At 35.5% G+C, this 72,089-nt stretch overlaps 1 protein-coding gene and 1 long non-coding RNA gene across 2 annotated transcripts; both read left to right on the top strand.

Moving 5' to 3' along the window:
• Window positions 1-38,157: 38,157 nt before the first annotated feature.
• On the top strand, window positions 38,158-39,132 carry LOC135155263 (probable G-protein coupled receptor 21). The gene has a single exon (XM_064104190.1). It carries the CDS (start codon window positions 38,158-38,160, stop codon window positions 39,130-39,132), a length of 975 nt encoding a protein of 324 aa, XP_063960260.1.
• A 15,017-nt stretch (window positions 39,133-54,149) lies between these two features.
• On the top strand, window positions 54,150-59,728 carry LOC135154908 (uncharacterized). Its single transcript, XR_010294310.1, has 4 exons — window positions 54,150-54,302; window positions 56,096-56,387; window positions 56,870-57,162; window positions 57,882-59,728. It is a non-coding gene; the product is annotated as an uncharacterized LOC135154908 (long non-coding RNA).
• Window positions 59,729-72,089: the final 12,361 nt, after the last annotated feature.

Raw genomic sequence — 72,089 nt, 5'->3', positions numbered from 1 at the left:
TGATAAAATAAATGAGAAATAATGAAAATATCATTCAATAACTCACTGTTTGCTATCTTACATCATGATTGAAGAGTTCATGGTGGTTATTCATACTGTTTTTTATACAGGGAAAGTAAAGATTTGTACATATCAGTCATATTTGTTTGATTTGAGTTGCTTTGAAAACAAATTGTAAAATATCTTTCTCTCTCTGCATAGCATTTCTGTATGACATTCAGGCACCTCTTATACTAAATTCTCCCCGGTGACGTCACACTCCGAGTGACTTTTCTGTACACTCGTCTCTCGGGCTCTGACAGGTGGCTAATTTCATAGACCTTCAAAGCAAAATATCGAGAAGGCAGAGGATTTTTGTGACATGCTATCTGTTTGAACAACTTATATATACTATATATTGTATGTAGAACCTATATTTATGGAAACTCACCCCCTTCTTAATTCAACTTTAAATGAAAGAATTTCACAGTCACAGGAACTCATTATTTTATGAACTAAGTTAAAGGAGAATGAAACTCTTGGAGCATGTTAGCTTTTGTGAAAGCAGAAAAATCAAAGAATGAGATCAACAAAAGGTTGAGTAAAATAGGACTAGCAATAGAAGAGTTATGAGCATTTGAATGTCGAGATCACTAATGCTATGGAGATCCTCCTATTGGCAATGCGACCAAGATCTATGATGTCACAGATGAACAACTCTCCCCTTTTGGACACTGAAAATATACCCCAAAACATCTCTTTTTGCTCATTCTAATCATATGACAAACGATTTATCAATGATATAATGTTGTGAAACCTCTGTACTTGTCCTCTCATAAAGAGAACACATCACCTTGTGATAGACTCTATAAAAGTGAGAATATAAGTGAAATAGACAAATATAAGTACTAAAGTAATGAAGGAGTTGTACGTGTGTGACATCACAGATCTTGGTCGCATTGCCAATAGGAGGATCTACATGGCATTAGTGATCTCAATATTTAAATGTGCATAACTATCTTATTATTCATTCAATCTTCCTCAAACTTTCAACAATATGTTTCTTTGATTTTTCTCTTTGATATGGATTCAGCTGGTTTCAAGGGTTTCATTCTCCTTTAAATAATAATAATAATTATTATGATACGATTTATACAGAGGATACAAAGCGCTGTTGATTGCTTAAGACAAGTTAAGTTTATGGTTATATATTGTGTTTTGAGATGTTATTTGAAGAGGTCAAGAGAAGAGAGGTTTCGAAGAGATGGAGGGAGTTTGTTCCAAAGACGGGGGGGGGGGGGGGGGGCAAGGGATTGAAAGGAGTTGAAACCGGCCTGTTTTCTGGATTTTGGAATGACATAGGAAGGAGCAGCTGCAGAACGAAGAGAGTATGTAGATCTTTGTTGCTGAAATAATGAAGAAATGTAAGAAGGTAGTGTGGTTGACAGAGATTTATAGGTTTGAACAAGTATTCGATAATGTATTTTATCAGAAACAGGTAGCCAATCACTAGCGTACCTACGGGGGGGGCAGGGGGGGCACTCTGCCCCCCCTGACGAGGCACAACCCATACAAAAGACATATACCTGCCCCCCCTGACGAGCTTAAAAGACCTTTTTTGCCCCCCTCCTGACGAGGTTGAAGCAAGCCCTTTTTTTTTTTTTTTTTTTTTTTTTTTTTTTTTTTTTTTTTTTTGCTTGTCAAATTTTTTTCTGGTACGAAAACCTTTATTTTTGTATTGAAGACCTTTTTTTTTTTTTTTTTTTTTTTTTTTTTTGCTTGTCAAATTTTTTTCTGGCTCGAAAACCTTATTTTTGTATTGAAGACCTTTTTTTTTTTGATTGTCAAATTTTTTTGGCGGTCGATTTGCCCCCCCTGTGGAAAATCCTAGGTACGCCACTGTAGCCAATGTAGTTCATTTAGAAGATGGGTAGCATGACACCATTTTGGTTTTTGACAGATTAATCGCGCACATTTGTTCTGAAGGCGTTGAAGTCTTCCAAGATCCTGTTTACTGTTTACTAAATGAGATTATTATATCACATAATCACGTTTTTACTCTCAACTGCACTCATGAGCCAATAACTTGAATTTGAACTACCAAACGGTTTAATTATTACGTGAAAGAACCCTGTTCATCTTTTTTAGGAGAGGAAGTAGGAGGAGGGGGAGAAGAAAAAGAAGAAGAAGAAGAGGAAGGAGAAGAAGAAGAAGATGTAGAAGAAGGAGAAGTAATCCAATACATACATTACCTCAGTCAAGAGCGAATTATCTAGGATGATTAAAATATGATGATGTAAATTCTTATTTGAAAACCTTGTTATTTTTTGCCTCAAATAACTCCTTAAAAGTATATTCCAACTAAACAAAATGTTTAACGTAAAAAATGATCAATTATTTATGAGTCCGAATTATCTAAATCACTATTACCAACGCCTCTGAAGTAGGCTTTCCTAAGAAAATCTAAATGGTAACTTAAAAATTGGTATGCGCGTGCGTATAAATTTCCGATCAATTGTAATTTGCCCTCCCTTTCCGCATATCAGCTGGTGTCTGTTGTTATTCTATTTCAAAATCATTGCACATTTACATGTATTTTCGATTATCAATTAAAGTGACTTCTCACCTTTCCATAATCCCCCTTCACATCCTTCATTCTCTTTCTTTCTCTCCCTATCTCTGTCTAGCACACTAAAATTGGGGTAAATGAAATAAAAATATGATTTTACATATTTTTTTCATTTCAAAATGTACTTTTATATGGGGAAATAAGCCGTTACTATGACAACATGCCTATTTATAGCTTTTTTTGATGATACGAATATCTGTAAATTTAATTTGCATTTAATTTGAAGTTTAAAAATCGTCAGCATTGAAAAACAAAGGGTAAGTTTTTTTAATGTCATAAAGCTATTTAAAAAAAAACCTCTGAGATTATTTAAGTATTACTGGTCATCTCAGAGTTTCAGGTCACATGATCAAGATCAAAGATTATTTTGGGGATTACTTTTGACAAGGAACACTCTGTAGTCCTGCATGTATTAGCGCGACATCTACACACTGTAAAAACTGCGGTGTTAAAACTGACACCAGTTCGTGTTAATAGAGGACCACACCCCGAGGTGTTAAAATTACACCCTAGAGATTAAAAATAACACCAAAGCGTGTAAATGTAACAACCAACGGTGTTGTAATGACACCTATAGGTGTAAAACTAACACCACCAATTCAACACTGGTGAAAAATAACTGGTGTGGTCCTCTATGTACACCGGTTAACACCACAGTTTTTGCTGTGCAGATATCAAACATACTATAGCAAGTTATGCTGTATATATATATATTCTTAAATATAAAATCAATTTGACATTTTCAGTAGGCATTATGAATCTGAAGTACATATTGTACAAAATTTCAACTAATATCTTTATTCCGTTAAAAAATGCCAGCAATTTTTTTCTACATAACTTCAAGACCGAGGATATGAAAAAAATTGCCAACATATCAAACTAAAATACTTGTCTTGTATAGCACAAGATAATTATATATTTGTTAAAAACGATTTATTATAACTTCATATGAAATAATTCACGAGCTTCTGTGGAAAATTGAGGGGTAAAATGATTTATTGGTTGCTTCAAGCAAAATTTAACAAATACAAAAATGAATAAGATAACAAAAGTGGCTAGTGATAGATAAAATTACCCCGAGAATACCAGCATGACTGTCATCAAAAGTACTCGAACCACTCTCGTACATTGGGAAAGTATATAAAACTGCATAATTTATTAATTTTGTCAAGATAATATTTTATTCTGCTGGTTATTTTTGTTTCTGCCAAACGCTGTTTGCAGGACGAATCCAGCTAACAAATATTTGAATAAAGGGAGTGAAAGGGCGGGCGTAATGCGTAATTTCATCTGATTTCATCTAATTTCATCAACAGCACGCGTTCAATCTCAACTGCACTCATGAGTCAATTTCGAGTTTGAACCATCAAACGGTTTAATTATGTGTAATAATCCTTTTGGCAAACATGTACATGTGCAGTGTTTGTAGTTAATATTCAATATGTAATGAAATCTTTAATCAGATCATCATCACTCCCATAATTATGCATACGCTTTATAATCAATGCTCCAAGCTGATTCATCAAATGTCCCTAAAATTATACATTCTAAGAATAATCAATGGACCCAAATGTTTTATTACCCAAGGAAAAGGGCAACGTCTAACTTAGGAAATGTCATTGGGTCAAGTGCCCTACATACAAGTTGATAAATATAATCCTTCCATGTCTCTTCCCATCGTGGCAGACATTTAATTGATATGTCTTGGGATGCCTTATTTTACTCATGCAAAATTAGAACGTCTGGTCATGGAGGTGATTTCATTGGCTTTCATACTGCCCTCTTCATTTTTCACCGGCGATCTTCTCGATCTGCCTCGCATTCCTCACTTCCCCGGTGAAGAAAAAAATGTACCTTTCGCACTGACATTTCTTCTCCGGCGAAAGTCAACGGGCGATTGGTCTCATTCGGCATTTCCGCGGCACCACGATTATTTATTTCCTTTAATTGTGGAGATCTAACTTGTTAGTAAAGTTGTCAAGATGACGGCTAGATCTAGTAAACAGTGTCAGTATTCCCTTGATTTAGTCAGTGCTCGGCACGTGCAGAACAAACGAAAGAAAATTGTAAACATTACTTCTTACCTATTACAAAAAGGTATTAAAAAAATTATTACAACATATTTTAGAAGTATTACGAGAAAAACAAACAATATCACTTTGCTTTTATATTTTAGCGCATTTTATACATGTAATAAGTATTTTTTAATGAATATTGTTAGTAAAAAATATAATCGAGGATATCTACTTGACCATAGCATTCAGCTGAGCTTGCAACTATCGCGCGCGGAATATCGGTACAGGGGACTTCGGGAGAGAAAAAAATACCTCTGACGTCATTAAAGAGGAGAAGTTCTCCGGTTTGCTTTCAAACTGGCCTTTTCACCGGCGAAACTCTCCTGTGTACCTTTCATACCGGACACTTTCCCCTTCGCTGGCGAACTTCGCCGGTGAAAAGCGCAATGTGAAAGGGATATTTTTATACCCCTTTCATACTGCCTTCTTCATTTTTTCACTGGCGAACTTAAACGGCGAACTTCTCCGCTTCGTATTCCTCACTTACCCGACGAAGAAAAAAAGGTTACCTTTTGCACTAACATATCTTCCCCGGCGAAAGTCAACGGGCGATTGCAAAACAAACGAAAGAAAATTGTAAATATATAGGTATCAACAAATTAATTACAACATATTTCGGAAGTATTACGATAAAAACAAACAATATCACCTTGTTTTATATTTTAGCGCATTTTATACAGTTTCGCCGGCGAAGTTCTCCACCTCTACCTTTTATACTGGACACTTTCCCCTTCGCTGGCATGGGCGGAAATCCCAGGGGGGACAGGGGGGACGTGTCCCCCCTACTCAAAATAGTAGGGGGGGACATAATATCAAATGTCCCCCCTACTATTTTTGGTCTTTTATGATGGTAAGAAATACATCATTCTAAATCGAAATAAAACATGTATTTTGGGACGAGATATGACCTTACTTTGGCGATGATAAATTTTTTTTTGCTTGTCAAATTTTCCCGCCCCTTGTCCCCATAGGCGGATCCAGGGGCCGAGGGGCCCGCCCCCCCCCCCCCCCTCTTGGCGGAGCAAAAAAAGAAAAAAAGGTAAGAAAGAAGGAAAAAAGGAGGGAAAAGAGAGGAGAAAAAGAAGAGAAGGACGACGAGTGCATAAAATAAGATGAGGGGAAGACTTGGAAAATAAAAATAATCTTTCGTGCCACTATATAAAATTTTCGCTCGCGCTTCGCGCTCGCATTGCCTGTTAGGTGATTACATATCTTGTTCAATATGGAGTTCGAATATCAAGTTTGGAAGTCAATATACAAAACATATTTCACTTTGGAAATCGAACTTTCATTATTTTGTGTAATTTACAAATTGGTTTTTAAAAAGTGCTCTGTAAAAATGTCAGTGTTATGGTCTGAATGTTAACATTTGCTGCTTGCGCTGCGCGCTCTCGCAAATTTTGATTTATCAGGTACCTATTATTTTCGTGTATTCCATAAAGTTTTTTAAATATCCCTTTTCAGGTCTGATTGTCAAGACGTATCAGCTAGCGCGCTGCACGCTCGCATTTTTTGGCGAGTTATATAAATGTTTTAATATTGATTATACAACAAACTACTTAAAATCCCCTTTTCATGACAGTTTATCAAAAATTTTAGCTCGCGATTTGCGCTCGCATTAATGGTTAAAAATATATTAACTGATGCATCCTATTCATAATCACAAAAGTGAAATGTCCAATTTTCATGCCATGATATCATCAGATTTCGCGCCCTCATAAGGCATTAATAAATATGATATTAATTTAATAACTAAATTGTCCCTTTTGTTTCATCTCGCGCTTAGCAAGAGGAATAGGAAGATAGTCATAATTTTCATATGATGACATGTCGTAAGAATGTCCCGGTCCTATGTCAAAACTCAAAGTAATAATAATATCAGCTCTTTTTTATAAAGTGCGATCCATATCCACCTTACAATTTTTCTACAAAGGGCTTGAAATATAAAGCTGAAATTGACTCTTTTTTCAGATCGGAATATCAAAGTTTCATGATTTTCAGGATTAAAGTTGTATTTAGAATGCCTAGATTCTAGGTCTAAATATGAAACACGCTCGCGCATGTTTTTTCAGATACTCAACTTGTTCTCTAATTTAAAACATCCAGTTTCAGATCACAATATCAAAAATTTTCTGCTCGCGCTTTGTGCTCGCATTATTATTGTAGGAAGACCCCATACTACTCATCCTTTTGATGATTTACAAAACATGAACAGATTGGCCCATGTTTAGGTCTAAATCTCGAAAAAAAAAAAATTCTGCTCGCGCTTCGCGCACGCATCAATCGTTAAATTATATAGCTATCCTGTTCACGATTACAAAAACTGATTAAAATTTTCCAGTCTTTCTTTAGAAAGTTCAAAATTTTTCAGCTCGCGCTTCGCAATCGCATTTTTTGATTGTTGAAATAAATGATGTAACGCCTTCATGGCTAAATGCAAGCAGTCCTTAACAGGTACCAGTTCAAAACGTATATAAAAATTTTCTTCTCGCGGTTTGCGCTCGCATTGTTAATACTCATCTTTTTCAGGATTTACAAAACATGTATAGAGTGTCTCGTTCAGTAAATATTATAGGACTAAATCTCGAAATTTTCCGCTCGCGCTTTGCGCTCGCATTAATTGTTTACTTATATACCTATTCTGTTTGAGTTACAAAAAGTGCTTAGAATTTCCATTCTTTAGGTGGAATGTCAAAAAAAATTCAGCTCACGCTTCGCGCTCGCATAATTTGATTGTACAGGTATCTTTTCCATCAGTTCATTTCTGCTCGCGCTTTGCGTTCGTAGTAATTATTAAGTTGCATACACATCTTTTTCAGGATAACAAACATTGCACAGAATCAGTTCAAATTTTAGGAAAAAATACATAAACTTCCAAAAAAATTAGCTCGCGCTTCGCGCTCGCATCATATAAATGAGGATTATGATATTATATATTAATTTATAAGAATAAAGCTAAGAAGTGACTAATGAGGACTACCCCTTCAAAGAAACAAACAAAAATCATCTTCGAGCTGCCGATCGGGGAAAATAATTATGGCTGAAACAAATTTCCACCCCCTCCCCTATTGGCGAAGGCTGGATCCGCCCCTGTGTCCCCCCTACCTTTTGGGAGAGATTTCCGCCCCTGTTCGCTGGCGAACTTCTCCGGTGAAAAGCGCAATATAAGCAATCGCTTGTTCAAGGTTTTGTCCAAGTGCACACGTAGTTTTTAAGAATGTGTATAGCATTTCCAATTATTTCAATGCAGGATAAAAGAGCATTGCCGAGTAAATGCCTTGATCACGGGCATAAGTGCCGCGGCCAGGGATCGACCCCCGGATTTTCAATGAATAGCCAGGTGCATTAGACCACTCGGCCAAGTCATGAGAGTACATCGATCTATAAAAAAGGGCCTTTAAAATTATATCACCGAAAGTCCTGTTAAAGTTTATCAAATATTCGATCAAACTTCAAGAGGATTAATGTGGAGTTCGAAGACGGAAGAGAACGACGACTTCGAAGATGGCCGGTTACGACGAAGAACAGGTATGCCGATGATCGACGAAGACGAGGAACGAGTATGGGGCTATAAAGACACGGCTGACGTCATAAGTGAGAACACATGTGTCCTTGAAGAGTGATGAACCAAAGTTAAGTTGAAGCTATATGGAGTTTTAGCATCGACTATAGGAAAAATGACGATCGAGTCTGATGAACAGTACTTAATTCACTGACTGAAATGCGAGTCATTCCCATTGAACGAACTTGTGACTCATGACCATGACCAGTGGCGTAACTACGGGGGGGGGGGGGCATGGGGGGCACGTGCCCCCCCAATCGGCTGGCCAAAAAAAAAAAAAAAAAACGGGGAAAAAGAGAAAAAGAGGGAGAAAGGGAGAGAAACGTACTGGGATCGAAAAGAAGAAATTTATGAAACATAGGCCTAATTTGCGCAGGGCCTAGGCTATGTCTTCATTGTTCCTGGTGCTCGCATTGTCTGTTTAACAAGATATATAATCCTGTTGTACTAAAACCTCCCGTTTTCAAGTCAATATACACAAAATATATTTCCTCGCACTTCAAATTATTATTGTTTTATGTAGTGACATATGCTTCTTTTTCATGACTACTTAAAGTGATTGCCCCATTTTAAGGTCTTAATATAAACTATTTCCTGTCCGTGCTTACGTTTGCATTCGTGGATTGGTGAGATATGTCTGTTCTTCATGAATTTCCTAAAATCAGACCTTAAAATGTCACTTTTTCTGATCTGAATATCAAAAAATTTCTGCCTGCGCCTCGCGCTCGCATCATTTGGTTAGTAAAATAAGCATGGTCTTCGTGAACTCCTACAAGCAGGCCTTAGAATGCCCCTCTTCAGGTCTAAATTTCCTAAATTTTCAGCTCGCGCTTCGCGCTCGCAATATTTGACTAGTGAGATGCGTATGATAATCATGATTAAAATGACTACAAAAAGTGCTTCATGTGTTTAGATGTATATTATTCAAACAAAATCAGCAAGCGCTTGGCACTCGCATTAGATGACTATGGTGAGATATGACAATACTCTTATTGGGTTCCCAAAATATAGTCCTTAAAATGTCCTTGTTTGGGTACAATATATACAAAAATTTCAGCTCGCGCTTTGCGCTCGCATTGTATGTTTAGAGAGACAGGTACGTATTATGATTACTAAAAATTGTTTACAATGTCCCTTTTTAGGTCTGAATTTCAAAAAATTTCAGCTCGCGCTTCGCGCTCGCATTATGTGATCAGTGAGATACATATCCGTTTGATAGCACTGTCCTTAAAATGTCTCTATTATATGTCTGTATACCTGGCAACTGAGCGCGCTTCGCACGCTCTCTAAGTGACTCAAAATTTTTGCTGGTGCCCCCCCAATGCCGTGACCCACGGTACGCCACTGACCATGACATAGAGGTTAGGCCCGAGGCTGACCTACGTTGCCTCTACGCTGACCATAGGTGCCTTTAACTTGACCCTAGCTTGACAGTCGTCTAAAATAGGAATAGACAAAAAACTTTACGGCAAAGCCCTAACACTATAATTCACTAGAACTATATCAGCTTATCTAAAATTAGCTTTCATATTCATTAAACAAGTAAATAAACAACAAGTTTCTTACAACATAAGCTCTATGATAATCAAGAAAATACACAAGAGTTGAGAAATTTGCGCATTTATCTCTCTCTCCTTAAATATAGATTCCAATCTATACCTTCAAATGTAACAGACTTGAAAACCACAGTTCTTTCACCTGAGTTGTCATGAAATATTCATAATTTGTAAAATAAGGGTTTCTAAAAATGACACAGAATTGTGTGACTTTAAACAGCAAAATACGGCTTGTATTCATTTTGTATAAGGTAACTATATTATTTCGAAGAATGGAGTTAGATATGAAATACATGTAATTTTCCTTTTCGAAATTGACATGTTATATTAAGCATAAGAATGACATAAACACCATAAATATACAATAAACATTACTTACCATTCGGCATTGAGAAGAGAGGAACCTGCCTGGGTCGAGTGGCACACGACCTTTCCTCGGTTAAGAAAACACCCCAAATCATAAGGCCCTCTTCTCCAAAATTAAAAGTCTGAGTGAGCTGGCTTAATAGCTATTCTTACCAGCATACCAAACAGAAATATGTCACACAACTATTCTGAATCCCACACCTGCTAACCTATAGTCTTCTCAATATGACAACTCAGCCTGCTGAAGAAAAAAAAACAGGTGACCTGCCATGGGTACAAAGTTCTCTAATTTTGAACAAGATTCTACTCATTCCATTAAATGCGATTCAATTTGCATTATCACATTTAGCTATGTTGCAGTAATCCTGGTAATACAGGCCTACCTCATGATTTCATATTTTCACCACACCCAAATTGTCACGCAGCGTTGCCGATCCCAAACATGCTAAATGAACAAAATCCCAAAATCAAACCCTTCATACCGATTTATTTCTTCATGTCTAGAAAATATAGGCGAGGTGGGGGGGGGGGCAGTGAGACGCGTTTCAAACGAGCATTGGTGTATATGCTATGCTTTCGTTATCATTTCACTACATTCTTTGCAAAATAAACGCAACATTTACACACTTTCGATGAACGAATACGATTTGATAACACAAAATTGAACGCCCTCTCAGTTCGTATGATGTAACTTATACAATCGATGGCTCTCGCACACTTCATTGACCAGGCCCGTTTAAATAAATCGAATCTCCTATTGTAAGTTTCCGTCATACGCAGGAAAAACCAAAACGGTTTCAGAAAGGGTAGATCCACTTCTTCCCATTTTCTCTCATTAAGACGAATCGGTGAAGAACTAAGAATGTCTCGGGAACAAGGTACTATCATCTTCCTTGATTTCTCAAAGACATTTGATAGCGTTAATATTATTAAAATTCTTTCAAATTATGGGTTCCCAAATGAAGTAATACAAGCAAGCTCTTAACAGACCTGCCAACCTCTAGGAATGAAAAACTGTATTCTGTGATTTAAAAAACTGTATTTTTCCCCAAAAAGTGTATTTCATAATGAAATGCTTGGCGCATTCGCTCATCGCAGCGCTCAAGCTGCATGCAAGCTAAAATGCGCACTGCTCTTGCAGATGAAAAAAAAAACATAAAAACGTGTGTATATCTTCACACTGGTTTTAACAAAATGATTGAAAAAAAAAGTTACCTGAAATTACATTGATCTATTAACCATATTTGTTTAATTTTTATGAAATAGAGACATAATTATATAGATTCTTTTTCTCAATAAATTACGATTTAGTAAAAAAAAAAATAAATAAATAAAAAATATCGTGCAGCAAGGTTGCTCGTATTTGACATAGAAGAAGAGAGTAACAAATGCAGTGGAAAGTAAGGCCCTTGCATCCCTCTCCGAAGAAACCTCCCTTAAGTCGTCCCTTCTTCCGTTCCATGATATTGACTTGGTGCTTCCCTATCATGTATTTCCGTCCGTCATTCACCCTGCACATCTCCAGATAGCCATCAATATGAAAGCTCAGCTTCTTACCAGCACCTATCTCACCCAAAGTCGACCGTGCAAGATCTCCAGACTAGTTTCCGACCCAAGTTGTCCTGCTTGCCATGCACCTGCGGAAAATGTATTTAAATTGTTAGTGAATGCATAGCGTATACCCGTCTTAGAAATAATCTTCTGACGCATTTTTCAGAGGATGCCATTAAATGTATTCAAGCTTTTCAAATACAGACTCCTATCTTCATGTTGAAGGGAACCAGACTTGTCTTCCTTGGTGTCACTGGCAATGTCTCGTATCAGTTTCCTGACTTTCATCCTGTTACTCTTTAATTTTTTGTTTGATATACAGTGCGTCCCAGAAAAAACGAAACCGAGATTTAGCGATGATTTATCATAACTTAATCACAAATAAAATAGACAAATGACCTACCAATGTAAAGCTTAGAATCTCCTTATTCATCTGATATTAATTCGATTATTTCTCCTTCACGCATGAGCGAGCAAAAACAATTTGAAGGAAGGATACCAAAAACTCATTTGGCGGGGGGTATATGAATTTCAAAAAGAAAACCACGTGTCTTAAAATTTCAATATCTGCTCTTTGATTTGATATCTCAATTACAGAAAATGGTCAAGAAATAACAAAGTTCTGGTTATTTGAAATAAGGCTTGAATTTCAATAATTTCATAAAATGAAGAGGTTTTACAGTCTAGCGTTCAAACTCACTCGACACTCCGTTTTGTTTACGATCAGCCATGCATTAAGTCTTTTGTTAACCATGCGATAGCTTCTGTGGGAAACCGGTGAAAACAGTTTATTTGATGAAATTATGGAAATTCAAGCCTTATTTCAAATAACCAGAACTTTGTTATTTCTTGACCATTTTCTGTAATTGAGGTATCAAATTAAAGAGCAGATATTGAAATTTTAAGACACGTGGTTTTCTTTTTGAAATTCATATACCCCCCGCCAAATAAGTTGTTGGTATCCTTCCTTCAAATTGTTTTTGCTCACTCATGCGTGAATGAGGAATAATCTAAGTAATATCAGATGAATAAGGAGATTCTAAGCTTTACATTGGTAGGTCATTTGTCTATTTTATTTGTGATTAAGTTATGATAAATCATCGCTAAATCTCGGTTTCGTTTTTTCTGGGACGCACTGTACATTTCTGAAGACAGCGCCTTGTTGATCAAGCTGCTGCAAACAGTGACTAATAGCTCATTATTTTACCATGCTAATATTGCAACTAAAGGCTTGCAGTTCTCCGGTGAACGGAGGAATTCAACACAGAAGAAGAAGAAGAAGATGTAATGCATGCAGATCCGCTTTCCTTTGTTCAAAGTGTAGATGGATCTACTAAACAGTTTGTGACAACTTCTGGAATTCTTCAGGGTGATATGTTGGCACCATATCTATTTGTAATTGTAGTAGATTACATTCAAATATAGTCACTAGATTCTATACGAACAAAGTGAATGGACATCAAACATATGTCTACAAGTAGGGACCAACACATATATTTGACTGAATTAGATTATAGACCGGGGATGGGAGAATTTATTGAGCTGATCGGGTACAAAAGCTTTGATGGTCCCATTATGCTGGCATGAAGGCAGTGGTCAAGTAATTGTGTTGTTGCCGGGTAATATCCTGTACGGAAGGCCCAGAGGACCCCAATTTTGTCGGCCATCTTGGATTTTTAATGAAAATCAATTATTTTCATATTTTTGCACAGACAATAGGAAAATTTTAAATGAATACGCATTTCGCAATGATTTAGATAGTAGAAATCGATTGCAATCGTTTTCTGGACAGTCCGGTTGATATATTTTGAAAAATATGAGAATTTATGCCAAAATTTCCATGGTTTTGGTCAAAAATGTGCATGTTCATTGATATTTTTCGGTTTTGTCATTAAGATAAAAAACTAATGCAAAATATCAATATTCGACATGAAAAAGGATATATTAACGAAGATTAAAATCTTAATATTTGCGTGTTTTTTTAGGCCTTGAGGGGGTAGTCCTAACTAAAATTTAATGTTAGATACATAATAACTTTATTCTAATCAACAAGATAAGTTATCCCATAGGTTCTCAATGACTAGGAAGATTAGTCAGATTTTCAAAGAAATATACATAATAGCGGGGCCGCGGAACGGTTTTCAAAGTTTGGGGGGGGGGGGCTGACCATGCAAAAAATTACAATCATATGGTCATTTGTGCGTTTTTGTACACGGCTTTGGAAAAAAATAAGGAGGGGCCCAGCCCCCCCCCCCCCCGGTTACGCGGCCCCTGAATAGTACCCACTTTTTTCAATTATCTCCATCTCTTTTAGTTCATTTGTTAGTAAAGTAGATTCGTTTCGGGGTGGCTAATACATGTACGTCACCCTCTACCCATAATATTTAAGGTATTAATCTTGTTTATATCATCATGATATCATAAATCCCGTTGGCTAATACATTACACATTGGGGTAAAATTTTAAATTATTGGCTTTGTCCCGATTGCAAGCACACACAAAAAAATGTGACAAAATTATCTCAAATCTCTTTAAATTGTTCGGCGGAGGAACCCACGTTTGTTAGAATATATTACATCTAAGCGTGTGCAGATATTTTCCCCGTCCTTCCGAAGGATAGGGAACTGCTGAAAGTTCAAACTTACCATCATGTTAAAACAAAACCTTCACAAATAAGAGCGCACGACTCTCTCTCTCTCTCTCATGTCTCTGGGAAATATTCCGCGTCCAGTTAAGCGTGTTCGTCTACATAATCTGTTCATCAAGCAGAAGCGAAGCTCTGTTCACTTTTTGACCGTTTGATATATATCTCTCAAGAGCTCAACATATTCTGTTTCATTTTCTTTCTGACTGATCTTTACCATGGCTTATAAGCAGTCCGTGGCCATCGATTATGAATCAAACTTGAATTGGTAGTTCCCGAGTACTTAGAAACAAGAGATGCGAATTGATTCAATTACAGTTGGTCGGTTGTAATGTATTGCCAGCTTTTTTAGTCAAAGTGTTGGATTGACTGCGTAAAAATTGTGTTGGCTTCAAGTTCAGTGTTCAAGCAGATAAGATAATGTTCTGTTGATTCAACATTTCTATATTTATATCATTAATGCATTTCATACATCACTACGAACTGATTGCAGGTAAGTTTACAATTCTTCGTTCGTTCCTTTGAGATTTTGTTTTGCCTTTGCTCGGCTTGGTTTGATTTTATCCTTAAATGAAGAGCTCACTTGCAAAAAGGGTTAGGTCTATTTTCATCAAACTTGATTTTTTTCCAATGTAAAGATGTTTAGTAGCTCTATAAGATGATACCAAAGAAAAGTTGGAATCCCATTAAAAAGTGAACTAAAATGGCAAAAAAAATAACCGTTTCAGTTTGGTTGCAAAAGGGATTAGGTCCACACAGATTTTTTTTGGAAAATAATATTAAAACCAAATATGAAGACAGGTAGATTTATTTTATCCAAAATTTTATGTTCTCATGGTAGGGTATCATGAAGATTTAGTTTCTCATAGGAATATTGCAATATGGGATAATAAAAAAAATGATTTTCTTGGAGTGGACCTAACCCCTTCTGCAACCAAAATCATCCGAAGAGCTCATTCGTTAAAAGGGGTTAGGTCAACTTTTCATAAATCTAATTGTTTTCTGTCTCAAAACCTCTAAATTTTAGTTGCTGTGATGATACCAAAGAAAATCTGAAATTCAAATGAAAACGTAAATAAAAGTGGCAAAGAAAAACTTTTTTTTAATCATAAGAGATTGGATTCATTTCAATTTGCTTGCAAAATGGGTTAGGTCCACAATGATAATTTTGTTAAAGATATATTAAAAAAAAAACATTGCAAACAGGTAGATTTCTTTTATACCCAATTTTATGTATACATGATAGGGTAGTACATCATTGCAATTTAATTTCTCATAAAAATATTGCAATAAGTGAGAATAAAAAAACATGGTTTTTCTCGGAATGGTCCAAAGTGGAAGTAACCCCTTTAGCAACCAAACTCTTCAAATTGTTTTCATTCTGAAAGAAAAAGAAATAAGGAGTAGGCCTACGAGGTAACAATTATTTCATTTATTCATCCTTTTAAGAAACTACACAAAAGCCCGTCACATTGTAAAATAATACAAACATACCGTAAATGCTAAAAGAAAGAATACAACAAAAAACGGTGCGTTAGAAAATGTCATTCAAAATATGACATTTTGTCTCTTTTTTTCTCAATCAAATTTGTATTGCCGTTCAAGATTGATACAGTTCCGTATATGTCATATATTTTTCTTTTTATTTCAAGTTCATTATAATATTCAATAAAAGCATTATACCTTATATTTCTTGAATTGCCCCTTCCCCCTGTCTTTTGACTTTTCGTCGTCCCCCTTCGATTCGAATTGGATACGGCTGATACATTGTTATGAATACCTTCTTATAGCCCCCAAACCCCATAAATTTCATTTCTTTATTTTTCCACATAACAAAAACAAAATCGCAACAAAAAAAAAAAATCAGAAAGCGGTGATATGAATACAAAAAAAAGAGAGACATATCTGAGTAAGAGAAGCACAAAAATACTACATATTGAGTGGGTGGAAAAAGTTATCAGGGCTACCAATGGCTATCCCAAACAAAATAACGATTATCTTATTGATAAATGTTTTCCCAATATATGAACACAAATAAATAATGTGCACGATCATATTTAAAAAAAAAATGTGAGAGCAAAACGTCGTTAAAAGTTGAAGGAAAAATATGTTCGTATAGGACTTGTCAAATTTAATATCTATATACGTCTTTTTATAGCTCAAGCAGATAGGGCAACTCTTATGTCAGGATTTAATTGGTTTAATCCATAGATTTTTGAAAAAAGTTATAGGGGTAAAGTTTATTTTTAAGACTGGGGCTCACATTAACTGCAATGCGCGTAGCTTTGTAAATTTTAGGTCAACCAAGACTATGCGTATCGCAAAGAACTTGCCGAAGTAAATTGTTATAGCCGAATTTCAACATCATTACAGTCGTGCATTCAAAAATATATATTGGCTCATCTCATTTCGAACGATTAATTGTTTGTGTATTCTTAAATACCTTAAATAGTTTTACAAACAAGTATGATTACTTAAAACTGTTCTTGTTATTTTATTACAAGGATGTCCAAATTGGTTAATGAACGTGCATTATTATCAAAATACTCAACCACAACGTTATACTTGTCTCTGACTTGATTTTAAATAGATTATTGAAGAAGCCCCTTGGTATATATATACTTCTTGTTCTACCATAGCGTGTATTTAATTAGGCTTTAACTTATAATGGCGATTTTCATTTTGGCGATATCACTTGGGAAACACATATCAGCGCTGAACCACCAAACGAAACATTGGAATGTACCCAGCTATAGTGCACACATGCGAACATTCCCATTAAGTAATTGAATTGTATGATTTAAAATATTAATTTACCTATCATTGTATACTTATTCAGTGTAAATGACGACAAGAAGTTCGAAGAAATGTACTACTGCTTCTACTACTACTACTTCTACATATAATAATGATAATGATTATGATAACAATGGTAATAATAACAATAATAATAATTACAATCACAATAATAATGATAATAAAATAATAATAATAATAAAGATAGTAAAAGTAATAGTAGTAATAATAAAAATAACAATGTGGGGTTTTTATAAATACAAAGTCTCCAAGAAAATAGATAATTAACTGAAGAGGAATAATCCAAGCTCAATCACACATCAGACAGAACAAACGGAGATAATGATGATAATAATGATAATGATAATAATTTAATAATTAAAAAATAATAATAATATTTACATTTATGCAATCTGTGTTTTTAAGCAATTGTAATTATTAATACCCCAGTTATTGGGTCCTGACATGCCCACACACAACGTCTGCACTTTCTCCACTCCCTGGGGAACATTCAAACAAGAGTTCTAAAACTCAATTGCTCAGCATACTACATAGGACATAGGCTTTCACATCCTACCGGATGGAGAGTGACAAGTGTACTTTTGAAAATAAAAAGTCATGGATGAAGAGTGAAACTAATACCACAATCTAATCTAAATAATATAATTTTATGTTTGACGTTCAGTCAGAGGGTATCGGGTATTTGGTACTAAAAGATATAACAAACTGTATGACTGCTTGACCATGTCATAAATTTTGTCAAATATTTTGCTTGTATATAGGGATTATAGGCATTTAAGAACCGCGTATTTTTGATGAGCGCTAAAGAGAAGAGACAACATTCGTGACAATTTTTATGACATAAGTAATGAGACCGTACCCACGGCCACCAGATTACGGATTCTGTCATATCTCTGAGAAAAAAAAAATATGGAGAAAATAAAATGTTTAGAATACGCCCCAGGATTCCCATGTCCCTTTTTCAAGAGCAAATGAATGTGGATATTTCATTTACATCATCATAGATGATTTCTCTACGCTTTGATACCTAATATGAGACGAACACTTGACATGCTTGACACATTAAATATTGTTTAACTTTGTGAGCAGCCGATTAAAAAAATTATCAAACCAAGATGAAACATGTGTACAAGTTCATGTATTAGAACGAATAAACCCTGAAAACAACCAGTATTGAGAAAGAAAAGCTAGAACTACAAGGCAAACCCCGATTTTGTAAATAGGCGTCTTATAGACGCCTAAATAGTACACATAAGTGTATGGGATGAAATTAAGATGGTGTTTTCGGTCACTTTATATTTCAATTTTTGAAGCACTAAATAATTATTTTCGAACGCAATTTTTTCTGGGCTTCATTTTTGTAACATATCACAGACACAGGTGACAAGTGTGACCTTCTAGCTCAGATTTTTAAAAAGTCAAGCCAATGTTAACCAATCACTTTAATGAGAAATGCGATTGTTTTCAATGTCAAAATCAGGTTGCGGAGAAATATTGGACAAGATTGGTTCCTGATACGAGGACAGTGCTTATTCGACAATATTGGTTCATTAGCATTTCTTTTGTATTCTTTGCTAAGCTTCCCTCACTGGTTCCTGAAATGAGGGTGGATTTAGATCCATACGTACGTTTCTGCCCAATTCGTTTCTGATATGCTTCAATATTAATTGTTTGTAAATTGCCATGCGTCACTGATTTGCTAAGCGGTTGGTTTGAAATGAAAGATGAGATTCCGTTTATACCATAAGTATCGAATCTATAGTAAAAACATATTCAATAATTGCAAAATCTCCGACAAAGGGTTCGTTTTTTCTCTCATTTATACGATATGCTGCATTGACCTTTTCCCCTGAGGATATTTCAATTGGTATTTTGTAGGTAGTTCCTCCCACTACTCAAGGATATCTATAATGATAAGAGGATTATCGTGTTGTCAGTTAAAACCGGCGGGAATTCGGTAAATATAATTCCTTTATAAATATTAGACTATAATTATTCTGCCCCCATTATTTTCGTTCTTCATCAGATAACATTATGAAATTTCCCCGCAGTGGTATGAAGGAGTTCCGTATTTATCAACAGTTCTAATGGTGAGAGCCGTCTCGCAGTTATTTAACATAATAAGAGTGACATCAGGGGCGGATCCAGGATTTTTCCTAATGGGGGGGGGGGCACATTTTCCCGAAGAAAAATTTGGCAAGCAAAAAAGGGGGGTAACAAAAAAGTAGGGGTATTTCGTCCAGGAAAAAATTGGACAAGCAAAAAAAAAAAGAAAAAAGATCTTCACTTTCCAACAAGGGGGCACACTTTTGTTTTAACGGAATTTTTACATTACACATTTTAATTGTGCCTCTCATAGATGGGGGAGGGGGCAACGGCCGGCTGTGCCCCCCCCCCCGGATCCACCAGTTAGTGCCATCACAGAGAATATACGACAGAAATTCGAATTTCGAATGGAAATTACAAGATTTGTGTAATTCTTATAGACATACAAAGTGTTGCGTTATATATGCGTTATAAATTGTCAATATATCAACTATCTGGGGCGTCGTAGTCTAGCGGTTATGACTCTCGTATAAAGCTGAGCGACGCGGGTTCGATTCCTTGCCAGCAAGATATTTACCTACATTGTACTGCACTCCACCCAGGTGAGGTGAACGGGTGCCCGGTAGGATTTTCCCCCCCGAATACTTGAGCGCCTAAGCAGCCCGGTTAATAATTCAATTCAATTCGTATTTATTTTTATTCATAAAAAGAAATCAACAAAGTACAAACATATAAACAGATAAGGTAGATGACATGAATATATAATAAAATCCAGTTAACATGAGTGAGGGTAGTGGCAAGAAAGGACGAGCCTCATAAACGCCAACCAAAGATACTTAATGAAATAAACTGAAATAACATAATTATACTAAAGATTAGGAAAACAAAATACCGTACAGACCCTAGACAAAAACAAAACTACGATACAATATACAAGAGCCTACAATATTAATGCAAATGATAATTATCCAGTAAAAAAGTTTTATATTTCTTTTGGAAAACATTTAGATATTTACTGTTACGATTTTGGCAAGAAATGGAATTCCAATTGACAGGACCCTGATAAAATATTGATTGTTTATACAAAGAGGTTTAAAAAAATGGCAAGTGCACGTTTGATGCATTCCTAGTCATATGCATGTGTATGGAACTATTTGCACAGAAATATTGCAACAGTGTCTTCGGTAAAACATTATAATGGCGAGAGTACATGAAAATTGCAATGTTAAACTTATTATCTTCAAGTTCTAGTACTCTAACAAAATATTGGTTGAGTATGGGCAAGGAACATGTATAGGGCATTATTTATTATTCGTGTTGCTCTTTTTTGTAAAAGGAATAATATGTTGATATGACATATGAAAGAATTTCCCCAGACTGGGTTGCAATAATTTAAATAAAGTAAAATCAAAGTATTATACATGTATAAAAGAATTAAAATCTCTCTAGGAAAGCTGCATAATTTGTATAATACACCAACATTTTTTTGCAATCTTATTACAGATGACACCAACATGTTCACCCCAAGTAAGCTTATTATCAACAGTTACACCTAAGAATATTAACGAAGACACCTCTTGAAGCTAAATGATGTTTTATTGAATATTTATATCAATATTATTTCTTTTTTAATTTGAAAAAATCATAAGATGTGTTTTGGAGATATTCAAAGTTAACTTGTTTATTAGGAACCAGGTGGATATGTTGTGTAGTTCATTACTGAATACATTTGGTAAAAAATCATGATTTTCATGGGACATGAACATGCTGGTGTCATCTGCAAATAAAATAAATTTGATCACACTTGATATGTTAGTCAAGACATTGATATATAGACTGAATACAAGTGGTCCTAAAATTGACCCTTGGGGAACCCCACAAGTGATTTGTTGAAGTGAAGATTTTTGTTGGCAAGAGTGACATACTGTTTACGATTACAAAGATAACTTTCAAATAACTTAAGATCATTTCCACGAATTCCGTAAGGAAACTATTTACGTAATAGTATTATGTGATCCAACGTATCAAAATCTTTGCTCAGGTCAAGGAAAAGACCTATCATTGTTTCCTTAATATCAAGAACATTTACTACCTTGTAAATAAAATCTATTAATGCTGAAGCAGTGGAATGATTTTTCCTAAAGACATATTGATTGTAATTTAAAATATTGCACTCAGAAATAAAATTTAATAAACGGTTGTATATACATCTTTCAAAAACCTTAGAGAAAATTGGTAAAACAGAAATTGGACGATATTTTTTTTTCTTTTATGGGCTCCATTCTTAAACACAGGTACAACCTTGGCTATTTTAAGTTGATCTGAGAAGACTCCCTGAGTGGTATGCAAATAATATGAACAACTCTCTTAATAATTTTGATTGTTATTTTATCATATCTAGGACTTGTGTTATTGTTAAACCCACTGACAATTTCTATAATCTCTTTTGGTGTAATAGGCTAAAAAAATAAAGTTTTGTCGTTCTTATTTACATAATCCAAAACATCAACACTATTATTGAACTGTCCCAGTTTAGAAACAAGGTTTGGACCTATATTGACAAAATACGTATTAAAACATGCACTCATTTCGATAGTATCTGTAACTTCCTCATTATCATTTTAAAGTGACTTGATGACTGTTCGTTTATTTTGCTGACCTAGTGCTTTATTAATTATTTTCCATGTATGACGTGAATTACCAGTAGCAGTTTAAAACTTACGTTTGTAGTAAGATAATTTTGCAAATTTTATCATATTTGTCACCTTATTTCTTATGGTTTTATTAACACTCTTTCTATATTCAGTAGGATTTTTAGGTATTAAAAAGCATTTTATATTTCTTTTTACAAAGTTTATGCAATTCCTTGGTAATCCATGGTTAGTATTTCTGATTAATTTTTGCCTTACATGATTTTACAGGAAAACAATTATTATATATATTTAAAAAGGATAAAAAAAATATATCATAACTGAGACAAGGACTAGAATCATCATATACCCATGAGACGTGCTGGAGAGCTTGACTGAATCGAATAACATTTTTTTTTCACTATAGTCCCTTATATTGCTGTTTACACATTCACTGGTTTTAACATGTAGATTACTGATGGAAAAAATTGGAAAGTGGTCACTTACATCCGACAGCATGAGACCAGATAAAATGATGATCATTATCGTTTGTTATTATGTTATCTAAAACTGTGGCAGATCGTCCTGTAACACGAGTGGGTTTAAAAATTAATGGATGTAAAAAGTATGACAGAACAGTGTCAATAAATGTATTTACATAGTTAACCATGTTAACAAATCTATATTAAAATCGCCCAACAAATAAATAGTTTTCTTTTCATTGCACAACGTTTCAGATACTGTTTTAAGTGAATTTAAAACATATCAACATATTGTCCAGGTGGCCTGTAGACTGTGACAAGAACAAATACATTATTACACATACTCACTTCAATAATATTGCTTCTATATGTAATTCTTTCACACTTAAGTCTGGCCGACTTTTATATTCAATGTCATTTCTAATAAAAAAAGCCTACGCCACCTCCCCTTTTGCACGTTCTCCCTTGACCAACAAGTGGAGCGCCTCTGGCAGTCTCGCCTGCATTACGCAATTCGATATAGCAGCAGTGCTTCCTTTGAAAAACTGCTAATGAATAATTATTCACAGAAGAAAACATCAATAAGATGATAAAATATTATGTCCATTGAAACAAAATTACCTTTGACCATGATAATGTGACCTAAGGATTGTGCAAAACTATCATTCATACTTGATTACCCTTATGAGCAAGTTCCAAAAACTTCCTAAGTTATGAAGCCAATTCAACACATACTCCCAGAACGGCCAGAGTTCATTGACTTTTAAATGACATTTGACCTTGGCCATGTTTCTGAAGCACATACATGGTATTCAGGGATACATTGCTGCTTTATGTCCAAGTTTCATGAACTAAATCCATAGACTTTTTAAGTTATGATGACAATTCCACAAACACCCGAACATTACCAAAGTTTATTGACCCTAAATGACCTTCAACCTTAGTCACGTGACCTGAAATTAGCACAGGATGTTCAAGGATACTTGATTGCCCTTAAATGTCAAAGTTTCATGAACTAGATCCATGAAATATAAAAGTTAAGATGACAATTCTTCAAATAACCCCAACATGGCCAAAGTTTGTTGACCCTAAGTGACCTTTGATCTTAATCATGTGACTTGAAACTCAGGCAGGATATTCAGTGATATACTATTATCCTTATGTCTAAGTATTTTGAATTAGGTCTTTATACTTTTGAAGTTAAGACAACATTTCAAAAACTTAACCTTGGTTAAGATTTCGATATTGATTCCCCCAACATGGTCTAAGTTAATTGACCCTAAATGACCTTTGACCTTAGTCATGTGACCTGAAACTCAGGCAGGATGTTTAGTAATACTTGATTACCCTTACGCCCAAGCTTCATGAACCAGGTCATGAGTTATGATGACATTTCAAAAACTTAACCTTGGTTAAGATTTCAATGTTGATGGCGGCGCCTATAGTCTCGATCTGCTATGCAGGCGAGACAATAAAAGTATAACCATTAAAATTATATATTGCAGTGAGAGCATTGTCTTGTAACCAGGTTTCAGATAAGCCAATGACTGGGAATTTCAAGTCCAAGCAGCTTAAATATGATATTACATTGTCATAAGTTCCTACTAAACTTCTACACTTAATGTGCATACATGAGAATAAATCTTTTAAAACAGTATCACTAAAGTTCCGGTTCAAATTCACATTAAAATCATTAGGTGTAAGCTATGATTGATTACAGCTGTTACTATTTGCTGGAGTTAAAATCGATGACAGAGTATTTACAAAATCATTATCAAAACTTTGAAACAGACTCAAGACAGATAAAGACAAAGATGTGCACTACACAAACAGCAATACAATATACACAGCTAAAATGTAAAAATCTGACTCTACCGATTTAGATACACATACAAATACAAATAAAACATTAAGCTGCCAGGTTTTAGAATATCTTAAATACACACTATTATTATTATTATTGCCTTCCAAAGATGATGAGGAAGAAGAAGGAGAAGAGAAAGAAGAAGAAGAAGGAGAAAAAGGAGGAAAAGAAAGAAAGAAGAAGAAGATGAAGAAGGAGAAAAAGAAGAAGAAGAAAAGAGGAAGACGGAGACAAAAAGATAACAATAAGAAAAAAGCTAACATGCTGTTAAGTTATTCATTATGTCACTTGACAATTTCCCAAGATCCTCAACACACGTGATCATTTCATTTGCGATTTGACCTCCTGAGTTCTTGACACCAGCAAAAATCCTTCCATCAGCAGTCCAGGCTCGCAAGACCTTCTTGTGATGGCGTACATTGTAGAAGATGCTCTGGTTTGGTTTTTGTCAGGTCCTCGTTGATGAAAATACCTATATCCTTCAGCTTGATCATTGCTTTGATGAATTTTGATCTCGTGCGATACGAACAAAATTTGACGATGATTGGACGGGGCTATTTCCTTTCTCAATTTCTAGCCGATGAAACTCTGTGTGAACGATCTATATCATTGACATCTAGTTTAATTCCAAGCTTTTCCGTGGCTAAGTTACAGATGATTTGATCAGTGTTTTCAGTAGAGCTCTCACGAATACCATGGACACGGACGCTGTTCCTTCGTGTGTACTATTCCAGCAAATCTTCCTATTCAGACCCAAGGTGCCATCCGATCTCTCCTCTACTGAAGTTTTCATCCGAGCTAGCTCGGTTGATTGCTCATAGCAATAGCAGCGCCCGCTGGAAAAAAATATATTGTTTTGCTCTAGCGTTTTAATCAGAGCGTTGTGGCCTAGTGGATTAGTCTTCTGACTTTAAAACAGCGGGTCGTTGGTTCAAATCCCACCCATGGCGTAGTTTCCTTCATCAAGAAATGCATCCACATTGTGCTGCACTCAACCCAAGTGAGGTTAATGGGTACCTGGCATGCAGGAATTTATTCCTTGAAATGCTATGAGCGCTGGAAGGCAGCTCGAGCTAAAGCCGGGGTAATAATAATAACAATGCGCCTCGGAATTTTATCATTTATTTATTTATCATTACTAGATAGATGGCTCAATATAAATGCCTATTATTATTGTTATTATCATTATTACCCCGGCTTTAGCACGACTACCTTTATCGGGCGCTCGAGCATTCGAGGAATTTCTTCCTACCGGGTACCCATTCACCTCACCTGGGTCGAGTGCAGCACAATGTGGATAAATTTCTTGCTGAAGGAAATTACGCCATGGCTGGGATTCGAACCCACGACCCTCTGTTTCAAAGTCCGGAGACTAATCCACTTGGCCACAACGCTCCACAGATTACACAGGATGCGCATTTCATACTACTTACGTACTCTAGCTCAAACCAATGATGCTTGTAGGACAAGACCTGGGGGGCGTTTCATGAAAGGACTTGACGGACGTTTTATCCGACAAGTCCCATTTTATCCGACAGTTACCATAGTAACAGTACCTCTCAGCCAATCAACATCAGAGAAAGATGTCAGATCTGACAACTTGTCGGATGAAAATGTTGATGAAACGCTCCCCTGTTCATCGGTCCAAGCGAACCCAAACTTCAAACCTTATTTTCTCATTTTCTTCGGATCTCCTACTCGTACGTTTAGTCAGGTACTTTTGTGGGTTATTGCCGATTAATTCTGATTATACATGTATATCATTTTAAAGCTAACGATTTTTTTTTTAGTTCAATGAAATCTCAAAATGGGCTTTTGGCGAATAATTCCTGGTTTGGGGTAGCAGGTTTCAAATTCCTTGGAAAAAAATAAAACCTTCCGAGGTGGATTTTCCTTTGACATGACGAGAATTAGAAGCATAATATCACCATAATTTGTATGATATCTGGGGTTTATTAACCACCTCTCCGCTTCTGTACTGTCTGAATCCGTATTCGTGGCTGCGTCTTAAGTTATTTATTTTTCTTAACACCCCCTCCCCAAAAAAATATTATCTTCTATTTCAGAAATTGAAGATGGAAATATTGATGAAAACTCATTTTCATTTAATCCCGTTTGATCCTCCGGCTTTCCCTGATAGCAGTACTGTATACCATTTTAATAACAAGCAAAGGCGTTCATCTTTAAGTCAACACATATTCTACACGACATTTGTTCCTGCGAAAATTTGTCTGGGATTTATGCTGTCTACGACATAGGGTTGGGGTTGCAATAGGGTTTAATAGGTTAAGGGTTAGGTTTAGAATATAGGGCATAGTGATAATGGTTGAAGTTGAGGTTTCCAATAGTGTGTGGAATTTACAGCGGAGCAATTGTCGCCGGAGCAAATGGCATGGAACCGTTCTAATTTCTTTCCCTCAAAATGTAAAATAAAAAAAAGTCTTCAAGTCAGACCAGATTTCACCCACCAATGTTAAAAACGCCAAGTTCAACTCTTGTATCTTTGCACGCTATCTTGGGGCCAGTAACACAAAGCTTGAATACCATCGTAGTACAATTTCTTGTTTTTTTTACTATCAATAATAATAATAATACCAACTTGCTTATATAGCGCATACCGCTGCCAAATGCGTCCCTATGCACTTGGATATTATTACCAAGGCTTTCGCCCCCCCCCCCCAGTCTTTTACAGCGCGGTGGCATTTCAAGGAATAAATTCATGCCAGGTACCCATTTACCTCACCGGGGTCGATTGCAGCACAGTGTGGATAAATTTCTTGCCGAAGGAAATTACGGCATGGCTTGAAACCCACGACCCTCTGTTTCAAAGACCGAAGACTAATCAACTGGGCCACAATGCTCCACAATTGATTGCATTGACTATTGACTACAATGTACAATTAATCGTAAAAATAAAGCGTACTTTTAATCGTTAACCAATGTGTCACGGGACTCTGATGAATATACGGCGCCAGTTTACATAGAATTGTAATAAGTAGTTTTTAACGGTCATTACTGTTAACGAAAATGTTCAGATTTCTTTTCATAGTGCTATATAAAGATGAAGTGCAGTTTCGGAAACAAAAAAAAATCGAGAGACATCAAAGAAAACTGAAGTAGGTTAATATCTCAATGGCAATAAAATTGCGATCGAAATGGGGCAAATATTCAAATTTAATGTGATTTAAAATCCGATCTTTGCCTATATGTACGAAATGGCAATTCATAACTGCACTCTCTATAGAAAGAACCTTGCACACTCCACTACAATATTATACATTTCTTACTTGCAGCACTGTCAGAAAATAGTGGAAACAGTCATCAATATATATTTCGTAATATATTAATTTGTCCTTCTATATTACAATTTTAACGTCTGGTGATATAGATCTAGACATTTTAATAACTCTATGATAATGCATTGTATGTCCTTAACTAACCAATGTAAAATTCTTAGCAGATATTTGAAGTGATAAAGAGGGGTGCGAAATTAAGAAATGGAAAAAAGAAAAACGAATGTTTTGAAATAAAAAAAAATGGGGATAACTCGCTGTATAAGTAAGCATGATTATTTTCATTAACTGCTCTTCATGAAAAAAAAAAAACTTAGACGTCTTTTTTCGAAAACTTTCCTGACTCTGGACAAACGACATGTTTGCAAATTCTCGTCAGCTCCTAAACTTAGGACGTTCCCATTCCGATTTGTAAAATAATTAAACAGTTTAATGGATTTTTATCCGGGTTTTTTCCAGCAAGCTGCTAATGAGGACCAACATTTTCCCGCAAACTGTGAATGTCATAATGATTTGATAGTAGATTACATATCTTGTTTAGAACGATATTTTTAGTTGAGTTTTTTTTTTAAGGATTCCTTAAACAGTAATCAATAACTCACATTTTTTAAATGAAAAATATGTGAATTCAAAATGATATGAATGCAGAAGAAAATGATAAGTAAAATACAAAAAAATAAGTGAGAAGAAGAAATTGACGCCTTTGATAACTTCTGCTGTGGTGAACAAAGTAGGCAACATCCACTTTCATTCTAGTATGGGGCCATAGCCTCTATGAACGCCTTACACATTTATTCAATGCTGTTCCCCTAAAAGCTTTTCCTTTTTTTTTATAAATTTCTTTTTGTATTAATCCTTAACTACTTCACTGTCATGACTGTGATATTCACGTCAGAAGGTTTACTACAAATACTTAAATATTATCATTTTTTATACGACTATTACTGCTACATACTACTACTAACACTACTTCTACTTCTACTACTACTACTACTACTACTACTACTAACACTACTACTACTACTTATACTACTACTACTGCTATCACTACTACTACTACTACTACTACTACTACTAACACTACTGCTACTACTACTACTACTACTACTACTACTAACGCTACTACTACTACAACTAGTACTATTACTTCTACTACTACTACTACTACTACTACTACTACTACTACTACTACTACTACTACTACTACTGACACTACTACTGACACTACTTCTACTACTACTAACACTAATACTACTACTACTACTACTACTAATCATCATTATTGTTTAATCATCATTCCATCATCATTATCATTATTATCGATTTTCTTCTCATTTGAAATCTTTGATCTAATTTTCATTATTCAATTTCACTCTTCTCGTTCTGTGATTCCATTTAGTCAATGCATATTTTCCCCTCACTTACCCTTTTTCCCTTTTCTTCATTCTATTTTCCATCCCGTTTCTTAATCTTTTTATTTTTTGAATATCTAAGCCAGCTTTGTGAACTTCATTCAAATATAGTGCTTACTGAAAGAGATTCCTTGACTTCTTTTCAGTACAATTATGCACATTTCTTATCACAATATTTTTACCGGTATTCCTTAGGAGGGGGAATGCAATAGAACCTTTCATTTTCATACAGCTTGACGCTGTTTTTCTACCTTGAACAGAAAATGAGCAAACCTGCGTAACCGTCTTTCTCCCCTTTCCTATTTTTACAATATCAGGTTAAACATGGAAGCAATAGAATGGAAGGAATTCGTTTCAGTCTTGTTGCTGTTGTTGGCCATTGTAATACATTCCAAATTATCACGCGTGTTAGTTCAGTAATTTTCCGTCTGAAACTTTCATTGATAAAAACAGAAACGAAAATGCTGTTTTTTTTCGAGTGTTCGTCTTTACGAATCAGGTTTTTATTCCCGACTCGATGACTGCAATGACAAGATGACTGCCAGGCAGGATAGAATGAAGGATAAAACATCATTGGTCATGTTTATATTACAAGATTGCAATGTTAGACGGGTCAATATACGACCAAAAATAGCCTTACCCGGAACAAATTGCAACAAATGATTTTTCAACGGTATTTTGTACTATTTGACCTTAGTAATAACATACTAAAAATCTACCAAAATCCGCATCCGGGAAAGTTGTTATTTTCAAGATGGCGTCCAAGATGGCCAACATTCACTGAAAATGGATACAACTGACATATTATCCACTCTAGAATCCTATTTCAGTTCATATTCCATGGTCTGGGGTACAAAAAATGATTTAGGCTAGAATGAATTATAAGCCCTCCAATGTACCAGGCAAATCGAAGATGGCGCACAAAATGGCTGCCGTAGGCTGAAAATACACAATTCATCTAAATTTGTTTTTTATTCAATGGTTTTAAGGGTGAAATGTTACATTGAAACAAGTTAAAAGGACAGTCAGTTGTCTGGTGTGTCCAAAAATCCAAGATGGCTTCCAAAAATGGAGTTTAAAATGGGTGTTGATAATTAAAATGGACATAGTTCATTTCATAACCGCCTGGGACATAATGATTTTGGTGTCTAGAGCATGATTTCAATGGTCAAATAAGACATTGGGACAAGTTACAAGCACAGTCAGTGGTCCAGTATGTTCAAATATCCAAGATGGCTTCAAAGAATGGAGTCGAAAATTGCTGTTGCTACTTTTAAAAAATCCGACATAGTTTGCTCAATGTCCAGAAATATGATTTTAGTGTCTTATACCATGGATAAATGGGTCAAATAATATATTGGGACAAGTTACAAGGAAAGTCAGTGGTCTGGTATGTGCAAAAATCCCCGATGGATTCTAAAAATTGATTCTGAAATGGCTGCTAATACTTAAAGCGGACAAAGCTCGTTTCAAATCGGCCTGGAAATGTGATTTTGGTGTCTAAACCACTGGTTTCAAGGGTCAAATAATATATCAGGATAAGTTAAAAGGACAGTCAATGGTCTGGTTTGTCCAAAAATCGAAGATGGCGTCCAAAAATTGGTCTTACAAATATGCTGCTGATACTTAAAAGTGGTATAGCTCATTTTAAATCCGCCGGTGAGGTATGATTTCGGTGTCTAAACTCTGGTTTCAAGGGTCAAATTATATATTAGGACAAGACAATGGCAGTCAGTGGTCTAGTATGTCCAAAATTAAAAGATGGCTTCCAAAAATGGAATAAGAAATGTCTGATGTTACTTATAAAAGGACATAGTTTGTTTAATATCTGTCTGGGAAATATGAGTTTGGTGTTAAAAGCATGGTTTAAAAGGGTCAAGTAATACACTAGGGTAAGTTACAAGACCAGTCAGTTGTCTGTATGTAAAAAAATCCAAAATTACTAAAAAAATGGGGTGTAAATTGACTGTTGCTACTTAAAAGTATGCATAGTTTATTATAAATACACCTTGGAGGTATGATTTTACTGTCTATACTAGAGTTTACAGGGTCAAGCAATACATTGGGTTTAGTTGAAAGGACAGTCAGGTGTCAGGTATGTCCAAAAATCAAAGATGGCTTTAAAAATGGGGGTCTTAAATGACTGCTTTTACGTAAAAGTGGATATAGAACATTATAAATACACCTTGGGGATATTATTTTGGTGTCTACACTAGGGTTTCAAGGGTCAAACAATACTTTGGGACTGGTTACAATGATATGCAGCTATCCATTTTGCCTTAAAATCCAAGTTGGCTTAAAAATGGGTTCTAAAGCATGTAAAGTGACTACTGCTCCATAAAATATCTACCTGTTAGAAATAATATTGGTGCCTACACTTAAATGCCTGGGGACAATTAAGTTATCATATTGCTTCATGAGTTGGTAACAGCACCCATTTTGATGAAATTTTAGAATCCATCATGGATTCTTTGACAAAATAGTGTACTAACCATCCTTGTTACTTGTCCGAATGTATTATTTGACCCTTCATAGCACAATTTGGACACCAACATTATTTCTTGCAGATGAATATTGTAGAACTCTGACCACTATTGAATGATATGAGTCGTTTTAGATCCTTTTTTAAAAAACCCTCTTGTGCTTTAGGCAAACTGGACAACTGCATATCAATGTAACCAGTCCAAACGTATTATTTTAACCATGAAACCATAGTGTGGACACCGAAATCATATCTTCTAGGTGGATTTTGAATGAACTATGTCCATTTTTAAAGTAACAACAGTCATTTTAGACTCCGATTTTTTGAAGCTTTCTTAGATTTTCGAAATGCTGGACCACTGACTGTCCTTATAACTAATTTTCTGCCTTTTGAAACCATGATATAGGCAACAAAATCATATGCCATTGACGAATAAAACATGAACTATGTCCATTTTTAAATACCATCGCGGCTAATTGATTCTATTTTTAAGCCACCGTGGACTTTTGGACATACTTGACCACCAATCTTCCTTTATAACTGATTCCAATTTATTATTTGACCCATTTAACAATGATTATAGGCAAAAAAAAATCATGTTCCCGGATATTGAACAAAGTTATGTTGGATTTTTTTAGTAGCAACAGCATTTTTTACCCCATTTTTGGAAGCCATCTTGGATTTTTGAACATACCGGACCACTGACTGTCCTTGTAACTTGTCCCAATGTATTATTTGGCCATTGAAACCATGGTCTAGACACCAAAATCACATCTCTCAAGTGGATGTGATACGAGCTATGTCCATTTTAAGGATTAACAGCCATTTTAAACTCAATTTTTGGAAGCCATCTTGTATATTTGGACACACCAGACCACTGGCTGTCCTTGTAACTTGTCCCGACTTACTACGTTATCATTAAAACAATCGAATGGAAACCAAATTAAAGCCACTTAAGTAAGTAATAGATGAATTGTGGATTTTTTAGACTACGGCAGCCATTTTGGGCGCCATCTTGGATTTTCCTAGTACCCTGGAGTGCTAACATTTACTCTAACTTATATAAATAAATTCTTTTGCCCATTGGACCATGGAATGTGAACCCAAATAGGATTCTAGGGTGGATAATGAGTGAGCTATATCCATTTTTAGTGAATGGCGACCATCTTGGACGCCATCTTGAAATTAACCATTTTCCCGGATGCGGATTTTAGTAGATTTTTAGTATGTTATTCCTGAGGTCAAATAGTACAAAATAACGTTGAAAAATCATTTGTTGCAATTTGTTCCGGGTCTAACCATATATTGACCCGTCTATGTATTCATTTAAGGCTTAATGATGAGCTGATCAGATGCGTTTGTCCATTTTTTTTTCATTTCTGATAACAGGATGTACGTTCAACGCTAATGGAAAATACAAGGCTGGCGATGCATTTCTTTGGAAACTGTGTTTTTCCGTCATAACAATGATTGTAGGCGTTGGTAAATCTTTAGAAATAGCTCCGACTTCTTTTAATGAGGTTAAAGCGCTTATTAGCCGCATCGTGATAGGCGATGCCTGTAGCTAATGGCACAAAATGGTACGATGTCCTGTCAGTCTGGACTTGATCCACCAAAAAGCGACGATTTCCCTTAGAATGATTTTTAAAATATTGTCTGTCGGACTACAATACTATACATGTCACTTTAATTGGCATCGGACTATTTTTTTATATTAAGCTGCAACGCGTGATCTGGGCCCCGTCTTACAAAGACCTACGATTGATCCAATCAATCGTAACTCTATGGAAATCCATCAGTGTCATAATTGTTCTACTGGAAATTTGCACAATATCCTTCGTAAACAAAGAGAAGCACAGTGAACTTTCAAGAAAACAAATTAATATACATCATAGTTAGAAAATATTTTGAACAAACATGCATAATAGATGTTGAAGCTGCTGGCCATCCATAGTTGTGATTGATTGGATCAATCATAACTCTTTGTAAGACGGGGCCCAGGCCGTCAGTGAATGGGATCATATTTGCAGTCATGGTAGGTGTTCCTGGTGAACTGCTTCTGCATTTTCAGTGAGTACTAAGTATTTTATAATTACACTTACTAATATGTGAACAAATCCCTTGAAGAATCGAGCTTCAACAAACCCTCGGTTTGATAATCTACATTTAAATTCAATTAATTTCTTTGTTTGCTTGTTTTATTTTTGTTTCTGAGTTCATAATACATCGTCAAGAATATTTACATTGTTTGCAATATACAAAACAATCCATTTTGTATACATTATAATCATAATTCAGAATTAAATAACAAAATGGTGTGAGCATAATTATACTTCACATTTTAATAATAATAAAAAAGAACATTAACATCCTTTAGAATGTACGATAACATATGCAAGGACGAAATGATACAGCAGAAAAGCAAGAGAACTTAAGTTACAATAACGCAATAAGAAAATGGTAGAAATGTAAAAAATAAAAAAAAAATGTAGCTGATGTAGGAAATAGGAAAGACCTTTGACCTGTCAAAGCCGACTACTTTTACTCCGGTATTTAAACATGATCGTACATATACAAAAGAATAGAATAAGAAACCAAGCAACATACATGTACACGAATAACACCAGAAATCAACCACCCCTGTAAAACAGGCATTAACAATTATATTTCAAGCATAAGTGGACAGTCGGTTTTGTTTCAATCTATGTTTAATTGATGGGAATGTCAGCAGATGACTTTAAAGTATGTGGTAGCCTATTCCATATGATTTAGGCCCTTTATAACGAATTTAAGATTTAGAAAATGAATAACTAACAAATAAAAAAACACATAACGCAGTAGAATTTCTGTTTATGCAACTATGCACACTGCTATTAAATATAGAATAAGTATAAAAACAACATGCAAACGTAGAAATTGAATTGATATATTTGTACATTCATACAATTACTGAGTTTCATAAAGTTCATATAGTTATAAAATTTAGTTATCAAATTTAAATTCGTTTAAATCTAAAAAACCGTGTCATTACCTTAATTGCACGTTTTTGAATAACATATATCTTTTCGAACAAATATGATGCGCAGCCAGCCCAGGTAATCGGACAGTAGTGTAAATAAGACAAGATCATGGTACTGAATTATGTAAATTTACAAGAATGCTTAAAGGTAAATGCTAGTTTTGGTAACGATATCAAAATGAGTTAAAAAAGAATCCAATGAAATGACCACCAAAGTGTCTGTTTGTATAAAGAAAACGCATGTGCCAAAGGATTCTGGAAGAAATTGTGTAATTGCTGAAAAATCAGCAAATAAGCACAGGATTCGGGTAGAGCGTCGGGCCCGACGCTCAAAGCAATAATTATACACTGTCCCACGTGCGCTTATCTGTGTTGGGGAAGTTCAGTCTGAACATTTTTCAGCGTAGATTTCAAGATTTCACAAAGTTCAGTTTATGTAACTGTACCAGAACTAGATCCTCGATGATATACTGACAATTAAGCCTGGTTTTACAGACTTTCTCATGAAATCAGTGTTTACTGCAACTACTAGAATCAATGAGATGGATTCGCTGATATTTTGACGAAATACTACTCATTCGAGACGTGGTTCAGAAGTTCTTATCTTGTTTCTTGATCCAAAACACCGACTAAAGCAATTAATTGTGTGCCAGTTAATGTAATATACAACTCTTTAAATTTATATGAAAAACGACTTATGGAGAAACAGACTTATGGAGATAGATAAAACGGTGGGGTGTTAACTTCAGCCAAAATTTTCAACGTTCGTGGGTTGTTCAAATTTTAGTACAATTTAATTATTTATATATATTTTTTCAAAAGAGATTATTATAATGGTGTCACTTTCATTCCTAGGTTCATAAGATGAGAGATTTGTGCATTGTACACAAAATAGTGATGCTAAAACCTCACCAACATGGCCGATATCATTTTTTGTTGCTAGAATCATGACAATCGTGTTCTCTTTCTCTGGTTTGAGATTTTAAAATTAGTTGTCACGCCTGTGTCTGTTATCATAACGTTTGATGTTATATTCAAACTCATATCGGTGTGAATTTTGCTACAGTATTTCTTGTGGGGTGGAAGGTTTAATCAGAGGCGGATCCGTGATTTTCAAAGGGGGAGCACATTTTCCCGAGGAAAATTTGACAAGCAAAACAAAAGAAAAAAAAATCACCCCAAAATAAGGAAATCTCGTCCACTGAAAATTTGACGAGCCAAAAAAAAGAAAGAAAAAGGGTCCTCGCTTTCAAAGGGGCGGGCCGGATGTGCCCCCCCCCCCCCTGGGTCCGCCAGTCGGCCTAATCATAAAATCTATTGACTGATTTCTTTATCTTGTATCGTGTCTGTATCAAAGTTATGTGTTTAGAAAATTAAGTATTTTTTTCAATATACATTTTCTAACTATGCTCTGTTTCATAAGATACTACACAAAAATAATTGCAAGCATTTTACATGTTTAAGAAAAAAAAAACATTTACCACTAATTCAAATGTTCACTCTTAAAACCTTCGCTGATAAGAAACTATCCCTATAAAAAACCTTTAAAATCAGTGACCTTAATTTGATATTTATCTAAACCCAAGGCAATTGAATAGACAATTCTTCTCAATAACACTCTTTCTTACTGATGAAGAATTGTGCTACTTTATCATGTTTATGGCATCGCTAAAGGAAGAGTGTAGTTCATAGCAAATTCTATGGTAGATATTTTCAGACCGACCTAATTACCCGGTTGAAGAGATATCTGTTGATTTAAATGGCATGCAAGCTAAAGTAACACACCCACGGGAATTCTGCTTGATTTTCCTTTTAAACATAATAGTTCTACATGTATACCAACGCCATAATTCTTCCGAATACCAACAAAGACCATTCCTCCATATTGCGATAATGAAACGACAGAACGATATTTAAACGAACGGATTTTACTGATGGATAAGGTGGTATCGATTCTTTTCAGTTGCAGCATCCTCGATGTGAATGGGGCACCAAGACACATAGCAGTTGTCCAATGATACTGAAAAACTACAAGATACTTACAAACAAAAAATTATTAGTTTTTGATGTTTTTGTTTATGTTATGTAGAAAAAAACATGTAAATTAGACATGACAATGCACAGAAATTTATAATCGTTGTAATAAAGATATATGAAATATTGGATTAACATTTCACGCAGATGTCAAAATTAGATGGCATGAATCTAACCTCAAAGCAAGTTATTGGCGAGTTTACAAACAATTGACCCCTCCCCTGTGCATTACCTTAATAGAAGGAAGTGAGAGGAAGTGTGGGTGTGCGGGTGAGAGATAAGGAAGACAAGAAGAGAAGGGAGTGGGAGCAAGTGGTGGGAGGGGACGAACCCAAATTCACGGTCATTGGTAGTTTGTTGAAATCCCCCCCCCCAAAAAAAAAAAAAAAAAATAATAATAATAATAATACTAATAATAATAATAATAAAAAAAAAATTATAATAAATAGAAATAAGAAAGTCTACGTTTTCGTGTTTTATATTTTGAAAGTTAATTATTTCCGAATTTTAATATAATTGACATCGATCAATCTTAAGAAATAGCATCCCCCCCCCCCCCCCCCCGCCAAAAAAAAACCCCGCTCATTTTGAACATCCATCAGATATAGCCAAAATTGTCGCTCTCGGTGCAATCATGTTTTTTTTATTATTATCAAATTTCGAAACATATAATATCTGTATCTAAGTTAGCACTACTAATGTTGTATTTGGCACTCATTCACGTCACTTTGTACGTTGGAGTAACTATTCTCTATTGACTACGTTTAGTTATTTTTCAAATATTCTTTCTAAAGTCATTTAAAATAATGCAGTATTCCAAAAATAGGTATTCATCTTCGCCTGCATATATTTATAGCCCAGAAATAAGAACGTTTCTCCAGTCCGAATAAAAGGATTATGTGGGGACTACTGTCGAAAGGTGAAGGCAGTGACGGGAAATTTACCAACAATCAAGGTAACCTAATAAACCATAGCACGTATATTTTGTCTGTAATTTTCTACCAAGAGAAATATGTTCATTTAATTTTCAATTTCGCTTTGACTTTCACAACCATACGTCAGATTGGGGAAATATCAGATCCCTACCTCAATTTACATTTTTCTGCTCATTTCCAAAGATTTTTTTGAAGTGGTTATCTATAAATATCCTTGTACAGACTCTTCATATTTCTATAGAAAACGCAGATTAAAATACCATCTTTAAGCTTTTTAAGAATTGCCGTAGTGTGTTGTTATTATTATATCTGCTATCAATGAAACCTTAGATTTCATCAAGAAGGCGTGTTTTTATTGTGCTTGAAAAATATTAACGAACGCTCAAACGTCTGTTCATTAGTTTTGGAAACGCTATTTGTTAATGAACTTGTGTTGTTTTTAACTGACCTCTCTCCCTCTCTATCTCTCTCGTACTTCAGAAATGATCGTCTGGAGAATCATCCGTTGAGTATCATCCATTCTCAGAGCGTTGCAACGTCAGATCTACGATAATTAGCATCGACATCCGACATGTTCTCTTTTAATACCAGTATCTTCCGATTGTAGAGGCCAAACAAGACAGTGTATCAACTAACAGTACCTTTAAAGACTGAGCTTACCAATCTTTGTATTATACAGGCACTTTCCCATATGCCATTCCTGAGTACATCTACCGGTGTTCCAATATAGCATCCAACCATGGACTTATCAACAATTGCGTGTTTCCGGTGTGTCAGCGACATGACTACCTACCCTACGACGCTGACCGAAGGCACAGTTGATTCCTGTGCTCCTTCAGTTGCGTTCACTGTTCTGTTCATCCTATGTGGTATGATAACGGTCTTCTCCAATATCGTCAACCTCGTCGCTCTTGCTCACACACAACAATGCTTTAACGACAACACCAGATTGTGCTTTCAAGCAGTAGCAGTCGTAGACTTCTTTGTGGGTCTCTTCTGCTGCACTTTCCATTCTATCCGCTTTTCGGGGTTGTCCATCTCCAGGACAAGGACGTTCTCCATCATTGGAGTCATCGGATGCTCAACGCTCTTTAATCAATCCATCATGATCCTTGCTTGCGTTAGTATAGATCGGTATCTTGCCGTGACACGGCCGTTGCGGTATCACGCAATCGTCACGAAGCGACGAATGATCACGCTGATTGTCTTCGGGATGTTCGTTGGCACCATGAACTCGTCTGCAAGCCTAGCTCATAAGATTATCGCAGGATTCAGCGATTTGAAATTCGCATCTGTAGACATCGCCTCAAATCCCATACTTGTTATCTACTTCGCACTCATTCTCACATCAGCCGGGGTAACGACCTTTTGCAATACTGTCCTCGTTATTCTGGCGAGGAAGCACCGACGCCGCATCGCCGCTACGTCTTGTACTAGCGAACGAAGTAAAGCAGGAGACACGGAATCTGGTGGGCATCAGCGTAGCGGGAACAAGGACATCCGGACTATCTTCGCTGTTACCGGCGCGTTCTACATCACATGGGGAGCGCAGGTATCGGTGAATTTCACAAGCGCTGCTTTAGGCAAAGAAATGCCTTGCATTGCGAGGAACATTCTTCTCATATTCGTAATCAGCAACAGTTTCTGGAACGCTCTTATCTATCTCCTAATGAATTCTTCATTTCGCAGGATCGTATGGCGAATGTTCACAAGAGACACGTTCAATGAAAATGCTGTTCATACCATTAATGCGTAACCATGGTAGTAGTAATTCAGGTTTTAAATCTAACTAGTCATTCATTTCAATAGCGCTAGCGTGAGAACGGTCTATGCGCGGATCCAGGTGGAATAGACACAATACCATGCATGTTAGGGTCCCTATTGTCTTTGCACAATTTAGTCGGTCTCTCAAAACCCTTGCATCTAATCCGGCTGGATCTGCGCCTGGAACGGTCCATGTAACTATCATGACTACGGAGGCCTTACGCAAGCGAAACAGATTCTCGACCGACAAAAGCCTTTAAAATACTTCCAATGACAGGTCGGTTTGAAGTCGGTTTTGTTTGGGGTTAGGTCTCAAGCTGTGGGAGTTGTGGTGCTATAAGTTCTCAAGCAGACAAACAGGGTATATTTTAAACGTATTGGCCCGTTTTCTGAAGTCAGGTTTAACTTAGACCGCGGTCTATAAACTCTGTGCTAAAATTATGGGGAGCCAGAAATTCAAAAATTATGTTTCTAATGTATATATTTTTTTACGTTTACTATTTTGCTTTCATTGTGAAGAAAAATACTTCAAAATACTTCATTCCCAGACAAATATGAACAATTTGGGTGTCATATGAGTCAATAAATTTGATGTGTACTGTTAGAGATGTGTGCCCCGATTGGCTCTCCATAGTTAAACAACCACTTTAAACCGGGGTTAAATTTAAACCCAAATTCATAATACGGGCCACTTAATTTCAGTCATCACGGGACAAGATTTTTCTATTTAGGTGTTATTTCTTTTTCTGATGTATTCATTTGTAATCTGTGTTCCGAACGTAATATAGGCCTATTTTTTCCAAAGCTTTATTCTGTTCACTAATGCTGTATATCAAGAGTCTGATGATATTTTTTTAATTTATTCTTAACGATTACATAATTAGGCCGTATATTATCATTGTTAATCATTATTTGGCAGGAATTTTCATATATTTATTACCTTTATTCTAAGTTTGGGCTAATTCTATTGGGGCTATATGAGTGTAAAATGATATTGAACTTCAAACATTAATGCTTCTTGTGCTTATTGGGATTCGTTCCATGGTTTAATGAAGAAATTGTTGCAGTCATCATACAAAGAAATCATTAATTATTTGAATGCTACATGTGACGATAAAATGATCATGTTATTTTTTATAGTGATATCGCGTTAGACTTTTCATAGTTTAGCGACAACTTTAGACCACGGATATAGTTCAGAGTACGGGCGCGTGACCGTATGAGAATTATTGTATCCATGTGACCCTTTTCATAGCGAGAAACCACTAAACTGAAACAACAAACTATATTCGGCTGGTTCCAGGGAGTGGGAGCAAGCGATTAAACACAAAAAAAATAATAAATATGATATCTTAGCACATGTATACTTGTATGTATATATACAAACGCACAATATATGTGAACATTTGGTCTACTTACACACATATATATATTTAAGTATGTGTGTGTGTATGAATACATATACCCTGCAGGTCGGTTGTCTTTATGAATGTATTCTTCTACTTTTTTATGTGTTCATTGTTTGTAACTCTTACACGATGTATGCCCTTTTTTACTTGTTTGCAGGGCCACAAAGATAAACTGTGTTTTAATAATCCACAGACGGGGTTATCCAGGGTAAATAAAACTAAATAAATAAATAAACAAATACTAAATAAATAAAATGCCCTAGGCATTTCAAGCAGCAAGTGAACTTGCGTTTCATTCATGTGACCCATGCCATGATTTTTTGGTCGAATGGTTAAGTAATGGAATGTATTCACAGTGCTTATATTTTTTACCAATTAACTTTTATGAAAATGCCCTAGGAATTTAAAGAACCAAGTGAGCTTGCGTTTGCATTCTTCTATAATTTGTCGATGCTCTGGAATGTCGAATGAAAATAATTATCTTTTGAATGCTTTTGTACTTGTTGCTTTCATATTCCTTTCAGTCATATTATCTTAACGATAAACTATTTTTATGGGGGGGGGATTTTGATGGATGGAAAAATAATCTAAGAATATTAAACATTTTCTCACTCATCAAAATTTCTTTTTCAGTAGGCTCGACGGATAGCCGGGTCTTTTTGCACATTAGGATAGAAAACGGGTGATGACAAAAAAAATCCAGCTGTCATTTGATCACTAACAAGTATCTGCACTCATCATTAAAAAATACCCGTGCAGATTGCGAGAAAAAGATTGAAAACTCTTCCCGCCCCTTCCCACTCTGAATGAGCTAAGTGAGTAATCCCTGAAAAATCTTACGTGAAGAATATACACGAAGAATAATAAATTGTTTTATTGCATTAATATCAATTTTAGATTGATTTTGTTCTCTCGATCGGGTGCCCGTTTGAAATTACATATCTCTTATCTTAATTTTTTGTATACACTCTTAAAAAGGTTGGGCAAAAAGGGACATTTTCTAACCATCACTGGTCAACATACTGTCCACACAACTATTTATTAAAATCTTTCCAAATAGGGTAATAAAAACTAATGATTTGGTAATAAACGATTCGGTAATAAAAAGTAATGACTGAGTAATAAATTTGTTCAACTAGATAACAATTGTCCAGAATATATATTTATATATCTTTTTACCAACATATACATTACCCAACACAGTGGACAATATGTTGCCCAACATTCTAAGTGTGTAATCATGACTATCACTTTTCGAGCATGACAATTTCACGATATGAAACAAATAATGTAATGCGAGGTGATACTCAAGTGAAATCCATATCATCGACCCTTTATCAATACTTCAATAAGGCTTTAACGATTTCCGACTGCGAAATATAATCAACTTGAAATGGAAGGTAAACGCGTCTGTTTTTACGACCATTGTATTTTAATCTTCAACGGACCGAAGTAAGTCAATATAAAATGTAAATGTATGCCGCTATTCGGCATGAACGTGTTTCTGATCATATTGAGGGGTTTCCATTTATTCAATTGATTATGAAAGCAACCTCCGTTTTACAGTGCTATAGCCACACCAATGGAACCGATTGATAGCGTGTCATTCGATATAACGTTAAAACTTTGTTCGATATACAGTGCGTATCAAACAAAAGTTTACACTTTGAAATAGCCCTGGGAATTAAAAAATGTATAACATGTGGGTAAGTTTTTCACATATAATCTTGGGTTTGGGTCTCATCTATCCAATGATAATAAGAGTTTTGACAGAATGTTACACTTGAGTGATCACTGTCCATTTTTGTAAAGCTCGCAGAAATCTGTTTGCGCAGAAATGCTCGTTTTCACACTGTGTCAAGGGGAAAGGGTAAAATCAAACTCACCCTGCGAAACAATTCTCATACATTTTCCTTGCACGTTTAGTCATTTGAAATAAAACGGATACATTCAAGCATTTTGTAACAATTTTGCCACCCAAATTGAAATTTTAACACTCAGTAAGCACATCCTTTACCCTTTTTGTGCCAGCTGGATCTGAGGACATAACTGAATCTGAACACGTTTATATCAGACATCTCCAGCATTTTTTCACTAAGTTTTTATCATTTAAAGTGGGTTTACATTTCATTTTTCAGTTGATACTTGTTTCTCCACACTTTTTCCAAGCTTGACAATGATTATCAAAATGAAAATCAAGCCTTAGCCATTTCATGTATCACAGCTCAGTGTAAAGCAAATATCGTCACTATGGCCTCGGTGTGTGGGGGAGTGGGGTGGGGCGCAATGCACTCTTTGAAGTGTTTTAGGCAAGGAAACAAGTAAAAAAAAAGGTAAAAGATATCTCCAAATCAATTTTACTAGCCAAATTCCACGTGTTCTTAATGATTAAGGTCTACCTTTATTCGCATTATTTCAAAGTTCTGCGCAAATCATTTTTCACTAACTTTTCAAAAGTAAGTGGTGCTCACTCAAGCGGAAATATTTCTCGACAGTTATATCGTCAGTTGCTTAAACGGATCTGTACCAATGTTAAAATGTGGAAAAATCTTTAGGATATTACAAATGTATAATTGTACAGGATTTTTTCTAAGTGTAAACGTTTTTTGATACGCACTGTAGAGTTGGCTTCGCCGGCGTGACTTGAGCGTTAGATTTGACAAGCAGTAGTTGAGTAAACTAACTAACCACGCAACCCGTTATCCAAGGCTTTAATTCAATCATGTTGCCTGCAGTAATTGATCGTGTCAATAAAGTAAAATGATACAGAAGTAATCTTGAAACCTTGTGAGGGCAGATAAAAACCTGAAGATGCCATTAATGAGAGAGAGATCTTATTCAAGTTCATCTAATGGCACGTCCCACTTCTTATGCACATGTATCGTGTATGTCGGCATGCACAGGATATCACATTATAACACCTCTGCTCGACATATTTGAACATTCAGCCCATGGAATGACGCGTGCTCAGGCATCTTATTCCACACAAGCGCACTCACACACATGCACACAAAACACACACACACACGTACGTACATCCTCGCACTCACGCACACATACCCGTAAATTGCGGATACATTCACAAAAGTTCGTTTTCAAAATTCATATTTAGATTCATTTATTTTCCGTTCAAAAAATGCAACAATATAATATTCTGTGTTTAAAATCAAATAGCTGTCTTATTTAGGTACCATTCGACTGATAATGAATTTAAGATAACATGATATTCGCCTATACTTCTTTATTGAGGCATGATCGGTGATCAAGGTTTTGCTGTATTTGTAAACGTTAATTCACAGCAAAAACTGTGGTGTTAACCGGTGTACATAGAGGACCACACCAGTTATTTTACTCCGGTGTTAAATTGATGGTGTTAGTTTAACACCTATAGGTGTTATTACAACACCTTTGATTGTTACATTTACACTCTGGTGTTATGTTCAATCTCTAGGGTGTAATTTTAACACCTCGGGGTGTGGTCCTCTATTAACACCAACTGGTGTCAGTTTTATCACCACAGTTTTTACAGTGTTATATGAATTTGAAAGTAAACTCCGAGGTCGATAAATTAGAGGAGGTTCAGAAGCTCTAAAGAGAAAAGAAAACGGGGGAAAAGTAAAAGAATAAGACCCCCCCCCCCCACAAGGTTCAGGCAACACAATTCAAATTGTTTTGATAATTAAACACCGCAAATGAGCTTAGTCAGAAAGCTTTCTCGTATATATTTCCCCCCTTCGGGATCCTATGAGATTTACAACATTTATAAGATTAGTCAAACATTCGTTACCATTGATCATGAAAACAAGACTTTAAATGTTTGTCTAGGATTACGTATGTTTTACACACAATATTGATATTCAATGATAATAGTAATAATAATAATAATATGATAATATTAATATGTTCCATTTGTATAGAGCAGGTACTATAATTGCATATACTCTACTGCGCTTGATACTTTATGTCATATTATTATCCCGGCTGTACCCGAGCCGCCGTATTGGCGCTAAAACCATTCAAGGAATAAAGTCCTACCAATTTACAAATTGTTACCAATTCACCTCACCTGGGTCGAGAGCAGCACAATTTACCGAAGGGAAACACGCCATGGCTGGGAATCGAACCCACGTCCCTCTGATTGAAAGACGAGAGTCGTAACCACTATAGACCACGACGCCCCAATTCTAAAGCTAATGCAAATTTACTTTTTTCAAATTGTATTGCTTTCTATTGCAATCAATGCTTTATGTTTTTTGTAATATCACCTTTTATGCACATGTATATTTCAACCTGCCTTAAACCGGTATAGGGTTAAAGGAGAATGAAACTCTTGGAGCAAGTTAGCTTTTGTGAAAGCAGAAAAATCAAAGAATAAGATAAACAAAACTTTGAGTAAAATAGGACTAGCAATAAAAGAGTTATGAGCATTTGAATGTCGAGATCACTAATGCTATGGAGATCCTCCCATCGGCAATGCGACCAAGATCTGTGATGTCACACACGTACAACTCTCCCATTTGGACACTGAAAATATACCCCAAAACATATCTTTTTGCTCATTCTAATCATATGACAAACGATTCATCAATGATATAATGTTGTGAAACCTCTGTACTTGTCATCTCATAAAGAGAACACCTCACATTGTGATAGACTCTATAAAAGTGAGAATATACGTGAAATAAGTACTAAAGTAATGAGGGAGTTGTTCGTGTGTGATATCACAGATCTTGGTCGCATTGCCGATGGGAGGATCTACATGGCACTAGTGATCTCAATATTCAAATGCTCATAACTTTCTTATTATTCATTCAATATTCCTCAAACTTTCAACAATATGTTTCTTTGATTTTTCTCTTTGATATGGATTCAGCTGGTTTCAAGTGTTTCATTCTGGTTTTGATTGCTACTTTTTTTCATCGTTTGACCTTGTTCATCACTTGTATACTGTTTTTCTTTGAAATAAAGAAATGATTACCATTAAACAATGTGTTTGAGAGAAACATAAGGAGAGAGTAATTTAGAACGGGGAGTTGGAGATGAAGAACGGTGGGATGCCATATTTAACATTATTGTTCCTTTTCGATTGGTGCGACTTTTGTTTTAAGTATAGGGGTAACTTAGGTCACTATTAGCAATTGAAGTTTGTCGTTTGTCAGAGGTTAAAGTGATTGGTTAACATTGGTTTGACTTTTAAAAAATCTGAGCCAGAAGGTCACACTTGTCACCTGTGTCTGTGATATGTTACAAAAATGAAGCCCAGAAAAAATTGCGTTCGAAAATAATTATTTAGTGCTTCAAAAATTGAAATATAAAGTGACCGAAAACACCATCTTAATTTCATCCCATACACTTATGTGTACTATTTAGGCGTCTATAAGACGCCTATTTACAAACTCGAGGTTTGCCTTGTAGTTTTAGCTTTTCATTCTCAATAATGGTTGTTTTCATGGTTTATTAGTTCTAATACATGCACTTGTACACATGTTTCATCGTGGTTTGAGAATTTTTTAATCGGCTGCTCAAAAAGTTAAACAATACCTTTAAACTATCTCTTGTGTACGTATTGTCATTAATCATGTTAATGAACAAATACTTTTTTTCATGTTATCGCTCTCTCACTTTTTATTTTGTTTCCGTGAGTAACGATATTCAGTTTTTGACTCCTATGGTTTGCTTCCTCTCTTACGGCAACATGGCAGATATACATAGTAAAGGAAAGGTCTTTGGTAACCGGAGGGGGCTTAAGGTAATCGTCCAAATAGGTGATTAACAACCAGAATCAAGGTCTTTATTCCGGGAGCAGAGTGTAACGTGAATACTGTTTCATCGATTGCTGTATGAAAACACGATCATAATCTACTTGTTCGTTCACTGACAATAGACTTATTTCTTCCCCTTAATTAAAGGGGAAGTTCACCCTGACTGTAAATTGATTTATACATTTGACAGCAGAATAAGAAGAGAAAAACAATAATTGCTAAAGCTTTGACGAAGAGCCATTAAAGAAAATGACCGATGGTCAGTTTTTATTATTTTTTTGATAACGTTATATGCTATTAATTTTCCTTACGACATAATTATAACAAAAACTGAGATGATTTACCATATTTTCCGCAATGAAGTTAAGATAAAAGCTTTTGTCCGATGATAATTATGTTCAATGCGCGGATAGCGATTTAAAATATGATGAAATTGCATTTTATGGAATTCAATATGACATAATGAGGGGGGGGGGGGTTGTTTTTATGTGTCATGAAACAATATTTATATAAATATAGCGGTGGATACATTTATGCAAAACTTTCTTTAAAGGACAAGCCCAACCCAACAGAAAGTTGAAAATATCCAAAAAGCATAAAACTGAAAATTAAGTCAGAATCGGATGTAAAATAAGAAAGTTATGACATTTTACAGTTTCGCTTACATAATTTAACATAAAAGTTATATGAACATCCTTGTCGGTATGCAATTGAGGAGACTGATGACGTCATCAACCCACTATTTCTTATGCAATTTATTACATGAAATATCTTATTTTTTCCTCATTGTTTATTGAAACAACAATTAATTCCTCCATGATCATGTGGTATTATCATTGTTTTATACTATATGGTTCAGTCAAGTTGGTCCTTACTGTCACATATGTAAACATGAAATATTGTATAATTCAAACAATAATAAAACAAAATAAATAGTGAGTGTAGGACATAATCGACTCTCTCATTTGCATGTCACTGAGATGTGCATATCACTGTTTTGTGACAAATAAGCAAAACAATAATTTAAAATGTCACAACTTTCTTATTTACATTTGATTTTGATGAAACTTTTAGCGTTATGCTAGTTTTCTCTATTCATTCAAATCATTTTTTTTCTGGGGTGGACTTGACCTTTACTATTTTCTTTTATTCTTCTGTTTTAATCGTAAAGAAATTTCCATCAGGTAAAAAATCCCTTCAAACTAAACTGATCGCAATAATGACCACCCTTAGATTGACTGATGAGATGGTATTTAGGAATAACAACGGTATTTTTAATTATTGTCATGTGATCTGGAATTTCAACCTATTTAACCTCATAAACAGTCGCATATTACACGAGCAACGACTTGGAGTTCATGAAATCTGACCAATTCACAATGCAATTTATTCCAAATATCCCTTTAAGCTAGTGGGTTCATCAACGCAAACAGGAGGGTGATGCAATACAGAAGGTGTAGCAAGTTCCTTCAAAATCTCTAACAGATATTCCTTAGCATGTTCATTGTAAAGGCAAATATTGCACTTCCGAAAACAACGCACTTGCTTTTCACGAATTGGAGTATATTGGCATAAACAAGTAAAAATAATTGATTTTAAACTGTTTCCTTATATGATTTTAAAATGTTAATGGAATTATATTACGGTAATTACCAATAGTGATACTTGCACTCGCATTTCCTACCGAATCAAGCAGTTATTTTGAAAATCTGAATCTAACAAACATGAATAAGACATATTCCTTTCAAATCTTGAAAATTAAAATCAGATTTTTGACCGCGGCAGTGTAATGCAATGGTTTATTGTATACAACTACCACATGTGTCATATCGAGAGTGCAAGAGTTCATGTAGAACAGGTGGAGTTTGAGGAAGAACTGGTAAGATGAGGAATGTTAACATCTTCTGCTTTGCTATCTAATGCAGATATTAACGTACAAGAAGTACAACGGTCTTTTCCGTTTCTGGAAACTCATTTTATAATGATTGTTTTTTCGACATTCGAAAAATGTTCTTGGACATCGTCATTCCTCCCCCTTCCCCTTTCTCTAACCCTTTCTGTCTGTCTGTCCCTATCTCTTAATCTTTATCTTCCCTTCGAATGTCTTTTTACCATTCCTCCCTCTTTCCCATCCTCTTTCCACACATCTTCTCTTTCGTATCCACTTACACCCCCCTCCCCCTCTCTCTCTCTCCTTCTCTCTCCCTCTCTCTCTCTCTATCTCTCCCTATCGGTTGTATGCGTATTAACACGTTGAATGGGACAGGGGCATCTCCAGGGGTTTTCTGATGGAGAGAGGAGGCAGACGATTTATTGTTCTCATCTGAATAACAAAGTCAATATGTTTCTCTTCTATCTGTTCTCTTCATTTTCTTCTACCTTTTACTTCCCTTTTTTTTCGTTTTTCCCATTCACTATCTAAATATGTATACGGGTGATTAATCCTCCCGTATGCCCCCTTGAAGCACCGCCCGTTTTAGAGGTATATTCAAATAAAAAAAACCTTTTGAATACATTGCCATGCCAATCACCTGCTGATGCTTCCCGCTTATTATCTCCTGCCATTATCGTTCTTCGCGAACTCGGATCGTTAGAGTATAGTCTTTATATACAGACACGCACAAAAATACGCCAAGTCCTGTTAAAGCCCCCATCACACTTATTCGGAATCAGCAGGAATCAAGCAGAAGCTGGAAAGAAAAAAATATTCAAAAAATCTAGAAATTTTTGGGAGGAACTTATGAATGCACCAAACTGGAGTTGAAATTCAGTAAATTGACCAGGTGGGTGTTTCATAAAGCTGTTCGTAAGTTAAGAGCGACTTTAAGAACGACTGGTGATCCTTTCTTACGCGCTAAACCATCGTCTATGCTGTATACCATTTACCACAAGAAAGGATCACCAGTCGTTCTTAAAGTCGCTCTTAACTTACGAACAGCTTTATGAAACGGCCCCCCGGTGTATCATCATACACAAGTCAAAATGAACCGCAATGGAGTCAGATTGATAATTCGTGCTACATTCTTGGACATTCTAGGCGCATTCTAAATATCCTGACTGCATTCTGAGTGCATTTGAAATATTTTTGTCATTTCTTTTGGCCGTCCCGAAGGTTTTGGTCATGTTCAAAAGATTCGAGGGATATTTTCGAACGGTGTTCGAAGTAGATTTAAATGACCAACTGGTGGTCAAACAATAGTCCTTTCATTCAGGCCAATTCTGCTTGATTCGGAATAAGTGTGATGGGGGCTTAACTGTCGAGCGCTCCAGCAAGTTCATTCCTGAAAAATAAAATGAAGTAAAATATATAAAATGAAATTTAATGATAGACATGTTGGGGGACAAATAATACATTTTCAAAAATGTGCATCAAAACGTGATATATTATTGTTTTATGTACGTTTCCAATGGTTACGGCCTTTACTGTGACACCATCCATAACTATTCCCTTGTGTACAATACTGAAAAGGGTGTTATTGTAGGCCTACTTGTTAAAAAATCCGTATTGCTGGTAAACTACTACGACTGTGTACAAGTTTTTGGTTCTTTGAACATGTATGAATATTGTATTTGCCTATGAACACATCTCACGAGAAAAGACATCAAAATCTCAACCCCTGCACAGGTATTCGCTGATGCAACCCGCATGCCAACTATTACTATCATTTACTGTATGCTTGTTACGACATGGCACGTTTTAGCGAAAACACATACCAATATTCCTCTTTTATGCTTCTACTGTTCAGTATTGATTTATTCAAATCTACATTATATATGTTCCAATATGCGTAGAAACTGAAACGTGTTTGTACGTCAAGACTACGGATAGTTAGCATCGTCACCATAGTAACCAATCCTTCTTCTTGACCAGCAAGCCTGATGATGATTTATACTTTTGCTACCTATTTATCATCACTCCAAGGTTATCTTTGGACCTGTCAGATTCAAAATAATTGGGATCCTGTCAATTAGTGTTGGAATGTTTTGGACATGACTATTATTTTGCTCTATTCTAATGAGAGGGGAACATGTTGTGCGTTCACCACAGAATAACCTTCTATATATCGAAACTAAGGTGGAATCCATTATTGTTGGTTCATCTTCTTTAACAGATGACTTTATAATCTAGGACAGCTCAAGCTTCTGCATCATGTTTTTTATAGATACATACTGCGTGGATAACATCGAAATAATATGTAATGTCCATACTTCGTAATGAGTTTCTATGCGTTGGCGTCATCATTTGTCCTTATTTTCTATGCAATGACATACGAGATCCAACTGGTTCCTAATTACCTGCAAAGAAATGCTACTTCATACAGGTTTGTTATTTCTTTCTAAAATGCTATGTTTGTTCATGTTGTTATTCATTTTATGTAAATGCGAAGGTTTATCGCGATAAAGGTTCATGTTAAAAATATAAACGGAAGGTGTTTTTTGTTAATTAAATCTGCAATTAGACGTTCAAAATACGCCACATCCGCCTCATACCATGCCAACAGGAATAATATACATAAAAGACAAGTTAAGCACCAAACTTCGAATCTCGTCAACATGTGATATTGCATGAAGAAAGTTTTGACATTAGCAAGTTTTTGCATTAACTGTTTCGCAAAACAGACGCACAGCATAGGCGTTATAGTTAGTGACTGATCCAATCTCGTCACACACTTTCCTATGCTCTTCAATCAGTGATATTCATAAATTGGTTTAATTTTTCATATCCCTATATGTATCTTATTATTTTGGTGACACCCTTTCTGATTAAATATTCGCAGAAAAAAGATGTGTCATCCAATAAAATATCATAATAAACAGTGACTTTGAGGGGCCATTGATTCTTTATCCTGAATATCACCATCGCAGGGCTATTAGATTAGATATATTTATTTCCGTTCAACAAACTTTTCAAGGCTATTAGATTAGATATATTTATTTCCGTTCAACAAACTTTTCAAAATATAATCAAAGTAACAATACCTATTCAATATAATACGGACAGTTGATGACCAAATATTGAATATAAATTAAACAAAACTAAAGTGAGTTGCAATTATTATATATATGAAAAATGTGGACATGACTTGCCAACAAAAGCAAAGCTTGTATAGATGGCAAGTTCATAAACTTAGTTTCAATACTAATTAACAAACTATATACAAAAATGGAGACATACACGGAAGACGAGCTTAAGACAAGTAATCTACCAAATATAAAAATAAAGCGAATAAGCGACAACAAAAATAAGAGAAAGTAGTTCAAATCATACTAATTACAATGTTAACTATAAAGCACTCATTATTCCTTTAATTCTAATTTAATTTCGACTCCGGTCAGGACGGTTCTCAATAGTTTTAAGGATATATTTAAATATCATTTTTTAACTAAACAACCCAATTTCGTCACAATATTTGACAAATTATTATCCACAATGTTTGATACAAAATATTGATTTGATACTACGGATAAAAAAATTATCAGTGATGATTTGTTTCACATCTTCCTCTCCTGAATGTAATGATAAGAACATTGTGACATGCCTTACTTAAAGTCTCTTCATCTCCGTTATTAAAGAATGCATCTACCACCATGCAAACAAAAATCATTTCTAAATCGTTTTATGATCTTGTTTTTAGATGGATGCATTCATGACGCTTGCACTGGAACGTTGACGTGTGTATTGACTGGGTTTTCAACTTTCGTTTCATGCTAATGGACTTTCAGGAAAAGGAAAACTCTCATGAACATTCTTCCGTAAATCGCAAACCCGGTTTTAAACAAATCCCGGTGTCGGGAGACTTATGGAAACGATACAGCAAATAGGTAGTATCATAATAAACCATGGACAAGAAACGATCAGATTCGTTCCCGAAACGGAAAATACTGGGAAAGTCTGAGCTGAATGCAACCTCTGGCGACATTCCCAAGGCACCTCCAACCAGCCCTAATCTGCATGGGGGCGCCCCTGGCGGCACCCTGCCTCCTTTACGCGTTCGATCAGCACTACTACGTCAGCGCTCTTTAACCGTCCAATCGCCAACACCCATTCGACCAGATTCGCGCACATCATGCGTGACTGCACGTGCAACCACTGTCGGGTGCGCAGCGGCGTGCCACCAACACCACGGTACCGGAAGTGAAAGCACAAGGCGACCTCGGTCGATCGCTGAGCTGCGGAAACTAACACGTGAGCAAGCGGACGAACTGAAGGATCCTCAAAATATGACACGTAACCGGAAGATGAAACAACTGGAACGTACCAAATCGGTATCAGAAGTCGGAGAGCTGGAAGGACTGTCTATGACTGACTTATGGAAGGAGATTAACAACTGCCGGTATATCAGGAAGAAAAGTGAAGACTCTAATACTGACTAATGCAGAACCAACATACATTCACTCGAAAAAAAAAATGTATATATAAAATAATATGTATGAATAAGTGTTACACTCTAAAAAATGTTGGGCAACATACGGTCCACACAACAATTGGTTAAAACTTTATCCAATTCTGGGTAGTTTTACACCAATAATATGTGCTTTGGGTGAAAACTACACAGTATTGGTTGAAAACTACCCAGAATTGGATAAAGTTTTAACCAATTGTTGTGTGGACCGTATGTTGCCCAACATTTTTTAGAGTGTATGTTTGGAAGAAATAAGTGCAATGAATACATACTCCATGTAGTACAGATCTGCGACAGATCCCAAATTAGCAAAAAGCAAAAAAAAAAATAAAAAAAATGAAGAAGAAGACTTCATAGAGTTAACGAATATATTAGTGACTTAAGTCCATGGTATAAAGCTCATTTCGAGGAAATTAAAAAAAATGGATAGATAAAAACGAGTCTGTATTATTTTAGTCATTTTTGCGTGAAATTCCGGGATATAAATCACAGAAAAGATGGGCTTTTATAGGCAACATCATGCCCAGAAAAGATGGGCTTGTATGAGCTGCAACATGAGGTGGACTTGGGTCGTTCTTGAATCCATATACTTACTATACTATATGCATGTGACGTAATAATAACATATCGCCCTTCCAAAAAGGCTATAAGAATACGCGTAAACGGAGTTGTCAAAGATGCGCCATGCAGCTACGAGATCACGATGCGCCTGCGAACAAGGTAATGGCACTTACCGCTACGATGGCGACGCGATGACGTCAAGGCATAAGGGGTCCGTTTCAAACTTGTTACAATAACACATTGACAATAACAATTAATAGCTACTGAAACCCTTCACTCTGATTTGCTGATTGTAGGTTTGTTACAGAAATCTACCTTTATTTAAGAATGTCGAATTATCCATTCCTCTGATTGGTCAAAAGCGGGGTCATGTATTCCATCATGCCTTCAATTACAACAAGCTACGGTGCTAACCAAGGGAAACGGGCATAGTTAACAAGATTTCAGCCCGTTGGCCCCTGATCTGCCCCATAACGACGGGCATAGTTAAATTGGGCTGAGATCCCCGTTTGATTTCATGCAAAATGCTGCTTTCTGCGGTAATTGCCACTTCCATAAAGTTCCGCGCGATTTATTCGAAAATTTTAGACAACTCGTGCATTTAATACGCGCTTATTGCGCAAGTACGCGCAACAGATATGACATATCGATGGAATGGCCGATAGTGGTACTTATTCGTGACCCCGGCTTGTTCTATTCCCAATATTTTATTGAATATTTTTAAAAAATAAGGACATTATTGGAAAGAGTGAAATTAAAGTAAATACCGGTATATACGGTACCGTACGCCGTACGGTCACGGCTGTTTCACAGTGAAAATAAGCTTAGCGCCCCCTTGCGGCACGAGTACGCATATGCATTTAACGTTGTTGTACCACGATCTCTTCCGGTGCGATGAAAAAAACTTCGGCGAATGTACGTGTGGCATCTGGCGCTGACATGACCAACTCTCTCTGTATATCCTCAACAGTTTCTTTATTTCGCAAAAATTCCGTGGAGAAAACATATTTGTCCATGTTTGAAGTCGTAAGTATGGCAATGTGATTATATATTTTCTGTTTTTTTTCCATTTTGTGATGATGCGTGCGTTTGCATAATCCAATGTAAACTCGCGAATTTGGTCCTAATTATGGAACATTTTAAAGTCCAAAATTTAAAAAGTCCGGTTTGTCAGTATTCATATTTATTGTAGTTTTGTTTTCAAAGCACTTAAGATTCATCTGGCGCAATTTTTCGTTGGACCCATCAGTAGAATTTATTTTAGGTTGATCTTTCGATACTGCATATTCTGTTTGTATAGGATGTGCACGCCGCAACCGCAGGTAAAGCCGGGCAGGGCCGGGGTGCGGGCCGCCTGGCTGTGTGGTCAGGTACCGCTCACAGTCGGCAGCTCAGCTGCGCTTCGTATGAGCTGAGCTAGCTGAGTGAGAGTGCATATGATGCGCCTGCTGCATGCTGCTGAGTGCTGCATACTTGTACTGGTATACCGTATCTAACTTTGACTCGTGCTTAAATGTATTTCACGGTCTGTAGAGCTAGATCTAGACTCTAATTTTGACTATCACTATGAGTAGTAGTACTACTAGTAGTAGTATGACAACACTTGCAGTGTTTTTTTTTTTTTTTTTGCATACAAATTTACAATGTTGTAGATCTGTGTTTAAGGGCTACACCACACTAGATTCTACTTAGTAGTAGAACTAGTAGGCCCTATAGATTCTAGATTTTTAATTATTTTTTTTGGGGGGGTGGGGTAGATTCTGATTGAGGTTTTTCAGATACAATGGGGGGGGGGATTGCATTAAAAATATGCTGTATACCCAGTTGTTGTGTGTCCGGACAGGTTGTGTGTCCGGACGATCAATTTTAGAAAGTCATTTGAAAAAAATTACAAGCGAAGTTTCATCAATTTTTAGTACAAAACGTTTATAGAGTCTATATGGTGGGGCCAGGGGAGGGAAGGATTGGGGTCTGAAATGAAGAAGGATTTTGTGTGTGGAAGTTTTTTTTTTTTTCTTTATTTTCTCTATTATGTATTTCTAAATCTTCCAGTTTCAGTGAATATCAATAATCAATGTTATCACGCATTGCTACATTTATGCACAACAATTTACTGTATCGTACTATGCACACATAGGTCAGGTAAATTCTAATTTTCTATAATATTCATTTATAATTATAGTTCATACATAATTATATGATGGTTTATCTCTGCACTCGCATCTTTGGTGGCATTCCTCGTCTACTAAATTTCATCATAAGATGACTTTCATCTTTCAAAGATCCTTTCGGGTTGAATATAACACGTCTTCTATGTGCACGTTTTGTACAGGAAAGATTAGCATAACTTCTGTTCTTTTTCATCATCATAGTAGTTGTTTTCTGGTGAAGCAGGTAGTCAAAGAATTGTGACTGGTACTGTAGCTTTTTCTTCTTTTGTTGATTTGAGTGGAGATTAGTCATATTTGACTAATGTCGCCATTAACATAATCTAAAAAATCTCATTTCTCACATATTGACATTATTACCAATATATTACAGGTTTTTTATTTTATGTATCCTTTCAACTAGTTCCACTAGTCTCAAAATTGAAGAAAAAAAACATGTATATTAAATCAGAGGTTAAATCTGAATCATGCCTATATCACATCAGATATAAGAAACATCTATTTTCACTTTTTATATATGAAATATATTTAAAAAAAAATTATATCACACATTTTTCATTAATGATCTACACATCTGTGACGTTACAAAATAAATCGAAATTTATATCTCCAATATCCTGACTTATACATTTTCTCTTCTTTATTTGTCAGTTGCCTTGCGATGGGATGAATCATTTTCTGGAGCGATGAGATGGAATTGGGACCTTCATAGCATCCAACAAACAAGGATTTCTGTGAGGCATTGGGCTTTCCACATTGCAGACCTCTGTATCACCATGGACCTATTCGTAATAGGTCCATGGTATCACCAACTTAAATGAGCCTCCACCTGTCCACCATGATCTCCCCCAAGCTTAATCCACACCTCATATTCAGGAATTGCCCCATCGTGAGTTGTGAGAAATCCATTCCTGTGGAAAGATGATGGAACATGAATATATGGGTAGGTTTGATGATTTCTGCCAATTAATAACTTTAGCTATTAAAAAAAGGCTGGCCTCCTTCAACATTTTTCAAGATATTTTAATACTTTTTTTGTTCGAGTCTACCGGTAATGCAAAATTTACGGCCACATATTTGTGAGAATTGGCATATTTTTCAAAAATTATACAATTATGCAATTGCATATCATATCAGAATTTGCTCAAAAACTTGTTTTTAGTACAAATCAAATGCTTTATTCTGTCTCCAGCTAAGATTTATGATTGTATTTATTATTTTCACTTTTGCTGAATTGAATCATGAATCTGGCAGCAGATTATCTATTGTCATTTAGGGGTGCGAATGGTAATGAATAATCCTTGGCCAGGTCCCTGAGCTGAATTTATTGATTTTATGTTCTTTATGATCATTAAAACTACTCAAAATAAAGCAATATTCTGGTACTAACTTTTCTTTCCATTTCTGTTGTCTAACCACCTCCAGTCTGTGACTCTGCTATGTACCTAGCGAATCACTGTCGACTATCCATGGTTCAAGTGAGGATTGGCCAACCTGGTCATTTCTTAATTACCTACAGACTGTAACTGCACCGTGCAAAGTCTTATGCAGGAATGGGGCTACAGCAGTGATGGAGACACCACATTCGACTGGGCAGATCAGACGATGCAATACCTTTGGTCTGCCCCCCCCCCCTCCGAGGAGCCATGCACTGCCAGAGATCTTGAGCCAGGTCTTCACTGGTCAAGACTTCAGTGGTTATCCATGGATAAGATGAGGTCAGTATGACATTAATTCTCAGTGAAATTTACCTATTCATTTGTTTGTACTGTGACCAAGTAAGGTGCACATCATTCATCATGGCCAACATCTTTGCTGCATCAAATTTTTCTTCGTTATGTAAATCTCTTTGAATGACTTACAAGGAGAAGCTTTCTTCACATGTATACGCTGTAAAACATATATATATAACAACTTTAATTCCATATTTTGATGGCCGTTCACTAGAAGATTGTTTTCCCCCAAAATCCAAATTAGGTGCTTTTAAATTCATCTGCCACTACACAGGTTGAAATAACATACCCCCACTCACTTGCATACAGATTGGGGTCATGGATCCCCAAAATTTGCACCACAAAGAAAAGGGGATTAAAAAAAAGGAAAGTAAAAGGGGTGAAACATATTACTTTCTGAATATGTCAATTGCTATCACAGTTTTTATTATTTAAAAGGTCAGAAATAGTCAATATGGAAGAAAATGTTTAAAGATAAGAAATCAAAGTGATTTGGGTATCATAAGGAAGGGGATATTTATTTTTTTCCAACTATAAGTAGATCAACATCTAAACTTGTAAACCATTCTTAAAAATATGTTTTACCTCTTTCAAAGAAATAAACGAGTAGTATATTGCATTTGTACAGGTGATGAGCTGTGATTGAAGATAATTCTCTCATTTAATTTCGCAGTGCTAATAATTTTTGTTACTTACTCTTCCAGGTATCTCGTTGATTTCGGCATGACCATCTTCCTGAAGCTTCTTCCTAACGATGAAACTGGAGGCTCTTTCCACGGATCTTAGAATATGTACAATATATTGTATAGCTGGTTCGAGTGTGATTCCAGCTTTTTTAAGAGCTTCTTGACGTTTAACTTCTACTGGCCTTTATTGTTGTTAACATCTCCTGTGAATGTTTATAGGAGGCCAGTATTGCCAAAAAACACAGTAAACCTCGAGTTCACATATAGTTAAAAAACAGGAACTACTTGTAACATTATTTAATGTTCTTGCTACAAATTGGACATGGTGAAACTTTACATTCATTATATCTTAAGTATTTACTGAGGTACTCACTACAAAAGGAAGTTGGGGTCAAAAGGTCAAGTTTTTGTTCAACTTGGTCACATTTCTTTATTTCTGCATCAATTATGTTCACACATCTGATCATTGGGTAATACTACATGTACGTACGTTAGGATAATGAAAATTGCTTAGTCGGGAAAAGTGGCTTATTGGATCCTCTATCTTTTGCTTATAATTATTTTTTTTCAAATTAAATATTTCTCCATCAAATCTGACAAATTCATTATTTTTATATCAGTAATTATTAAACAACGTCAGTAATAAGAGTTTTGATAAACATGTGCAAGTATATGTACCACCATCAATGTGCAGAGTATTTGCTGGAAGTGTACATGCTACAGAGAAATTTTAATGTGTGCAACCGTAGGATACGGGAAAAAATGCTTGCAGTCTTTGATGTACTTTTGAAGATCAAGATAGAATTCACCCAAAACATCTACCGGGTGTTAGTACTTAGTATGCCGAAAATATCCAAGATAAGTTCAGCACCATTCATCTGGAAGAAGAGACGAGTCAAAGCATTTTAAACAATTTTAAAAATTGCCTGCGCTATATTTGTCTGAATTGATATGCAGTTAGAATTGATCAATTTCTGAATGCAAGCTGACAAATTTATTTAGGAGGGTATTAACATGAATGTATTTTTAGTACAAGTGAGACGTCTCTGGTAGTCTTGCCTGCATTATTATGCAATTCAATATGGTCGCATTTCAGAAGTTCGGTATGGAAATGGGTGGATGATGAACAAAGTATTTGTCGAGTTAAATGCCACTAATTGAATAAGATTAAATTCAATTATAAAAACCGACTTCTGGAATGTCCCTCTACAGTTATTATTCATGACATGTCTAATTATACTCGACTAGTAGGAAAATGTCAGCCAATGTGATATACATTAAACTTTTATTTTTTTTTAGTTCCAATAATTTAGATATATTTCACTTCAAACTTATTCAAAGACTACAGGCATCACTTTTTCAATTTGAAGTATATTGATAAAGAAGTTATAGCATGTAGGTATTATAGTAGGTTAAAAAACAACTTAAATGTGTATTATAATGGCAATGTATTATATTGTGTCATAATATGAGTTATGACTAAGGTTTACATTTCTAGTCAGTTAAAATGCAAAGAACAACTAGATTAAGATCATTTTTACAAATTCAACAATTTTGAAAATATACAGGAATGAGCTACATGTGCATGTTATATCCAAAATAATCAATTACCAGTAGTCACTTATCTGATTTGTAAATGATATTTATAGTATTTTTAAGTCTTGTATCATTGCAAAAAAACTTTTATCCACGGTGTACTGAATTTGCCGGGCATGTGAGGGTGACAGTCATTTTTCAGTTTTTTTTTTAAACATTGTTAAAATTAAATGTACACTGTAATAGACATGTAATAGATAACCAATTTGTGTGGCTGTGTGAGTGGTAAATCACATGAAATCTGCAAATATTATATTTATTTTCAAATGACTGATTATTTCATATATATATATTTATTCATTTGTTTTTCTTTGGGGGGGGGGGTATATAATGCAGACCCGACAAGTGACCAGGGTTTGTATTTAGGGGTCCAATCCCTTCTCCTTTCCTCCATATTTTATAGCTTTTATAAAGTTAAGAGGGTTTCATTGACCCCTCTCCCCAACTGCAGACATGTAGACATTGAATTTTACCTCCTGGAATCTAATCCAAACACAGAAAATGAGGGGTATCCATATCATGTAATGGTAAATGATTATGTCTGAAACACATTTTTCCAAACACATATAAAGTATTCTAATCTTGGGCTATCATGAATTAAGTTTTAGGCTATTTCTCCCATATTTTTCACGTTAGTCCATAATTCATTTCCATATCAGTTGTTATACATGCTTATTAAAATATTTTATTGGTAGGTTTCATTTAAAGTATACATCCGAAGAATCAAAAGTATTTTATAATGACTTTATGTGGTCATCATTGTAAAGGGGAAGTATTACTAATCATATATATAACTTCACTTTTCAAACTAGTGATCAGAGTTTGCAGAAATCAGCTCTCAAAAATGATTTATTTTCATGCCATATTTCTGCCTTCCACCGGTCCTCTTGCGAGCTCCAGCTGAGTGACGTCACACAATGAGCAGTGAGCAGCTGAGCTGACAGCAGCCCATTGGAGACGATCTTTCCAATCAGCGTTTTTTGCTCTTAGAATTGTTTATTGCTCTTAAGATTGGTCTTGTTATAAAGATAAAAGTTTGAATTTACTGAACAGTGAAAAAAAGTGCACATTTAACGTATTTTGGTAACCGATATTTAGCTTAGAAATATTTTTTTTTTCAAGAAATATACAGTATGTGAATAAACAAAGCATATTTTCACGTAGAAATCACACTTGCGTCACATTAATATTATAATCAATATAAAGCATAGACATTCTTCTTTATGACTGAACAAAAATTATGAAATTTCATTAAGTAGCAAAGTCAGGAACCACAAACAAAAACACGGCAATATCCATCGCGAAATGACTGAAATTGCAGTTGAATTGCCGAAGCATTATTAGGCAACAGCGGCGAGCGGACTTTATTTTATATATCTTAAAAATGCCATTCCGATAGGGTAATGGTCTGTGGCCAAATGCGTTGGCCATTGTTTTGTCATGTGCGAGGACCCTGGTTCGAAACTCGGATTTTTTTTTTCTGGGCATTTTTTTTTTATTCCTTCCCCGTCCCTACCCATCTTTTTTTCTCTTTTTATTTTCTTGTGAAATTCTATTCAGACCTGTATTCATCAAATCTTGCTTCTTAATAGCTGCTTTTGATTTTCAAGTTCTTGATTAGATTATTTCTACTCTTATTTGGGATGGGAGGGGTAGAGTTAAAAGTCAAGTCCACATCAACTAAAAATTATTTGAATAGAGTAATTTCCCTTGTTGTTTTTACTCAAAACAGTCATATACACAAAACAATGATATGCAAATTAGAGTTGTCACTCACATCACATTCGTTTCTGTTTTTTGTGGCATTTTGTCTTTTATTCTTTGCAGATTTGACGATAGGAAACTCTTCATCTGATCACAAAAGGTTATATTTACGGAACTGTTAAAATAGTAATTATATAAATTTGAATCAAAGTTTTTAAAGAAATTTCCTGCAATATCTTGTTATTTTTCTTTAAATTCAAATGAATTTTTGATTGCGTGGACTTCTCCTTTACTCTTAATGTAGGGAATGCATAGCAAAATTTATCCAGAAACAAAATTGTCTTAGAATATGCAAATCAGTAATTGGACACATGTTCACTTTTCTTTCATCCAGGCCACTTCCTCACATCCACCAGGCTTTCAGTCTTATAACAAAAATGATGAACCATCACACAACAGCACACAACATTCACAGTGCTTCACAATAAATATTTCACTTCTGTTCATACATGCAATAAATATTGTGGAAAACAAATAAAAGGCGTACCCATATTCAAATACCGTTTAATAGGACAAATACATTATACCTTTCGAGAAAAATCAGCACGTTAAATATCTGATAACAAAACATAATTATGGGGCACTGCAAGAAACTTATGTTCAATTGCAAATCAAGCGTAAGTCTTAAATTCAAATTCAAGCGTAATAAGGTCGAGTTGCAATCGCAATTCAACTACATGTTTAATCAAAGGACTTACCCTTGATTTGGGACGTGTGATTGAGTATAACATTTCTCGCAAAATGCCCTAGTAACATTAAAATTTTTCTTTCGTTTTAAATTGTGTGTTATTATTTTTGACGAGCTGTATTCCTGTCCAAGTTAAATTTCTTAGTTCTCTCCAAAACTGTGCTCAAAATTGTTTCCAAGATTGATAAAGAAATTTTTTATTTTGTATCATTATCAGTCCACAACTTGCAAACCGTAGGTCCTGGAAAGAGTGAAGAAAAAAATGGCTATATCCAAATCATAGTAAAAGGACATGATGGAATCTCCCAGATTGAGGTAGCAAGCAGAGACCAGAAGTCACCAGAGTCAGCAAGTGTGCAGATCTGTGTGTAGAAGAGAGTAAAAAAGAAATAGTTTAAATAATCAAATCAAAGTATGAATTTAATTATCGTGATGATTGATGACGTGCGGTGGCATGTAATTCCCGGTCAACAACAAATGATAGTAGGTTTAGACACCTGAAAAGTTCCACTCAGAACACTGGTGCTCTACCTCAAGTGATGTTTGTGTAGGCCCCACTCCACTTCACTACCGCTACACTACCGTACATGTACGCCACACCTACCCGGGTAGGTGTGTAGCGTAGTGTAGGCTGTAGCAGTAGTGAAGTGGAGACTACACGAACATCACTTGAGGTACGGTGCTCTCTGAGTCTCTGTGTCATTACAAAGAATGCATTTATCTTCATTGTTGAAGGCATTGCGCATGCATATATGCAGCAACGCTCTAATCAGAAAGAAACACCAGACTCTAATTTTGGCCCACCCAAGGGTTCATTCCATGCCGCCGCGCACAGAAAATTCAAGCCATAGAAGTCGTGGACCCAAGAAGTGAGATCCCAGCACGCGCGACCCACTAGTTAGAAATCCACTGCCAAACGCGGTTCGTGGTTAGTATACTAATACTAACCTCGCAATACGTGTGAGTGATTTTGGCCAGGAATCAGGGTAATCACTGCTGAAAATTTGTCTGGCTTCATGACACCGGCATCATGGTGATATAATTCTGTGTATAATAAAAACTTAAACATTCCTCTGAAACAGCAGATTTTCAGCCATGGTCCATACCAGTGCTCCTAAATAATTTAATTGCCTGCCTGAGTCCTGACCAGTTTTAGAAATCTGAAGAAAAAATCTCCTGGAATTGTGCAAAAACATTATTTCTAAAATAAAGACTTTTTAATTTTAATAGTAGTTATGCCAAAATGCATGATTCTAAACTTATATCAGATCTGTATCTGTCATCTGACCTGAATGCATCGTCAGAACAAGTACAGTTTCCAAACATGCTTACCTTGACTTTTGACTGGATCAAACAGCGTAACCTGCAACATGCATCGGGAGCAAGTGAATGGGACCGTGCAGCTTGGCCTTGGAGTTTTTCAATAGTTAGTAGAGCAACACAACGAAGACTGTCGAGTGGACAAAATCGATCTTTCCAGTTCACAATTCAATAAAAAACGGGCAAAGTCTGAAGTTGTCGAAAACAGAATTCGGATATCACAATACATGAAGAAAACGGTAAATTCGAAGAAAAATAGAGACCAGGAAGGTGAATCAGCTATCAGTGTACTGCTGGCTTGCACTGAGCTAGAGCTGAGTGAGTCGATCATGTGACGTCATTATTCTCGACTGTATTTGATCGCGTTATTGTCTGTCTGGAGGGGGGGGGGCTGAGAAGGGTCTCTAATAATTTCATTTCTTGCATTTCCACGACATCAATAAGACTTTTTAGTGACATATTTGTGTATAAAAAGACAAGACCTTTCCATTCATATATAATTTGTCTATAATCTTGGTACTGAGACCCCATTCTCCATGGTTCAAGAGCAGCTTTCATATTGAAAAGCGGGAAAGACGTCGCCTAGAGACCTTGTGGAGAAACTTTGGACTTGAGATTCATCGGCAGATGTATACATTCGTCAATCAAAGTCAACAAACTCCAATGACCTGTTCACATAAAATGCAAAAGACCAGAGACGACTCTTCAGTATTGCTGATAAAGTCCTTCATCGCAAGAGCAAGTCTCCTCTCCCACAGCACCAGTCAAAGGAACAGCTATCCAAAGAATTTTGTAAGTGCTTTGATTAAAAGATCTCAAACATCTCCTCTGGACCAAAGCTGTGGAATAGCCTTTCCCAATTTATCAGGAGAGCAGAGACCCAATCAACTTTTGAGTCTTACCTGAAGAACTTTCTGTTCCCCACTCCAACATTATTGCAAGAATAACTCAATTGTAGCATTACTAGGACAGTAACTGAATGATGATCCTAAACACTGTTTGAAGACATTGAAATTTGTGAGATATTTCCTATTTTTGAGCAAGCGCCATGAGCGCCCAGCTGAGGCGGATACCGGCGCTATACAAGAACCCATCATCATCATCACCATAATTTATTGTTCGGATTAGACATGAAAATGAAATACTCCGACAATTTGCTTTGCCCAATTGATCGTGGGCCCGGCAGCCACTGTGCAGCGCCAGATCGACTAGGCTCTATCCCTTTAATCGTTGAACGCCAAACAGGGTAGCAGCAACTCCCATCTTTTAACGTGTTTTGGTCTGACGCGGCCGGGGTTTTAACCCCCGACCTCCCGGTTGTGAAGCTGACGCTCTACCAACTGAGCCAACACACCGGTTATGTTCTTTGTTCATTTATGAGTGTAGTGATTCCACACACACGCACAAACCAACGCACGCCACCAAATATCAAATAGACATCCATAAAGTATCAATAAGGTGGCACGACATTTGCTCCTGCAACAATGGCTACGGGCTTAGTTTCGTCTATGAAGTAGGGGAAGGGTTATGTTTGCAATAGGGTTTTAAGTTAGGTATTAAAGGGTATAGTGTAAGACTCAGGGTTAAAGTTGGTCATTTGATTGGTACGTTTGAATATAAAACGGAGCAAATGTCATAGGACTATTAATTTACATGTTAATTTATATTACATCTAATTTATATTTACATAAAGTTTCGATATTTCATATAAAATTTAACTTGTTTTCCTAAATTTCTTACATTTAACTTGTAATTTGGTTTGTTTCCTGTATTGCTGTACATGAATGAACAAAAAACATTTCTGGCCGAAAAATCGTGAAAAAAGTTGCGGCATACAGCAGTACAGCTACTTACTGTTTTGCGTCAATAATTTATCATAAAAAAATTACTAAAACCACTAACCGTGGAAGAACTATCGTATCAGAGTGTACTTGAGTTAACATAGACTCAACAATCTGCGACCACCCGTGGAAACACTCTGTTCTTACCTTCAGCACAAGATAGATTTCATATATCATACAGAAAGCTTCAACAAAGTTCACGCCTTATTTCCAGAAGGCACCAATGGTTGATGACATTCCTATTCATGAATATTGTGTCATAACGAATGAATGAAGAATGCGCCCAATATAAGACACAGTAACAGGCGAACCTGGGGTTGCCACGCAGTCAAGCTTAGCTTATAGTGGCAACCCCTGCAACCTTCTAAAAATCGATATGTATTAATAGAAAATGCAATTATGCTCAATGTTTTGCTTGTCAGTTATACGTATATTATTATTGTATTTTCTTTGTTCATGTGTTTATGAAAAAGTGTTGCAGAAACCAATAAATGAAATGAAATGAAATGAAAACCCATGCGACTTCCAGAACTTGTTCTTACACACAGCAGTTCCAATATCCAGAATGAAGGTTACATACAAAAGTCATGGGATTGCATTTGGAACGCAACTTGTTTTTAAGTGTAATCAGAGGGTCGTGTCTTCGAATCCCACCGCGGCCTAGCGTCCTTTGGCAAGGCGTCAATCCACACTTTCCCACTCTCCACCCTTGTGCTAAATGGGTTCCTGGTAGGGTGCAAAAGTCTATGTAGTATGCCTAGCAATTGAGTCGTGGAACTCTGTTGGAATACTCCCCGGGTGGAGAAAGTGCATTACATTGTGTGTGGGCATGCAAGGATCCGGTGGCCGGGGTAATGATATGTACATGTAAAGAGCTTAGAGGCACAATGTGATAAGCGCTAAACAACTGTTATTTTTATATCCCACAAAAATTTCATGCTGATTAGTTTAATTAACATCATGTGACCAAACATGTTCTCACTATTTTGCGATAATGTTGAAAATGTAACGCCCACTGAAGTAAAATTACAATTCGAGACGTCAATGATGGAATAGTGCACTATTCCATCGTTGACGTCACAGATCATTGGCACAGATTGTGCAATCTCTCGGAAAATATCTAAAAGTGCTCAAAGAAGATTTCGGTGGTCACAAATAAGCTTGGCTGAAGCAGACTGGTTTATTTATGACCGAATTTAATCCTGTTTTACTGAAGACTTACAAAAAAATTAAGACAATAATTTAGTAACAGTTTTAGTTTCAAAATGTGGCACAATATTATTTTCTTGCAGTGGCGTACCTAGGATTTTCCACAGGGGGGGCAAAATCGGTCGCCAAAAAATTTGACAAGCAAAAAAAAAAAAAAAAAAAAAAAAAAAAAAAGGTCTTCAATTAAAAAATGAAGGTTTTCGTACCAGAAATAATTTGACAAGCAAAAAAAAAAAAAAAAAAAAAAAAAAAAAAAAGGTCCTCAAGAAACTCGTCAGGGGGGGCAGGTATATGTCTTTTGTATGGGTTGTGACTCGTCAGGGGGGGGCAGAGTGCCCCCCCTGCCCCCCCCCCCCCCGTAGGTACGCTAGTGTTTTCTTGTTTACATATTTTTTGCTTCTACTATTTGAATCTGGTATGTCATAATCTATTAGTTTACTTCTGTTTTGCTAGTACTCCGTGAGCGTATTGTATCGGTTCATGGTTTCGTTGGCATGTCTACCAAATTGTTCGTGAACTTCGATTGTACGTGCGTATTGAGTGGACCTTCCTAATGGCAGTTTATAATCACTCGCGTCGCATGCGGGTTCGTAGTCACTCGCGTTTTGAATTTTTGGCGATTTTTTGTTATTTCGGTGCTATTTTTTTTTAACGGTATCTTCAATGGGACAGACATGCAGGGAAAATAAAATGAAATTTAAGCCGGCAATTAAGTGCCTTAAAATAAAATGTACTCGACTACTAGTGTTTTAACCGACATAACAAACAAGCAAATCAGCCATGTGGCTCAACTAACTTAGAATAGATCCGGACTTCTACTGTGTCTTATACGAGGACTCCGAGTCGGAACTTGCCATATCTGCCACATCGATATTACATCGTATCATTCCCATATGCGGACATGCCTGCGTGCAATGGCCCCAAGGCTGCCGGACCCGGCCGCGGTCGGACACGACGTGCATCGGTAGCAAGGAGCAAGCTAACGTGCGTCGAGCTGAGTTAGATCCCACGTTATATATGAGACGCCGATTGTACCAATATCATATAGAACAATTATTTGTTATATAATCATTATTCATTAAATAATAACTATTATTTATATGTAATTTACATTCTATTTGTAAATAATTACTATTATATAAAATAACATTCCTAATTATTTATATATAATTCCAAGTAATACTTCATTACTTGTAAATAATAATAGTTCGACATTCCATTATTTATAAATAATGATTATTTGTTTTTCATTATCTATAAATAATAATTTTTGTGTTTCATTATTTATAAATAATGACACTGCATACTTCATTATTTATGAATAATTGCAATTCGTTTTTTTATTATTTATAAATAAGTTTGTAGAGTTTTCTATTATTTGTAAATGATAATTATCTATTAACAATGCCAGTGCACATTTCTTTATTTATAAATAATTTGTTGAGTTTCCCATTATTTATAAATAATGAAAATTCATCGTGTTTCCTTATTTATAAATAACATTTTTGTTTGAATATCCCATTATTTATAAATAATCATTATTTATAAACGATTTTGACAGTTTGCCATTATATACAAATAATCGTTATTTATATACAAATAACCATTATTTATAAATAATGAAAAAAAAATTATCATTATTCATAAATAATGAAAAAAAAAATCATTATTTACAAATAATTAAAAAGAAATAATCATTATTCATAAATAATGAAAAACAAGCAATCAGTATTTATAAATAATGAAAAACAAATTATCATTATTCATAAATAATGAAAAAATAATCATTATTTACAAAAAATTAAAAAGAAATAATCATTATTTATAAATAATGAAAAACAAACAATCAGTAGTTATAAATAATGAAAAAAAAAAAATCATTATTTATAAATAATGAAAAACAAATAATCATTATTTATAAATAATAGAATGTCGAACTATTATTATTTACAAATAATAAATTATTACTTGGAATTATATATAAATAATTAGAAATGTTATTTTATATAATAGTAATTATTTACAAATAGAATGTAAATTATATATAAATAATAGTTATTATTTAATGAATAATGATTATGTAACAAATAATTGTTCTATATAATATTGGTACAATCGGCGCCTCATATGTAACGTGGGATCTAACTCAGCTCGACTCACGTTAGCTTGCTCCATGCTACCGATGCACGTCGTGTCCGACCGCGGCCGGGTCCGGCAGCCTTGGGGCCATTGCATGCAGGCATGTCTGCATATGGGAATGATACGATGTAATATCGATGTGGCAGATATGGCAAGTTCCGACTCGGAGTCCTCGTATAAGACACAGTAGAAGTCCGGATCTATTCTAAGTTAGTTGAGCCACATGGCTGATTTGCTTGTTTGTTATGTTAACACAGTAGTCGAGTACATCTTATTTAAGGCACTTGCTGGCTTAAAACGAAACTCGAATTTCAAATTCATTTTATTTTCCCAGCGTGTTTGTCCCATTGAAGACACCGTTAGAAAAAAAATCGCACAGAAATGAAAAAAAAAAAATCGCAAAAAAAAACAACGCGTGTGATTACCAACGCGACGCGAGTGATTACGAACGCGAGTGAATATAATAAGCCTTCCTAATAGCAACACCGCGGTGCACCGCCGCACAGTGGGCCGAGAGAGAGCAAAAGTGCGCCAAAACTGGTTTTTGGTCATGAAACAATTTTTTTTTCATGTTCTAAGCAAAGATAAGTACCTGTAGAATGTCTCCATACAATATTTCTCCAAGAAATTGATTATTAGTTGCCCATTTTATTCAATATAACCGGAAAATGACTCTTTACGGCTACCGCATGTGTAAATGACACGTTTTAGATATTTCACTGTTTTAACAAAACGGATTGCTTAATGTATTTTCAATTCACGGTGATCTTTGATGAATAATTGTTTTAAGTGATCAAAGATTTTCAAGATAAAATGATAATCCCTCCAGGGGTAATTTTGGACAAAACCATTTGACAATGGGGGGTTTTAGCAATTTTTTTTTTCATGAGCATTTCTTTTACAAATTGCTGCCGATTGCTGCGCTATAAATACCATGACGGTCTTTGTTATAGTTCATGCTTTACATTGATACCAAATTTAGCTGCATACGTGCATTTTCTGGAGATATAACAAATTTTCCAACAAATTTTCGTATTTATCACAAAAATCGTTCAAAGTTAGTTATTCACGGCGTCGTGAATTTGTTTTGCTTGCCTGTGCGGTATGCGGGTTGAAACCAATTCGCCTGCTGCTAATTCATCCACTCACAACAGGGTCTACATTCATTTAGTCTAATGCAATTCTGTCCATTAACTTTTCGCCTAACAACCATATGGTCCAATAACCATTTGATCCAGTCATCACTTCGTCTAATCACCAGTTCGTCTATGACCATTTCGTCTCATAACTAGTTGGTCTAATATCAATTTTATTTTCCTTAATTTCGCCCAATTAACACTTAGTTCAATTAGACCAAATGGCATATGGAATAAATGGCAATTGGATCAACTTGGTTATATTAGACAAAATGGCAGTTAGACCATGTGGATAGTGGACGAACTGATGGTAGACCAAAATGATAGCAGACGAGTTGGCATTAGACCAATTGAAAATAATCCATTGAACCGACAAAACGATGATCACTGCTATCCATATGCATAAGCGGATCCAGGGGGAGGGGGGCGAGGGGCCCGCCCCCCCCCCCCCTCCATATTGGCGGAGCAAAAATAGGAAACAAGGGAAGAAAGAAATAAAAAAAGGAGGTAAAAGAGAGGAGAAAAAAAGAAGAGGAGGAAGACGAGTTTAAAAAAATAAGCAGAGGGGAAGACATGGAAATAAAAAGAATCTTTCATGTCACTATATAAAATTTTCGCTCGCGCTTCGCGCTCGCATTGCCTGTTAGGTGTTCCAGCCTTCGCCAATAGGGATGGGGGGGGGGGGCCCGGAAATTTTTTTCAGCCATATTTTCCCCGATCGGCCGCTCGAAGATGATTTTTGATTTCTGTGAAGGGGTAGCTTTATTCTTATAAATCAACATAAATATATAATATCATAATCCTTATTTATATAATGTGAGCGCGAAGCGCGAGCTAAATATTTTTGGAAATCTTATGTATTTTTTTCTAAAATTTGAACATTCTGGGCAGTTTGTTTTCCTAAAAAAAGGTGTGTATGCAAATAAATAATTAATAAGAATTAAATAAATAACGAACGCGAAGCGCGAGCAGAGATGAACTGGTGGAAAAGGTACCTGTTAAAGACTGCATGCAGTTAGTCATGAAGACGTTATATATTTTAAAAATCAAATAATGCGAGCGCGATGCGCGAGCTGAATTTTTTTGAAATTTTTACCTAAAAATGGAAATTCTAAGGACTTTTTGTAACTTAAACAGAATAGGAATATAATGAACAATTGATGCGAGCGCGCAGCGCGAGCGGAAAATGTTAATATTCACCATAAAACTGTCATATTTACAGAGCACTTTTTAAAAATCAATTTGTAAATCACACAAAATAATGAAAGTTTGATTTTCGAGATGAAATATGTTTTGTATATTTTTTCAATTTTTTTTCAATTCAATGTCTTTATTTCCATATCAGTAAAAAAAATAAAATTCATATTTACAACACATAACATTATAAATGCATTTCTAGTCATTAAATATTTACATACATAAAGAGAGCATAAAAAAAATGCATTTCATAATTCATGTACAATAATATAGTAGATGAGGAAAAAGGGGGGAACTAAAAAGCGAAGCTTGTGGGTTAAATGTTCCCCCCAGGAACAAAAATTCAGTAGATTGTGTACACAAAGAAGATGATAAAAAAAAGCGTTTAAACAGAGTAACAAAGCAAAAACAAAACAAACACATCCACACCACACAGTCAATCACACAGGCATGGGGGGGGGGGGAGGTATTTGTGCCTAGTCAATTGTGCCTGGAACAAGTCACTCTAAAATTTGTAAATGAAGAGAAAAAAAAAAAGTTTCAAGTGAACCAGCCACAAAGAGTGAGACGCATCAAATACTGGTAAAGCACAATGTACATACATATTATCCAATTATTAGAGAGAGAAAAAAAATATATATATTTAGTAACTATAAGTGGATAGCAAGCTTGATTTACATGTTTGTTTAAAAGAGTTTAAATAGCTGCATGATGTAACATTCACATTCAGAGTATTCCATATCCGAGGACCTTGATGACGGATTAATCTCAGTGAGCGATCATTTTCTACTTTTGAATAGTGTAATTTTAACTTTGTCGGGTATTGTAAGAATGAATATGCTTATTTTGTTGAAAAAATGAAGAGATATTGCTAGGTAATATTGTTTTTTTAGTTTGAACATTAGAATAGCAGTTTGGTAAGTATGAATATCAAAAATATTCAACGTTTTAAGTCTAAAGAATATTGGTTGAGAATGGGCAAGGAAATGAGAAGATGTACAAATTCGTAAAGCCTTTTTCTGAAGTTTGTGCAAGGGTTCAAGTTTTGTTGAACCTGTCCCTCCCCATGCAATATTACAGTATTGTAAATAAGGAAGGATTAAAGAATTGTATAGCATTATCAGATGTTTTTCGGGAAGAATAGATTGGAGTTTAAATAAAATGCCTATACTTTTTGATACTTTCCTACATATTTCCAATCTATGCTCACTGAAATTAATCTTATCATCAAGGGTGACTCCAAGAAATTTAACATTTCTGGTCATTGTAAGATTGACATTATTCATAATTAAGGAAATATTCAATTGATTATGAACAGTATTTTTGTTTGAGAAAT

Source organism: Lytechinus pictus, chromosome 8, assembly GCF_037042905.1.
Source record: "Lytechinus pictus isolate F3 Inbred chromosome 8, Lp3.0, whole genome shotgun sequence".
Taxonomy (NCBI): domain Eukaryota; kingdom Metazoa; phylum Echinodermata; class Echinoidea; order Temnopleuroida; family Toxopneustidae; genus Lytechinus; species Lytechinus pictus.
Note: the sequence above shows the minus strand (reverse complement) of the source record. Positions and strands in the feature narration are given on the sequence as shown.

Bases quoted from the DNA above. Each gene is read 5' to 3' on its own strand.
- LOC135155263 (XM_064104190.1), top strand. From the start codon at position 38,158: ATGACTACCTACCCTACGACGCTGACCGAAGGCACAGTTGATTCCTGT.